Below are 72,089 nucleotides of genomic sequence, written 5' to 3'. Positions count from 1 at the left end.
TCTGAAACACTCTTTCTGTAGAAACTGCAATTGGACATTCTGAGCGCTAAGAGGCCTATATTGGGAAAAATAATATCTTCAAATAAAAACTACACAGAAGCATTGTTTGAAACTTATTTCTGATATGTGCATTCAGCTAACAGAGTTAAACCATACTTTTGATTGCGCAGTTCAGAACACTCTTTCTGTAGAAAATGCAAGTGGACATTCGGAGCGCTAAGAGGGTAATAGTGGAAAAAGGAATATATTCAAATATAAACTACACAGAAGCATTCTGTGCAACTTCTTTCTGTTCTATGCATTCAATTTCCAGGGTTGAACCTTACTTATGATTGAGCCGTTCTGAAACACTCTTTCTGTAGAAACTGCAATTGGACATTCTGAGCGCTAAGAAGCCTATATTGGGAAAATGAATATCTACAAATAAAAAGTACACAGAAGCATTCTGTGAAACTTCTTTCTGTTCTGTTCATTCAAGTAAAAGAGTTGTACCTTAGTTTGATTGAGCCGTTCTGAAACACTCTTTCTGTAGAAAATGCAATTGGACATTCTGAGCGCTAAGAGGCCTATATTGGGAAAAAGAATATCTACAAATAAAAACTACACAGAAGCATTCTGTGATACTTATTTCTGATCTGTGCATTCAGCTAACAGAGTTAAACCATACTTTTGATTGAGCAGATCTGAACACTCTTTCTATAGAAAATGCAACTGGACATTTGGAGAGCTAAGAGGGTAGGAGTGGAAAAAGTAATATATTCAAATATAAACTACACAGAAGCATTCTGTGAAAATTCTTTCTGATCTGAGCATTAAGCTAACAGAGTTAAACCATACTTTTGATTGAGCAGTTTTGAAACACTCTGTCTGTAGAAAATGCAACTGGACATTCGTAGCGCTACGTGGGTAATAGTGGAAAAAAGAATATGTTCAAATATAAACTACACAGAAGCATTGTATGAAACTACTTTCTGTTCTGTGCATTCAACTAACAGATTTGAACCTTACTTTTGATTGAGCCGTTCTGAAACACTCTTTCTGTAGAAACTGCAATTGGACATTCTGAGCGCTAAGAGGCCTATATTGGGAAAAAGAATATCTACAAATAAAAACTACACAGAAGCATTCTGTGAAACTTCATTCTGTTCTGTTCATTCAACTAAAAGAGTTGAACCTTACTTTTGTTTGAGCCGTTCTGAAACACTCTTTCTGTAGAAACTGCAATTGGACATTCTGAGCGCTAAGAGGCCTATATTGGGTAAAATAATATCTTCAAATAAAAACTACACAGAAGCATTGTGTGAAACTTATTTCTGATATGTGCATTCAGCTAACAGAGTTAAACCATACTTTTGATTGCGCAGTTCCGAACACTATTTCTGTAGAAAATGCAAGTGGACATTCGGAGCGCTAAGAGGGTAATAGTGGAAAAAGGAATATATTCAAATATAAACTACACAGTAGCATTCTGTGAAACTTCTTTCTGTTCTGTGCATTCAACTAACAGGGTTGAACCTTACTTTTGATTGAGCCGTTCTGAAACACTCTTTTTGTAGGAACTGCAATTGGACATTCTAATCACTAAGAGGCCTACATTGGGAAAAAGAATATCTTCAAATAAAAACTACACAGATGCATTCTGTGAAACTTATTTATGATCTGTAAATTCAGTTAACAGAGCTTAACCATATTTTTGATTGGGCAGTTATGAAATACTCTTTTTGTTGAAAATGCAAGTGGACATTCGGAGCGCTAAGATTGTAATAGAGGAAAAAGGAATATCTCCAATTAAAAACTACACGGAAGCATTCTATGAAACCCCCTCTGTTCTCCGCATTCAACTAACAGAGTTGAACCTTACTTTTGAAGGAGCATTTCTGAAACACTGTTTTTGTAGAAACTGCCAGTGGATATTCGGAGCGCTAAGTGGGTAATAGTCCAAAAAGGAGTATCTTCAACTAAATACTACACAGAAGCATTCTGTGAAACTGCTTTCTGTTCTGTGCATTCAACTAAGAGAGTTGAACCTTACATTTGATTGAGCCGTTCTGAAACACTCTTTCTGTAGAAACTGCAATTGGACATTCTGAGCGCTAAGAGGCCTATATTGGGAAAAATAATATCTTCAAATAAAAACTACACAGAAGCATTGTTTGAAACTTATTTCTGATATGTGCATTCAGCTAACAGAGTTAAACCATACTTTTGATTGCGCAGTTCAGAACACTCTTTCTGTAGAAAATGCAAGTGGACATTCGGAGCGCTAAGAGGGTAATAGTGGAAAAAGGAATATATTCAAATATAAACTACACAGAAGCATTCTGTGCAACTTCTTTCTGTTCTATGCATTCAATTTCCAGGGTTGAACCTTACTTATGATTGAGCCGTTCTGAAACACTCTTTCTGTAGAAACTGCAATTGGACATTCTGAGCGCTAAGAGGCCTATATTGGGAAAATGAATATCTACAAATAAAAAGTACACAGAAGCATTCTGTGAAACTTCTTTCTGTTCTGTTCATTCAAGTAAAAGAGTTGTACCTTAGTTTGATTGAGCCGTTCTGAAACACTCTTTCTGTAGAAAATGCAATTGGACATTCTGAGCGCTAAGAGGCCTATATTGGGAAAAAGAATATCTACAAATAAAAACTACACAGAAGCATTCTGTGATACTTATTTCTGATCTGTGCATTCAGCTAACAGAGTTAAACCATACTTTTGATTGAGCAGATCTGAACACTCTTTCTATAGAAAATGCAACTGGACATTTGGAGAGCTAAGAGGGTAGGAGTGGAAAAAGTAATATATTCAAATATAAACTACACAGAAGCATTCTGTGAAAATTCTTTCTGATCTGAGCATTAAGCTAACAGAGTTAAACCATACTTTTGATTGAGCAGTTTTGAAACACTCTGTCTGTAGAAAATGCAACTGGACATTCGTAGCGCTAAGTGGGTAATAGTGGAAAAAAGAATATGTTCAAATATAAACTACACAGAAGCATTGTATGAAACTACTTTCTGTTCTGTGCATTCAACTAACAGATTTGAACCTTACTTTTGATTGAGCCGTTCTGAAACACTCTTTCTGTAGAAACTGCAATTGGACATTCTGAGCGCTAAGAGGCCTATATTGGGAAAAAGAATATCTACAAATAAAAACTACACAGAAGCATTCTGTGAAACTTCATTCTGTTCTGTTCATTCAACTAAAAGAGTTGAACCTTACTTTTGTTTGAGCCGTTCTGAAACACTCTTTCTGTAGAAACTGCAATTGGACATTCTGAGCGCTAAGAGGCCTATATTGGGTAAAATAATATCTTCAAATAAAAACTACACAGAAGCATTGTGTGAAACTTATTTCTGATATGTGCATTCAGCTAACAGAGTTAAACCATACTTTTGATTGCGCAGTTCCGAACACTATTTCTGTAGAAAATGCAAGTGGACATTCGGAGCGCTAAGAGGGTAATAGTGGAAAAAGGAATATATTCAAATATAAACTACACAGTAGCATTCTGTGAAACTTCTTTCTGTTCTGTGCATTCAACTAACAGGGTTGAACCTTACTTTTGATTGAGCCGTTCTGAAACACTCTTTTTGTAGGAACTGCAATTGGACATTCTAATCACTAAGAGGCCTACATTGGGAAAAAGAATATCTTCAAATAAAAACTACACAGATGCATTCTGTGAAACTTATTTATGATCTGTAAATTCAGTTAACAGAGCTTAACCATATTTTTGATTGGGCAGTTATGAAATACTGTTTTTGTTGAAAATGCAAGTGGACATTCGGAGCGCTAAGATTGTAATAGAGGAAAAAGGAATATCTCCAATTAAAAACTACACGGAAGCATTCTCTGAAACCCCCTCTGTTCTCCGCATTCAACTAACAGAGTTGAACCTTACTTTTGAAGGAGCATTTCTGAAACACTGTTTTTGTAGAAACTGCCAGTGGATATTCGGAGCGCTAAGTGGGTAATAGTCCAAAAAGGAGTATCTTCAACTAAATACTACACAGAAGCATTCTGTGAAACTGCTTTCTGTTCTGTGCATTCAACTAAGAGAGTTGAACCTTACATTTGATTGAGCCGTTCTGAAACACTCTTTCTGTAGAAACTGCAATTGGACATTCTGAGCGCTAAGAGGCCTATATTGGGAAAAATAATATCTTCAAATAAAAACTACACAGAAGCATTGTTTGAAACTTATTTCTGATATGTGCATTCAGCTAACAGAATTAAACCATACTTTTGATTGCGCAGTTCAGAACACTCTTTTGTAGAAAATGCAAGTGGACATTCGGAGCGCTAAGAGGGTAATATTGGAAAAAGGAATATATAAAATATAAACTACACAGAAGCATTCTGTGAAACGTCTTTCTGTTCTGTGCATTCAACTACCGGGGTTGAACCTTACTTTTGATTGAGCCGTTCTGAAACACTCTTTCTGTAGAAACTGCAATTGGACATTCTGAGCGCTAAGAGGCCTATATTGGGAAAAAGAATATCTACAAATAAAAACTACACAGAAGTATTCTGTGAAACTTCTTTCTGTTCTGTTCATTCAACTAAAAGTGTTGAACCTTAGTTTTAATTGAGTGGTTCTGAAACACTCTTTCTGTAGAAAATGCAAGTGGAGATTCGGAGCGCTAAGATGGTAATAGTGGAAAAAGGAATGTCTTCAAATATAAACTACACAGAATCATTCTGTGAAACTACTTTCTGATCTGTGCATTCAGCTAACAGAGTTAAACCATACTTTAGATTGAGCAGATCTGAACACTCTTTCTGTAGAAAATGCAACTGGACATTTGGAGCGCTAAGAGGGTAGTAGTGGAAAAAGGAATATATTCAAATATAAATGACACAGAAGCATTCTGTGAAACTTCTTTCTGATCTGAGCATTCAGCTAACAGAGTTAAACCATACTTTTGATTGCGCAGTTCAGAACACTCTTTCTGTAGAAAATGCAAGTGGACATTCGGAGCGCTAAGAGGGTAATTGTGGAAAAAGGGATATATTCAAATATAAACTACACAGTAGCATTCTGTGAAACTTCTTTCTGTTCTGTGCATTCAACTAACAGAGTTGAAACTTACTTTTGATTGAGCCGTTCTGAAACACTCTTTCTGTAGAAACTGCAATTGGACATTCTAAGCGCTAAGAGGCCTACATTGGGAAAAAGAATATCTTCAAATAAAAACTACACAGATGCATTCTGTGAAACTTATTTCTGATCTGTAAATTCAGTAAACAGAGCTAAACCATATTTTTGATTGAGCAGTTATGAAACAATCTTTTTGCAGAAAATGCAAGTGGACATTCGGAGCACTAAGATTGTTATAGAGGAAAAAGGGATATCTCCAATTAAAAACTACACAGAAACATTCTCTGAAACCCCTTTCTGTTCTCCGCATTCAACTAACAGGGTTGAGCCTTACTTTTGAAGGAGCAGTTCTGAAACAATCTTTGTGTAGAAACTGCCAGTGGATATTCGGAGCACTAAGTGTGTAATATTCCAAAAAGGAGTATCTTCAACTAAATACTACACAGAAGCATTAAGTGAAACTTCTTTCTGTTCTGTGCATTCAACTAAGAGAGTTGAACCTTACATTTGATTCAGCCGTTCTGAAACACTCTTTCTGTAGAAACTGCAATTGGACATTCTGAGCGCTAAGAGGCCTATATTGGGAAAAATAATATCTTCAAATAAAAATTACACAGAAGCATTGTTTGAAACTTATTTCTGTTATGTGCATTCAGCTAACAGAGTTAAACCATACTTTTGATTGCGCAGTTCAGAACACTCTTTCTGTAGAAAATGCAAGTGGACATTCGGAGCGCTAAGAGAGTAATAGTGGAAAAAGGGATATATTCAAATATAAACTACACAGTAGCATTCTGTGAAACTTCTTTCTCTTCTGTGCATTCAACTAAGAGTGTTGAACCTTACTTTTGATTGAGCCGTTCTGAAACACTCTTTCTGTAGAAACTGCAATTGGACATTCTAAGCGCTAAGAGGCCTACATTGGGAAAAAGAATATCTTCAAATAAATACTACACAGATGCATTCTGTGAAACTTATTTCTGATCTGTAAATTCAGTTAACAGAGCTAAACCATATTTTTGATTGAGCAGATGTGAAACACTCTTTTTGTAGAAAATGCAAGTGGACATTCGGAGCGCTAAGATTGTAATAGAGGAAAAAGGAATATCTCCAATTAAAAACTACACAGAAGCATTCTCTGAAACCCCTTTCTGTTCTCCGCATTCAACTAACAGAGTTGAGCCTTACTTTTGAAGGAACAGTTCTGAAACACTCTTTGTGTAGAAACTGCCAGTGGATATTCGGAGCACTAAGTGGGTAATAGTCCAAAAAGTAGTATCTTCAACTAAATACTACACAGAAGCATTCTGTGAAACTTCTTTCTGTTCTGTGCATTCAACTAAGAAAGTTGAACCTTACATTTGATTGAGCCGTTCTGAAACACTCTTTCTGTAGAAACTGCAAGTGGACATTCTGAGCGCTAAGAGGCCTATATTGGGAAAAATAATATCTTCAAATAAAAACTACACAGAAGCATTGTTTGAAACTTATTTCTGATATGTGCATTCAGCTAACAGAGTTAAACCATACTTTTGATTGCGCAGTTCAGAACACTCTTTCTGTAGAAAATGCAAGTGGACATTCGGAGCGCTAAGAGGGTAATAGTGGAAAAAGGAATATATTCAAATATAAACTACACAGAAGCGTTCTGTGAAACTTCTTTCTGATCTGAGCATTCAGCTAACAGAGTTAAACCATACTTTTGATTGAGCAGTTATGAAACACTCTGTCTGTAGAAAATGCAACTGGACATTCGTAGCGCTAAGTGGGTAATAGTGGAAAAAAGAATATGTTCAAATATAAACTACACAGAAGCATTGTATGAAACTTCTTTCTGTTCTGTGCATTCAACTAACAGAGTTGAACCTTACTTTTGATTGAGCCTTTCTGAAACACTCTTTCTGTAGAAACTGCAATTGGACATTCTGAGCGCTAAGAGGCCTCTATTGGGAAAAATAATATCTTCAAATAAAAACTACACAGAAGCATTGTGTGAAACTTATTTCTGATATGTTCATTAAGCTAACAGAGTTAAACCATACTTTGGATTGCGCAGTTCTGAACACTCTTTCTGTAGAAACTGCAATTGGACATGCTAAGCGCTAAGAGGCCTACATTGGGAAAAAGAATATCTTCAAATAAAAACTACACAGATGCATTCTGTGAAACTTATTTCTGATCTGTAAATTCAGTTAACAGAGATAAAACATATTTTTGATTGAGCAGTTATGAAACACCCTTTTTGTAGTAAATGCAAGTGGAGATTCGGAGCGCTAAGAGGGTAATAGTGGAAAAAGGAATGTCTTCAAATATAAACTACACAGAATCATTCGGTGAAACTTCTTTCTGATCTGTGCATTCAGCTAACAGAGTTAAACCATACTTTTGATTGAGCAGATCTGAACATTCTTTCTGTTGAAAATGCAACTGGACATTTGGAGCGCTAAGAGCGTAGTAGTGGAAAAAGGAATATATTAAAATATAAACTACACAGAAGCATTCTGTGAAACTTCTTTCTGATCTGAGCATTCAGCTAACAGAGTTAAACCATACTTTTGATTGAGCAGTTTTGAAACACTCTGTCTGTAGAAAATGCAACTGGACATTCGTAGCGCTAAGTGGGTAATAGTGGAAAAAAGAATATGTTCAAATATAAACTACACAGAAGCATTGTATGAAAATTCTTTCTGTTCTGTGCATTCAACTAACAGAGTTGAACCTTACTTTTGATTGAGCCGTTCTGAAACACTCTTTCTGTAGAAACTGCAATTGGACATTCTGAGCGCTAAGAGGCCTATATTGGGAAAAAGAATGTCTACAAATAAAAACTACACAGAATAATTGTGTGAAACTTCTTTCTGTTCTGTTTGTTCAACTAAAAGAGTTGAACCTTAGTTTTGATTGAGCCGTTCTGTAACAGTCTTTCTGTAGAAAATGCAAGAGGAGATTCGGAGCGCTAAGAGGGTAATAGTGGAAAAAGGAATGTCTCCAAAAATAAACTACACAGAATCATTCTGTGAAACTTCTTTCTGATCTGTGCATTCAGCTAACAGAATTAAACCATACTTTTGATTGAGCAGATCTGAACACTCTTTCTGTAGAAAATGCAACTGGACATTTGGAGCGCTAAGAGAGTAGTAGTGGAAAAAGGAATATATTCAAATATAAACTACACAGAAGCCTTCTGTGAAACTTCTTTCTGATCTGAGCATTCAGCTAACAGATTTAAACCATACTTTTGATTGAGCAGTTTTGAAACACTCTGTCTTTAGAAAATGCAACTGGACATTCGTAGCGCTAAGTGGGTAATAGTGGAAAAAAGAATATGTTCAAATATAAACTACACAGAAGCATTGTATGAAACTTCTTTCTGTTCTGTGCATTCAACTAACAGAGTTGAACCTTACTTTTGATTGAGCCTTTCTGAAACACTCTTTCTGTAGAAACTGCAATTGGACATTCTGAGCGCTAAGAGGCCTCTATTGGGGAAAATAATATCTTCAAATAAAAACTACACAGAAGCATTGTGTGAAACTTATTTCTGATATGTTCATTAAGCTAACAGAGTTAAACCATACTTTTGATTGCGCAGTTCTGAACACTCTTTCTGTAGAAAATGCAAGTGGACATTCGGAGCGCTAAGAGGGTAATAGTGGAAAAAGGAATATATTCAAATATAAACTACACAGTAGCATTCTGTGAAAATTCTTTCTGTTCTGTGCATTCAACTAACAGAGTTGAACCTTACTTTTGATTGAGCCGTTCTGAAACACTCTTTCTGTAGAAACTGCAATTGGACATGCTAAGCGCTAAGAGGCCTACATTGGGAAAAAGAATATCTTCAAATAAAAACTACACAGATGCACTCTGTGAAACTTATTTCTGATCTGTAAATTCAGTTAACAGAGATAAAACATATTTTTGATTGAGCAGTTATGAAACATTCTTTTTGTAGAAAATGCAAGTGGAGATTCGGAGCGCTAAGAGGGTAATAGTGGAAAAAGGAATGTCTTCAAATATAAACTACACAGAATCATTCGGTGAAACTTCTTTCTGATCTGTGCATTCAGCTAACAGAGTTAAACCATACTTTTGATTGAGCAGATCTGAACACTCTTGCTGTTGAAAATGCAACTGGACATTTGGAGCGCTAAGAGCGTAGTAGTGGAAAAAGGAATATATTCAAATATAAACTACACAGAAGCATTCTGTGAAACTTCTTTCTGATCTGATCATTCAGCTAACAGAGTTAAACCATACTTTTGATTGAGCAGTTTTGAAACACTCTGTCTGTAGAAAATGCAACTGGACATTCGTAGCGCTAAGTGGGTAATAGTGGAAAAAAGAATATGTTCAAATATAAACTACACAGAAGCATTGTATGAAACTTCTTTCTGTTCTGTGCATTCAACTAACAGAGTTGAACCTTACTTTAAATTGAGCCGTTCTGAAACACTCTTTCGGTAGAAACTGCAATTGGACATTCTGAGCGCTAAGAGGCCTATATTGGGAAAAAGAATGTCTACAAATAAAAACTACACAGAAGAATTGTGTGGAACTTCTTTCTGTTCTGTTTGTTCAACTAAAAGAGTTGAACCTTAGTTTTGATTGAGCCGTTCTGAAACACTCATTCTGTAGAAAATGCAAGTGGAGATTCGGAGCGCTAAGAGGGTAATAGTGGAAAAAGGAATGTCTCCAAATATAAACTACACAGAATCATTCTGTGAAACTTCTTTCTGATCTCTGCATTCAGCTAACAGAGTTAAACCATACTTTTGATTGAGCAGATCTGAACACTCTTTCTGTAGAAAATGCAACTGGACATTTGGAGCGCTAAGAGAGTAGTAGTGGAAAAAGGAATATATTCAAATATAAACTACACAGAAGCATTCTGTGAAACTTCTTTCTGATCTGAGCATTCAGCTAACAGAGTTAAACCATACTTTTGATTGAGCAGTTTAGAAACACTCTGTCTGTACAAAATGCAACTGGACATTCGTAGCGCTAAGTGGGTAATAGTGGAAAAAAGTATATGTTCAAATATAAACTACACAGAAGCATTGTATGAAACTTCTTTCTGTTCTGTGCATTCAACTAACAGAGTTGAACCTTACTTTTGATTGAGCCTTTCTGAAACACTCTTTCTGTAGAAACTGCAATTGGACATTCTGAGCGCTAAGAGGCCTCTATTGGGAAAAATAATATCTTCAAATAAAAACTGCACAGAAGCATTTTGTGAAACTTATTTCTGATATGTTCATTAAGCTAACAGAGTTAAACCATACTTTTGATTGCGCAGTTCTGAACACTCTTTCTGTAGAAAATGCAAGTGGACATTCGGAGCACTAAGAGGGTAATAGTGGAAAAAGGAATAAATTCAAATATAAACTACACAGTAGCATTCTGTGAAAATTCTTTCTGTTCTGTGCATTCAACTAACAGAGTTGAACCTTACTTTTGATTGAGCCGTTCTGAAACACTCTTTCTGTAGAAACTGCAATTGGACATGCTAAGCGCTAAGAGGCCTAAATTGGGAAAAAGAATATCTTCAAATAAAAACTACACAGATGCATTCTGTGAAACTTATTTCTGATCTGTAAATTCAGTTAACAGAGATAAAACATATTTTTGATTGAGCAGTTATGAAACACTCTTTTTGTAGAAAATGCAAGTGGAGATTCGGAGCGCTAAGAGGGTAATAGTGGAAAAAGGAATGTCTTCAAATATAAACTACACAGAATCATTCGGTGAAACTTCTTTCTGATCTGTGGATTCAGCTAACAGAGTTAAACCATACTTTTGATTGAGCAGATCTGAACACTCTTTCTGTTGAAAATGCAACTGGACATTTGGAGCGCTAAGAGCGTAGTAGTAGAAAAAGGAATATATTCAAATATAAACTACACAGAAGCATTCTGTGAAACATCTTTCTGATCTGAGCATTCAGCTAACAGAGTTAAACCATACTTTTGATTGAGCAGTTTTGAAACACTCTGTCTGTAGAAAATGCAACTGGACAATCGTAGCGCTAACTGGGTAATAGTGGAAAAAAGAATATGTTCAAATATAAACTACACAGAAGCATTGTATGAAACTTCTTTCTGTTCTGTGCATTCAACTAACAGAGTTGAACCTTACTTTTGATTGAGCCGTTCTGAAACACTCTTTCTGTAGGAACTGCAATTGGACATTCTGAGCGCTAAGAGGCCTATATTGGGAAAAAGAATGTCTACAAATAAAAACTACACTGAAGAATTGTGTGAAACTTATTTCTGATATGTTCATTAAGCTAACAGAGTTAAACCATACTTTTGATTGCGCAGTTCTGAACACTCTTTCTGTAGAAAATGCAAGTGGACATTCGGAGCGCTAAGAGGGTAATAGTGGAAAAAGGAATATATTCAAATATAAACTACACAGTAGCATTCTGTGAAAATTCTTTCTGTTCTGTGCATTCAACTAACAGAGTTGAACCTTACTTTTGATTGAGCCGTTCTGAAACACTCTTTCTGTAGAAACTGCAATTGGACATGCTAAGCGCTAAGAGGCCTACATTGGGAAAAAGAATATCTTCAAATAAAAACTACACAGATGCACTCTGTGAAACTTATTTCTGATCTGTAAATTCAGTTAACAGAGATAAAACATATTTTTGATTGAGCAGTTATGAAACATTCTTTTTGTAGAAAATGCAAGTGGAGATTCGGAGCGCTAAGAGGGTAATAGTGGAAAAAGGAATGTCTTCAAATATAAACTACACAGAATCATTCGGTGAAACTTCTTTCTGATCTGTGCATTCAGCTAACAGAGTTAAACCATACTTTTGATTGAGCAGATCTGAACACTCTTGCTGTTGAAAATGCAACTGGACATTTGGAGCGCTAAGAGCGTAGTAGTGGAAAAAGGAATATATTCAAATATAAACTACACAGAAGCATTCTGTGAAACTTCTTTCTGATCTGATCATTCAGCTAACAGAGTTAAACCATACTTTTGATTGAGCAGTTTTGAAACACTCTGTCTGTAGAAAATGCAACTGGACATTCGTAGCGCTAAGTGGGTAATAGTGGAAAAAAGAATATGTTCAAATATAAACTACACAGAAGCATTGTATGAAACTTCTTTCTGTTCTGTGCATTCAACTAACAGAGTTGAACCTTACTTTAAATTGAGCCGTTCTGAAACACTCTTTCGGTAGAAACTGCAATTGGACATTCTGAGCGCTAAGAGGCCTATATTGGGAAAAAGTATGTCTACAAATAAAAACTACACAGAAGAATTGTGTGGAACTTCTTTCTGTTCTGTTTGTTCAACTAAAAGAGTTGAACCTTAGTTTTGATTGAGCCGTTCTGAAACACTCATTCTGTAGAAAATGCAAGTGGAGATTCGGAGCGCTAAGAGGGTAATAGTGGAAAAAGGAATGTCTCCAAATATAAACTACACAGAATCATTCTGTGAAACTTCTTTCTGATCTCTGCATTCAGCTAACAGAGTTAAACCATACTTTTGATTGAGCAGATCTGAACACTCTTTCTGTAGAAAATGCAACTGGACATTTGGAGCGCTAAGAGAGTAGTAGTGGAAAAAGGAATATATTCAAATATAAACTACACAGAAGCATTCTGTGAAACTTCTTTCTGATCTGAGCATTCAGCTAACAGAGTTAAACCATACTTTTGATTGAGCAGTTTAGAAACACTCTGTCTGTACAAAATGCAACTGGACATTCGTAGCGCTAAGTGGGTAATAGTGGAAAAAAGTATATGTTCAAATATAAACTACACAGAAGCATTGTATGAAACTTCTTTCTGTTCTGTGCATTCAACTAACAGAGTTGAACCTTACTTTTGATTGAGCCTTTCTGAAACACTCTTTCTGTAGAAACTGCAATTGGACATTCTGAGCGCTAAGAGGCCTCTATTGGGAAAAATAATATCTTCAAATAAAAACTACACAGAAGCATTTTGTGAAACTTATTACTGATATGTTCATTAAGCTAACAGAGTTAAACCATACTTTTGATTGCGCAGTTCTGAACACTCTTTCTGTAGAAAATGCAAGTGGACATTCGGAGCACTAAGAGGGTAATAGTGGAAAAAGGAATAAATTCAAATATAAACTACACAGTAGCATTCTGTGAAAATTCTTTCTGTTCTGTGCATTCAACTAACAGAGTTGAACCTTACTTTTGATTGAGCCGTTCTGAAACACTCTTTCTGTAGAAACTGCAATTGGACATGCTAAGCGCTAAGAGGCCTAAATTGGGAAAAAGAATATCTTCAAATAAAAACTACACAGATGCATTCTGTGAAACTTATTTCTGATCTGTAAATTCAGTTAACAGAGATAAAACATATTTTTGATTGAGCAGTTATGAAACACTCTTTTTGTAGAAAATGCAAGTGGAGATTCGGAGCGCTAAGAGGGTAATAGTGGAAAAAGGAATGTCTTCAAATATAAACTACACAGAATCATTCGGTGAAACTTCTTTCTGATCTGTGGATTCAGCTAACAGAGTTAAACCATACTTTTGATTGAGCAGATCTGAACACTCTTTCTGTTGAAAATGCAACTGGACATTTGGAGCGCTAAGAGCGTAGTAGTAGAAAAAGGAATATATTCAAATATAAACTACACAGAAGCATTCTGTGAAACATCTTTCTGATCTGAGCATTCAGCTAACAGAGTTAAACCATACTTTTGATTGAGCAGTTTTGAAACACTCTGTCTGTAGAAAATGCAACTGGACAATCGTAGCGCTAACTGGGTAATAGTGGAAAAAAGAATATGTTCAAATATAAACTACACAGAAGCATTGTATGAAACTTCTTTCTGTTCTGTGCATTCAACTAACAGAGTTGAACCTTACTTTTGATTGAGCCGTTCTGAAACACTCTTTCTGTAGGAACTGCAATTGGACATTCTGAGCGCTAAGAGGCCTATATTGGGAAAAAGAATGTCTACAAATAAAAACTACACTGAAGAATTGTGTGAAACTTCTTTCTTTTCTGTTTGTTCAACTAAAGGAGTTGAACCTTAGTTTTGATTGAGCCGTTCTGTAACAGTCTTTCTGTAGAAAATGCAAGTGGAGATTCGGAGCGCTAAGAGGGTAATAGTGGAAAAAGGAATGTCTCCAAATATAAACTACACAGAATCATTCTGTGAAACTTCTTTCTAATCTGTGCATTCAGCTAACAGAGTTAAACCATACTTTTGATTGAGCAGATCTGAACACTCTTTCTGTAGAAAATGCAACTGGACATTTGGAGCGCTAAGAGAGTAGTAGTGGAAAAAGGAATATATTCAAATATAAACTACACAGAAGCATTCTGTGAAACTTCTTTCTGATCTGAGCATTCAGCTAACAGAGTTAAACCATACTTTTGATTGAGCAGTTTTGAAACCCTCTGTCTGTAGAAAATGCAACTGGTCATTCGTAGCGCTAAGTGGGTAATAGTGGAAAAAAGAATATGTTCAAATATAAACTACACAGAAGCATTGTATGAAACTTCTTTCTGTTCTGTGCATTCAACTAACAGAGTTGAACCTTACTTTTGATTGAGCCTTTCTGAAACACTCTTTCTGTAGAAACTGCAATTGGACATTCTGAGCGCTAAGAGGCCTCTATTGGGAAAAATAATATCTTCAAATAAAAACTACACAGAAGCATTGTGTGAAACTTATTTCTGATATGTTCATTAAGCTAACAGAGTTAAACCATACTTTTGATTGCGCAGTTCTGAACACTCTTTCTGTAGAAAATGCAAGTGAACATTCGGAGCGCTAAGAGGGTAATAGTGGAAAAAGGAATATATTCAAATATAAACTACACAGTAGCATTCTGTGAAAATTCTTTCTGTTCTGTGCATTCAACTAACAGAGTTGAACCTTACTTTTGATTGAGCCGTTCTGAAACACTCTTTCTGTAGAAACTGCAATTGGACATGCTAAGCGCTAAGAGGCCTACATTGGGAAAAAGAATATCTTCAAATAAAAACTACACAGATGCACTCTGTGAAACTTATTTCTGATCTGTAAATTCAGTTAACAGAGATAAAACATATTTTTGATTGAGCAGTTATGAAACATTCTTTTTGTAGAAAATGCAAGTGGAGATTCGGAGCGCTAAGAGGGTAATAGTGGAAAAAGGAATGTCTTCAAATATAAACTACACAGAATCATTCGGTGAAACTTCTTTCTGATCTGTGCATTCAGCTAACAGAGTTAAACCATACTTTTGATTGAGCAGATCTGAACACTCTTGCTGTTGAAAATGCAACTGGACATTTGGAGCGCTAAGAGCGTAGTAGTGGAAAAAGGAATATATTCAAATATAAACTACACAGAAGCATTCTGTGAAACTTCTTTCTGATCTGATCATTCAGCTAACAGAGTTAAACCATACTTTTGATTGAGCAGTTTTGAAACACTCTGTCTGTAGAAAATGCAACTGGACATTCGTAGCGCTAAGTGGGTAATAGTGGAAAAAAGAATATGTTCAAATATAAACTACACAGAAGCATTGTATGAAACTTCTTTCTGTTCTGTGCATTCAACTAACAGAGTTGAACCTTACTTTAAATTGAGCCGTTCTGAAACACTCTTTCGGTAGAAACTGCAATTGGACATTCTGAGCGCTAAGAGGCCTATATTGGGAAAAAGAATGTCTACAAATAAAAACTACACAGAAGAATTGTGTGGAACTTCTTTCTGTTCTGTTTGTTCAACTAAAAGAGTTGAACCTTAGTTTTGATTGAGCCGTTCTGAAACACTCATTCTGTAGAAAATGCAAGTGGAGATTCGGAGCGCTAAGAGGGTAATAGTGGAAAAAGGAATGTCTCCAAATATAAACTACACAGAATCATTCTGTGAAACTTCTTTCTGATCTCTGCATTCAGCTAACAGAGTTAAACCATACTTTTGATTGAGCAGATCTGAACACTCTTTCTGTAGAAAATGCAACTGGACATTTGGAGCGCTAAGAGAGTAGTAGTGGAAAAAGGAATATATTCAAATATAAACTACACAGAAGCATTCTGTGAAACTTCTTTCTGATCTGAGCATTCAGCTAACAGAGTTAAACCATACTTTTGATTGAGCAGTTTAGAAACACTCTGTCTGTACAAAATGCAACTGGACATTCGTAGCGCTAAGTGGGTAATAGTGGAAAAAAGTATATGTTCAAATATAAACTACACAGAAGCATTGTATGAAACTTCTTTCTGTTCTGTGCATTCAACTAACAGAGTTGAACCTTACTTTTGATTGAGCCTTTCTGAAACACTCTTTCTGTAGAAACTGCAATTGGACATTCTGAGCGCTAAGAGGCCTCTATTGGGAAAAATAATATCTTCAAATAAAAACTGCACAGAAGCATTTTGTGAAACTTATTTCTGATATGTTCATTAAGCTAACAGAGTTAAACCATACTTTTGATTGCGCAGTTCTGAACACTCTTTCTGTAGAAAATGCAAGTGGACATTCGGAGCACTAAGAGGGTAATAGTGGAAAAAGGAATAAATTCAAATATAAACTACACAGTAGCATTCTGTGAAAATTCTTTCTGTTCTGTGCATTCAACTAACAGAGTTGAACCTTACTTTTGATTGAGCCGTTCTGAAACACTCTTTCTGTAGAAACTGCAATTGGACATGCTAAGCGCTAAGAGGCCTAAATTGGGAAAAAGAATATCTTCAAATAAAAACTACACAGATGCATTCTGTGAAACTTATTTCTGATCTGTAAATTCAGTTAACAGAGATAAAACATATTTTTGATTGAGCAGTTATGAAACACTCTTTTTGTAGAAAATGCAAGTGGAGATTCGGAGCGCTAAGAGGGTAATAGTGGAAAAAGGAATGTCTTCAAATATAAACTACACAGAATCATTCGGTGAAACTTCTTTCTGATCTGTGGATTCAGCTAACAGAGTTAAACCATACTTTTGATTGAGCAGATCTGAACACTCTTTCTGTTGAAAATGCAACTGGACATTTGGAGCGCTAAGAGCGTAGTAGTAGAAAAAGGAATATATTCAAATATAAACTACACAGAAGCATTCTGTGAAACATCTTTCTGATCTGAGCATTCAGCTAACAGAGTTAAACCATACTTTTGATTGAGCAGTTTTGAAACACTCTGTCTGTAGAAAATGCAACTGGACAATCGTAGCGCTAACTGGGTAATAGTGGAAAAAAGAATATGTTCAAATATAAACTACACAGAAGCATTGTATGAAACTTCTTTCTGTTCTGTGCATTCAACTAACAGAGTTGAACCTTACTTTTGATTGAGCCGTTCTGAAACACTCTTTCTGTAGGAACTGCAATTGGACATTCTGAGCGCTAAGAGGCCTATATTGGGAAAAAGAATGTCTACAAATAAAAACTACACTGAAGAATTGTGTGAAACTTATTTCTGATATGTTCATTAAGCTAACAGAGTTAAACCATACTTTTGATTGCGCAGTTCTGAACACTCTTTCTGTAGAAAATGCAAGTGGACATTCGGAGCGCTAAGAGGGTAATAGTGGAAAAAGGAATATATTCAAATATAAACTACACAGTAGCATTCTGTGAAAATTCTTTCTGTTCTGTGCATTCAACTAACAGAGTTGAACCTTACTTTTGATTGAGCCGTTCTGAAACACTCTTTCTGTAGAAACTGCAATTGGACATGCTAAGCGCTAAGAGGCCTACATTGGGAAAAAGAATATCTTCAAATAAAAACTACACAGATGCACTCTGTGAAACTTATTTCTGATCTGTAAATTCAGTTAACAGAGATAAAACATATTTTTGATTGAGCAGTTATGAAACATTCTTTTTGTAGAAAATGCAAGTGGAGATTCGGAGCGCTAAGAGGGTAATAGTGGAAAAAGGAATGTCTTCAAATATAAACTACACAGAATCATTCGGTGAAACTTCTTTCTGATCTGTGCATTCAGCTAACAGAGTTAAACCATACTTTTGATTGAGCAGATCTGAACACTCTTGCTGTTGAAAATGCAACTGGACATTTGGAGCGCTAAGAGCGTAGTAGTGGAAAAAGGAATATATTCAAATATAAACTACACAGAAGCATTCTGTGAAACTTCTTTCTGATCTGATCATTCAGCTAACAGAGTTAAACCATACTTTTGATTGAGCAGTTTTGAAACACTCTGTCTGTAGAAAATGCAACTGGACATTCGTAGCGCTAAGTGGGTAATAGTGGAAAAAAGAATATGTTCAAATATAAACTACACAGAAGCATTGTATGAAACTTCTTTCTGTTCTGTGCATTCAACTAACAGAGTTGAACCTTACTTTAAATTGAGCCGTTCTGAAACACTCTTTCGGTAGAAACTGCAATTGGACATTCTGAGCGCTAAGAGGCCTATATTGGGAAAAAGTATGTCTACAAATAAAAACTACACAGAAGAATTGTGTGGAACTTCTTTCTGTTCTGTTTGTTCAACTAAAAGAGTTGAACCTTAGTTTTGATTGAGCCGTTCTGAAACACTCATTCTGTAGAAAATGCAAGTGGAGATTCGGAGCGCTAAGAGGGTAATAGTGGAAAAAGGAATGTCTCCAAATATAAACTACACAGAATCATTCTGTGAAACTTCTTTCTGATCTCTGCATTCAGCTAACAGAGTTAAACCATACTTTTGATTGAGCAGATCTGAACACTCTTTCTGTAGAAAATGCAACTGGACATTTGGAGCGCTAAGAGAGTAGTAGTGGAAAAAGGAATATATTCAAATATAAACTACACAGAAGCATTCTGTGAAACTTCTTTCTGATCTGAGCATTCAGCTAACAGAGTTAAACCATACTTTTGATTGAGCAGTTTAGAAACACTCTGTCTGTACAAAATGCAACTGGACATTCGTAGCGCTAAGTGGGTAATAGTGGAAAAAAGTATATGTTCAAATATAAACTACACAGAATCATTGTATGAAACTTCTTTCTGTTCTGTGCATTCAACTAACAGAGTTGAACCTTACTTTTGATTGAGCCTTTCTGAAACACTCTTTCTGTAGAAACTGCAATTGGACATTCTGAGCGCTAAGAGGCCTCTATTGGGAAAAATAATATCTTCAAATAAAAACTACACAGAAGCATTTTGTGAAACTTATTACTGATATGTTCATTAAGCTAACAGAGTTAAACCATACTTTTGATTGCGCAGTTCTGAACACTCTTTCTGTAGAAAATGCAAGTGGACATTCGGAGCACTAAGAGGGTAATAGTGGAAAAAGGAATAAATTCAAATATAAACTACACAGTAGCATTCTGTGAAAATTCTTTCTGTTCTGTGCATTCAACTAACAGAGTTGAACCTTACTTTTGATTGAGCCGTTCTGAAACACTCTTTCTGTAGAAACTGCAATTGGACATGCTAAGCGCTAAGAGGCCTAAATTGGGAAAAAGAATATCTTCAAATAAAAACTACACAGATGCATTCTGTGAAACTTATTTCTGATCTGTAAATTCAGTTAACAGAGATAAAACATATTTTTGATTGAGCAGTTATGAAACACTCTTTTTGTAGAAAATGCAAGTGGAGATTCGGAGCGCTAAGAGGGTAATAGTGGAAAAAGGAATGTCTTCAAATATAAACTACACAGAATCATTCGGTGAAACTTCTTTCTGATCTGTGGATTCAGCTAACAGAGTTAAACCATACTTTTGATTGAGCAGATCTGAACACTCTTTCTGTTGAAAATGCAACTGGACATTTGGAGCGCTAAGAGCGTAGTAGTAGAAAAAGGAATATATTCAAATATAAACTACACAGAAGCATTCTGTGAAACATCTTTCTGATCTGAGCATTCAGCTAACAGAGTTAAACCATACTTTTGATTGAGCAGTTTTGAAACACTCTGTCTGTAGAAAATGCAACTGGACAATCGTAGCGCTAACTGGGTAATAGTGGAAAAAAGAATATGTTCAAATATAAACTACACAGAAGCATTGTATGAAACTTCTTTCTGTTCTGTGCATTCAACTAACAGAGTTGAACCTTACTTTTGATTGAGCCGTTCTGAAACACTCTTTCTGTAGGAACTGCAATTGGACATTCTGAGCGCTAAGAGGCCTATATTGGGAAAAAGAATGTCTACAAATAAAAACTACACTGAAGAATTGTGTGAAACTTCTTTCTTTTCTGTTTGTTCAACTAAAGGAGTTGAACCTTAGTTTTGATTGAGCCGTTCTGTAACAGTCTTTCTGTAGAAAATGCAAGTGGAGATTCGGAGCGCTAAGAGGGTAATAGTGGAAAAAGGAATGTCTCCAAATATAAACTACACAGAATCATTCTGTGAAACTTCTTTCTAATCTGTGCATTCAGCTAACAGAGTTAAACCATACTTTTGATTGAGCAGATCTGAACACTCTTTCTGTAGAAAATGCAACTGGACATTTGGAGCGCTAAGAGAGTAGTAGTGGAAAAAGGAATATATTCAAATATAAACTACACAGAAGCATTCTGTGAAACTTCTTTCTGATCTGAGCATTCAGCTAACAGAGTTAAACCATACTTTTGATTGAGCAGTTTTGAAACCCTCTGTCTGTAGAAAATGCAACTGGTCATTCGTAGCGCTAAGTGGGTAATAGTGGAAAAAAGAATATGTTCAAATATAAACTACACAGAAGCATTGTATGAAACTTCTTTCTGTTCTGTGCATTCAACTAACAGAGTTGAACCTTACTTTTGATTGAGCCTTTCTGAAACACTCTTTCTGTAGAAACTGCAATTGGACATTCTGAGCGCTAAGAGGCCTCTATTGGGAAAAATAATATCTTCAAATAAAAACTACACAGAAGCATTGTGTGAAACTTATTTCTGATATGTTCATTAAGCTAACAGAGTTAAACCATACTTTTGATTGCGCAGTTCTGAACACTCTTTCTGTAGAAAATGCAAGTGAACATTCGGAGCGCTAAGAGGGTAATAGTGGAAAAAGGAATATATTCAAATATAAACTACACAGTAGCATTCTGTGAAAATTGTTTCTGTTCTGTGCATTCAACTAACAGAGTTGAACCTTACTTTTGATTGAGCCGTTCTGAAACACTCTTTCTGTAGAAACTGCAATTGGACATGCTAAGCGCTAAGAGGCCTACATTGGGAAAAAGAATATCTTCAAATAAAAACTACACAGATGCATTCTGTGAAACTTATTTCTGATCTGTAAATTCAGTTAACAGAGATAAAACATATTTTTGATTGAGCAGTTATGAAACACTCTTTTTGTAGAAAATGCAAGTGGAGATTCGGAGCGCTAAGAGGGTAATAGTGGAAAAAGGAATGTCTTCAAATATAAACTACACAGAATCATTCGGTGAAACTTCTTTCTGATCTGTGCATTCAGCTAACAGAGTTAAACCATACTTTTGATTGAGCAGATCTGAACACTCTTTCTGTTGAAAATGCAACTGGACATTTGGAGCGCTAAGAGCGTAGTAGTGGAAAAAGGAATATATTCAAATATAAACTACACAGAAGCATTCTGTGAAACTTCTTTCTGATCTGAGCATTCAGCTAACAGAGTTAAACCATACTTTTGATTGAGCAGTTTTGAAACACTCTGTCTGTAGAAAATGCAACTGGACATTCGTAGCGCTAAGTGGGTAATAGTGGAAAAAAGAATATGTTCAAATATAAACTACACAGAACCATTGTATGAAACTTCTTTCTGTTCTGTGCATTCAACTAACAGAGTTGAACCTTACTTTTGATTGAGCCTTTCTGAAACACTCTTTCTGTAGAAACTGCAATTGGACATTCTGAGCGCTAAGAGGCCTATATTGGGAAAAAGAATGTCTACAAATAAAAACTACACAGAAGAATTGTGTGAAACTTCTTTCTGTTCTGTTTGTTCAACTAAAAGAGTTGAACCTTAGTTTTGATTGAGCCGTTCTGTAACAGTCTTTCTGTAGAAAATGCAAGTGGAGATTCGGAGCGCTAAGAGGTTAATAGTGGAAAAAGGAATGTCTCCAAAAATAAACTACACAGAATCATTCTGTGAAACTTCTTTCTGATCTGTGCATTCAGCTAACAGAGTTAAACCATACTTTTGATTGAGCAGATCTGAACACTCTTTCTGTAGAAAATGCAACTGGACATTTGGAGCGCTAAGAGAGTAGTAGTGGAAAAAGGAATATATTCAAATATAAACTACACAGAAGCATTCTGTGAAACATCTTTCTGATCTGAGCCTTCAGCTAACAGAGTTAAACCATACTTTTGATTGAGCAGTTTTGAAACACTCTGTCTGTAGAAAATGCAACTGGACATTCGTAGCGCTAAGTGGGTAATAGTGGAAAAAAGAATATGTTCAAATATAAACTACACAGAAGCATTGTATGAAACTTCTTTCTGTTCTGTGCATTCAACTAACAGAGTTGAACCTTACTTTTGATTGAGCCTTTCTGAAACACTCTTTCTGTAGAAACTGCAATTGGACATTCTGAGCGCTAAGAGGCCTCTATTGGGGAAAATAATATCTTCAAATAAAAACTACACAGAAGCATTGTGTGAAACTTATTTCTGATATGTTCATTAAGCTAACAGAGTTAAACCATACTTTTGATTGCGCAGTTCTGAACACTCTTTCTGTAGAAAATGCAAGTGGACATTCGGAGCGCTAAGAGGGTAATAGTGGAAAAAGGAATATATTCAAATATAAACTACACAGTAGCATTCTGTGAAAATTCTTTCTGTTCTGTGCATTCAACTAACAGAGTTGAACCTTACTTTTGATTGAGCCGTTCTGAAACACTCTTTCTGTAGAAACTGCAATTGGACATGCTAAGCGCTAAGAGGCCTACATTGGGAAAAAGAATATCTTCAAATAAAAACTACACAGATGCACTCTGTGAAACTTATTTCTGATCTGTAAATTCAGTTAACAGAGATAAAACAAATTTTTGATTGAGCAGTTATGAAACATTCTTTTTGTAGAAAATGCAAGTGGAGATTCGGAGCGCTAAGAGGGTAATAGTGGAAAAAGGAATGTCTTCAAATATAAACTACACAGAATCATTCGGTGAAACTTCTTTCTGATCTGTGCATTCAGCTAACAGAGTTAAACCATACTTTTGATTGAGCAGATCTGAACACTCTTGCTGTTGAAAATGCAACTGGACATTTGGAGCGCTAAGAGCGTAGTAGTGGAAAAAGGAATATATTCAAATATAAACTACACAGAAGCATTCTGTGAAACTTCTTTCTGATCTGATCATTCAGCTAACAGAGTTAAACCATACTTTTGATTGAGCAGTTTTGAAACACTCTGTCTGTAGAAAATGCAACTGGACATTCGTAGCGCTAAGTGGGTAATAGTGGAAAAAAGAATATGTTCAAATATAAACTACACAGAAGCATTGTATGAAACTTCTTTCTGTTCTGTGCATTCAACTAACAGAGTTGAACCTTACTTTAAATTGAGCCGTTCTGAAACACTCTTTCGGTAGAAACTGCAATTGGACATTCTGAGCGCTAAGAGGCCTATATTGGGAAAAAGAATGTCTACAAATAAAAACTACACAGAAGAATTGTGTGGAACTTCTTTCTGTTCTGTTTGTTCAACTAAAAGAGTTGAACCTTAGTTTTGATTGAGCCGTTCTGAAACACTCATTCTGTAGAAAATGCAAGTGGAGATTCGGAGCGCTAAGAGGGTAATAGTGGAAAAAGGAATGTCTCCAAATATAAACTACACAGAATCATTCTGTGAAACTTCTTTCTGATCTCTGCATTCAGCTAACAGAGTTAAACCATACTTTTGATTGAGCAGATCTGAACACTCTTTCTGTAGAAAATGCAACTGGACATTTTGAGCGCTAAGAGAATAGTAGTGGAAAAAGGAATATATTCAAATATAAACTACACAGAAGCATTCTGTGAAACTTCTTTCTGATCTGAGCATTCAGCTAACAGAGTTAAACCATACTTTTGATTGAGCAGTTTAGAAACACTCTGTCTGTACAAAATGCAACTGGACATTCGTAGCGCTAAGTGGGTAATAGTGGAAAAAAGTATATGTTCAAATATAAACTACACAGAAGCATTGTATGAAACTTCTTTCTGTTCTGTGCATTCAACTAACAGAGTTGAACCTTACTTTTGATTGAGCCTTTCTGAAACACTCTTTCTGTAGAAACTGCAATTGGACATTCTGAGCGCTAAGAGGCCTCTATTGGGAAAAATAATATCTTCAAATAAAAACTACACAGAAGCATTTTGTGAAACTTATTTCTGATATGTTCATTAAGCTAACAGAGTTAAACCATACTTTTGATTGCGCAGTTCTGAACACTCTTTCTGTAGAAAATGCAAGTGGACATTCGGAGCGCTAAGAGGGTAATAGTGGAAAAAGGAATAAATTCAAATATAAACTACACAGTAGCATTCTGTGAAAATTCTTTCTGTTCTGTGCATTCAACTAACAGAGTTGAACCTTACTTTTGATTGAGCCGTTCTGAAACACTCTTTCTGTAGAAACTGCAATTGGACATGCTAAGCGCTAAGAGGCCTAAATTGGGAAAAAGAATATCTTCAAATAAAAACTACACAGATGCATTCTGTGAAACTTATTTCTGATCTGTAAATTCAGTTAACAGAGATAAAACATATTTATGATTGAGCAGTTATGAAACACTCTTTTTGTAGAAAATGCAAGTGGAGATTCGGAGCGCTAAGAGGGTAATAGTGGAAAAAGGAATGTCTTCAAATATAAACTACACAGAATCATTCGGTGAAACTTCTTTCTGATCTGTGCATTCAGCTAACAGAGTTAAACCATACTTTTGATTGAGCAGATCTGAACACTCTTTCTGTTGAAAATGCAACTGGACATTTGGAGCGCTAAGAGCGTAGTAGTAGAAAAAGGAATATATTCAAATATAAACTACACAGAAGCATTCTGTGAAACATCTTTCTGATCTGAGCATTCAGCTAACAGAGTTAAACCATACTTTTGATTGAGCAGTTTTGAAACACTCTGTCTGTAGAAAATGCAACTGGACAATCGTAGCGCTAACTGGGTAATAGTGGAAAAAAGAATATGTTCAAATATAAACTACACAGAAGCATTGTATGAAACTTCTTTCTGTTCTGTGCATTCAACTAACAGAGTTGAACCTTACTTTTGATTGAGCCGTTCTGAAACACTCTTTCTGTAGGAACTGCAATTGGACATTCTGAGCGCTAAGAGGCCTATATTGGGAAAAAGAATGTCTACAAATAAAAACTACACAGAAGAATTGTGTGAAACTTCTTTCTTTTCTGTTTGTTCAACTAAAGGAGTTGAACCTTAGTTTTGATTGAGCCGTTCTGTAACAGTCTTTCTGTAGAAAATGCAAGTGGAGATTCGGAGCGCTAAGAGGGTAATAGTGGAAAAAGGAATGTCTCCAAATATAAACTACACAGAATCATTCTGTGAAACTTCTTTCTAATCTGTGCATTCAGCTAACAGAGTTAAACCATACTTTTGATTGAGCAGATCTGAACACTCTTTCTGTAGAAAATGCAACTGGACATTTGGAGCGCTAAGAGAGTAGTAGTGGAAAAAGGAATATATTCAAATATAAACTACACAGAAGCATTCTGTGAAACTTCTTTCTGATCTGAGCATTCAGCTAACAGAGTTAAACCATACTTTTGATTGAGCAGTTTTGAAACCCTCTGTCTGTAGAAAATGCAACTGGACATTCGTAGCGCTAAGTGGGTAATAGTGGAAAAAAGAATATGTTCAAATATAAACTAGACAGAAGCATTGTATGAAACTTCTTTCTGTTCTGTGCATTCAACTAACAGAGTTGAACCTTACTTTTGATTGAGCCTTTCTGAAACACTCTTTCTGTAGAAACTGCAATTGGACATTCTGAGCGCTAAGAGGCCTCTATTGGGAAAAATAATATCTTCAAATAAAAACTACACAGAAGCATTGTGTGAAACTTATTTCTGATATGTTCATTAAGCTAACAGAGTTAAACCATACTTTTGATTGCGCAGTTCTGAACACTCTTTCTGTAGAAAATGCAAGTGAACATTCGGAGCGCTAAGAGGGTAATAGTGGAAAAAGGAATATATTCAAATATAAACTACACAGTAGCATTCTGTGAAAATTGTTTCTGTTCTGTGCATTCAACTAACAGAGTTGAACCTTACTTTTGATTGAGCCGTTCTGAAACACTCTTTCTGTAGAAACTGCAATTGGACATGCTAAGCGCTAAGAGGCCTACATTGGGAAAAAGAATATCTTCAAATAAAAACTACACAGATGCATTCTGTGAAACTTATTTCTGATCTGTAAATTCAGTTAACAGAGATAAAACATATTTTTGATTGAGCAGTTATGAAACACTCTTTTTGTAGAAAATGCAAGTGGAGATTCGGAGCGCTAAGAGGGTAATAGTGGAAAAAGGAATGTCTTCAAATATAAACTACACAGAATCATTCGGTGAAACTTCTTTCTGATCTGTGCATTCAGCTAACAGAGTTAAACCATACTTTTGATTGAGCAGATCTGAACACTCTTTCTGTTGAAAATGCAACTGGACATTTGGAGCGCTAAGAGCGTAGTAGTGGAAAAAGGAATATATTCAAATATAAACTACACAGAAGCATTCTGTGAAACTTCTTTCTGATCTGAGCATTCAGCTAACAGAGTTAAACCATACTTTTGATTGAGCAGTTTTGAAACACTCTGTCTGTAGAAAATGCAACTGGACATTCGTAGCGCTAAGTGGGTAATAGTGGAAAAAAGAATATGTTCAAATATAAACTACACAGAACCATTGTATGAAAATTCTTTCTGTTCTGTGCATTCAACTAACAGAGTTGAACCTTACTTTTGATTGAGCCGTTCTGAAACACTCTTTCTGTAGAAACTGCAATTGGACATTCTGAGCGCTAAAAGGCCTATATTGGGAAAAAGAATGTCTACAAATAAAAACTACACAGAAGAATTGTGTGAAACTTCTTTCTGTTCTGTTTGTTCAACTAAAAGAGTTGAACCTTAGTTTTGATTGAGCCGTTCTGTAACAGTCTTTCTGTAGAAAATGCAAGTGGAGATTCGGAGCGCTAAGAGGTTAATAGTGGAAAAAGGAATGTCTCCAAAAATAAACTACACAGAATCATTCTGTGAAACTTCTTTCTGATCTGTGCATTCAGCTAACAGAGTTAAACCATACTTTTGATTGAGCAGATCTGAACACTCTTTCTGTAGAAAATGCAACTGGACATTTGGAGCGCTAAGAGAGTAGTAGTGGAAAAAGGAATATATTCAAATATAAACTACACAGAAGCATTCTGTGAAACATCTTTCTGATCTGAGCATTCAGCTAACAGAGTTAAACCATACTTTTGATTGAGCAGTTTTGAAACACTCTGTCTGTAGAAAATGCAACTGGACATTCGTAGCGCTAAGTGGGTAATAGTGGAAAAAAGAATATGTTCAAATATAAACTACACAGAAGCATTGTATGAAACTTCTTTCTGTTCTGTGCATTCAAGTAACAGAGTTGAACCTTACATTTGATTGAGCCTTTCTGAAACACTCTTTCTGTAGAAACTGCAATTGGACATTCTGAGCGCTAAGAGGCCTCTATTGGGGAAAATAATATCTTCAAATAAAAACTACATAGAAGCATTGTGTGAAACTTATTTCTGATATGTTCATTAAGCTAACAGAGTTAAACCATACTTTTGATTGCGCAGTTTTGAACACTCTTTCTGTAGAAAATGCAAGTGGACATTCGGAGCGCTAAGAGGGTAATAGTGGAAAAAGGAATATATTCAAATATAAACTACACAGTAGCATTCTGTGAAAATTCTTTCTGTTCTGTGCATTCAACTAACAGAGTTGAACCTTACTTTTGATTGAGCCGTTCTGAAACACTCTTTTTGTAGAAACTGCAATTGGACATGCTAAGCGCTAAGAGGCATACATTGGGAAAAAGAATATCTTCAAATAAAAACTACACAGATGCACTCTGTGAAACTTATTTCTGATCTGTAAATTCAGTTAACAGAGATAAAACATATTTTTGATTGAGCAGTTATGAAACACTCTTTTTGTAGAAAATGCAAGTGGAGATTCGGAGCGCTAAGAGGGTAATAGTGGAAAAAGGAATGTCTTCAAATATAAACTACACAGAATCATTCGGTGAAACTTCTTTGTGATCTGTGCATTCAGCTAACAGAGTTAAACCATACTTTTGATTGAGCAGATCTGAACACTCTTGCTGTTGAAAATGCAACTGGACATTTGTAGCGCTAAGAGCGTAGTAGTAAAAAAAGGAATATATTCAAATATAAACTACACAGAAGCATTCTGTGAAACTTCTTTCTGATCTGAGCATTCAGCTAACAGAGTTAAACCATACTTTTGATTGAGCAGTTTTGAAACACTCTGTCTGTAGAAAATGCAACTGGACATTCGTAGCGCTAAGTGGGTAATAGTGGAAAAAAGAATATGTTCAAATATAAACTACACAGAAGCATTGTATGAAACTTCTTTCTGTTCTGTGCATTCAACTAACAGAGTTGAACCTTACTTTTGATTGAGCCTTTCTGAAACACTCTTTCTGTACAAACTGCAATTGGACATTCTGAGCGCTAAGAGGCCTATATTGGGAAAAAGAATGTCTACAAATAAAAACTACACAGAAGAATTGTGTGAAACTTCTTTCTGTTCTGTTTGTTCAACTAAAAGAGTTGAACCTTAGTTTTGATTGAGCCGTTCTGTAACAGTCTTTCTGTAGAAAATGCAAGTGGAGATTCGGAGCGCTAAGAGGGTAATAGTGGAAAAAGGAATGTCTCCAAAAATAAACTACACAGAATCATTCTGTGAAACTTCTTTCTGATCTGTGCATTCAGCTAACAGAGTTAAACCATACTTTTGATTGAGCAGATCTGAACACTCTTTCTGTAGAAAATGCAACTGGACATTTGGAGCGCTAAGAGAGTAGTAGTGGAAAAAGGAATATATTCAAATATAAACTACACAGAAGCATTCTGTGAAACTTCTTTCTGATCTGAGCATTCAGCTAACAGAGTTAAACCATACTTTTGATTGAGCAGTTTTGAAACACTCTGTCTGTAGAAAATGCAACTGGATATTCGTAGCGCTAAGTGGGTAATAGTGGAAAAAAGTATATGTTCAAATATAAACTACACCGAAGCATTGTATGAAACTTCTTTCTGTTCTGTGCATTCAACTTACAGAGTTGAAACTTACTTTTGATTGAGCCTTTATGAAACACTCTTTCTGTAGAATCTGCAATTGGACATTCTGAGCGCTAAGAGGCCTCTATTGGGAAAAATAATATCTTCAAATAAAAACTACACAGAAGCATTGTGTGAAACTTATTTCTGATATGTTCATTAAGCTAACAGAGTTAAACCATACTTTTGATTGCGAAGTTCTGAACACTCTTTCTGTAGAAAATGCAAGTGGACATTCGGAGCGCTAAGAGGGTAATAGTGGAAAAAGGAATATATTCAAATATAAACTACACAGTAGCATTCTGTGAAAATTCTTTCTGTTCTGTGCATTCAACTAACAGAGTTGAATCTTACTTTTGATTGAGCCGTTCTGAAACACTCTTTCTGTAGAAACTGCAATTGGACATGCTAAGCGCTAAGAGGCCTACATTGGGAAAAAGAATATCTTCAAATAAAAACTACACAGAAGCATTCTGTGAAACTTCTTTCTGATCTGAGCATTCAGCTAACAGAGTTAAACCATACTTTTGATTGAGCAGGTTTGAAACACTCTGTCTGTAGAAAATGCAACTGGACAATCGTAGCGCTAAGTGGGTAATAGTGGAAAAAAGAATATGTTCAAATATAAACTACACAGAAGCATTGTATGAAACTTCTTTCTGTTGTGTGCATTCAACTAACAGAGTTGAACCTTACTTTTGATTGAGCCGTTCTGAAACACTCTTTCTGTAGAAACTGCAATTGGACATTCTGAGCGCTAAGAGGCCTATATTGGGAAAAAGAATGTCTACAAATAAAAACTACACAGAAGAATTGTGTGAAACTTCTTTCTGTTCTGTTTGTTCAACTAAAGGAGTTGAACCTTAGTTGTGATTGAGCCGTTCTGTAACAGTCTTTCTGTAGAAAATGCAAGTGGAGATTCGGAGCGCTAAGAGGGTAATAGTGGAAAAAGGAATGTCTCCAAATATAAACTACACAGAATCATTCTGTGAAACTTCTTTCTGATCTGTGCATTCAGCTAACAGAGTTAAACCATACTTTTGATTGAGGAGATCTGAACACTCTTTCTGTAGAAAATGCAACTGGACATTTTTAGCGCTAAGAGAGTAGTAGTGGAAAAAGGAATATATTCAAATATAAACTACACAGAAGCATTCTGTGAAACTTCTTTCTGATCTGAGCATTCAGCTAACAGAGTTAAACCATACTTTTGATTGAGCAGTTTTGAAACACTCTGTCTGTAGAAAATGCAACTGGACATTCGTAGCGCTAAGTGGGTAATAGTGGAAAAAAGAATATGTTCAAATATAAACTACACAGAAGCATTGTATGAAACTTCTTTCTGTTCTGTGCATTCAACTAACAGAGTTGAACCTTACTTTTGATTGAGCCTTTCTGAAACACTCTTTCTGTAGAAACTGCAATTGGACATTCTGAGCGCTAAGAGGCCTCTATTGGGAAAAATAATATCTTCAAATAAAAACTACACAGAAGCATTGTGTGAAACTTATTTCTGATATGTTCATTAAGCTAACAGAGTTAAACCATACTTTTGATTGCGCAGTTCTGAACACTCTTTCTGTAGAAAATGCAAGTGGACATTCGGAGCGCTAAGAGGGTAATAGTGGAAAAAGGAATATATTCAAATATAAACTACACAGTAGCATTCTGTGAAAATTCTTTCTGTTCTGTGCATTCATCTAACAGAGTTGAACCTTACTTTTGATTGAGCCGTTCTGAAACACTCTTTCTGTAGAAACTGCAATTGGACATGCTAAGCGCTAAGAGGCCTACATTGGGAAAAAGAATATCTTCAAATAAAAACTACACAGATGCATTCTGTGAAACTTATTTCTGATCTGTAAATTCAGTTAACAGAGATAAAACATATTTTTGATTGAGCAGTTATGAAACACCCTTTTTGTAGTAAATGCAAGTGGAGATTCGGAGCGCTAAGAGGGTAATAGAGGAAAAAGGAATGTCTTCAAATCTAAACTACACAGAATCATTCGGTGAAACTTCTTTCTGATCTGTGCATTCAGCTAACAGAGTTAAACCATACTTTTGATTGAGCAGATCTGAACACACTTTCTGTTGAAAATGCAACTGGACATTTGGAGCGCTAAGAGCGTAGTAGTGGAAAAAGGAATATATTAAAATATAAACTACACAGAAGCATTCTGTGAAACTTCTTTCTGATCTGAGCATTCAGCTAACAGAGTTAAACCATACTTTTGATTGAGCAGTTTGGAAACACTCTGTCTGTAGAAAATGCAAGTGGACATTCGTAGCGCTAAGTGGGTAATAGTTGAAAAAAGAATATGTTCTAATATAAACTACACAGAAGCATTGTATGAAAATTCTTCCTGTTCTGTGCATTCAACTAACAGAGTTGAACCTTACTTTTGATTGAGCCGTTCTGAAACACTCTTTCTGTAGAAACTGCAATTGGACATTCTGAGCACTAAGAGGCCTATATTGATAAAAAGAATGTCTACAAATAAAAACTACACAGAAGAATTGTGTGAAACTTCTTTCTGTTCTGTTTCTTCAACTAAAAGAGTTGAAACTTAGTTTTGATTGAGCCGTTCTGTAACAGTCTTTCTGTAGAAAATGCAAGTGGAGATTCGGAGCGCTAAGAGGGTAATAGTGGAAAAAGGAATGTCTCCAAAAATAAACTACACAGAATCATTCTGTGAAACTTCTTTCTGATCTGTGCATTCAGCTAACAGAGTTAAACCATACTTTTGATTGAGCAGATCTGAACACTCTTTCTGTAGAAAATGCAACTGGACATTTGGAGCGCTAAGAGAGTAGTAGTGGAAAAAGGAATATATTCAAATATAAACTACACAGAAGCATTCTGTGAAACTTCTTTCTGATCTGAGCATTCAGCTAACAGAGTTAAACCATACTTTTGATTGAGCAGTTTTGAAACACTCTGTCTGTAGAAAATGCAACTGGACATTCGTAGCGCTAAGTGGGTAATAGTGGAAAAAAGAATATGTTCAAATATAAACTACACAGAAGCATTGTATGAAACTTCTTTCTGGTCTGTGCATTCAACTAACAGAGTTGAACCTAACTTTTGATTGAGCCTTTCTGAAACACTCTTTCTGTAGAAACTGCAATTGGACATTCTGAGCGCTAAGAGGCCTCTATTGGGGAAAATAATATCTTCAAATAAAAACTAAATAGAAGCATTGTGTGAAACTTATTTCTGATATGTTCATTAAGCTAACAGAGTTAAACCATACTTTTGATTGCGCAGTTCTGAACACTCTTTCTGTAGAAAATGCAAGTGGACATTCGGAGCGCTAAGAGGGTAATAGTGGAAAAAGGAATATATTCAAATATAAACTACACAGTAGCATTCTGTGAAAATTCTTTCTGTTCTGTGCATTCAACTAACGGAGTTGAACCTTACTTTTGATTGAGCCGTTCTGAAACACTCTTTCTGTAGAAACTGCAATTGGACATGCTAAGCGCTAAGAGGCATACATTGGGAAAAATAATATCTTCAAATAAAAACTACACAGATGCACTCTGTGAAACTTATTTCTGATCTGTATATTCAGTTAACAGAGATAAAACATATTTTTGATTGAGCAGTTATGAAACACTCTTTTTGTAGAAAATGCAAGTGGAGATTCGGAGCGCTAAGAGGGTAATAGTGGAAAAAGGAATGTCTTCAAATATAAACTACACAGAATAATTCGGTGAAACTTCTTTGTGATCTGTGCATTCAGCTAACAGAGTTAAACCATACTTTTGATTGAGCAGATCTGAACACTCTTGCTGTTGAAAATGCAACTGGACATTTGGAGCGCTAAGAGCGTAGTAGTGGAAAAAGGAATATATTCAAATATAAACTACACAGAAGCATTCTGTGAAACTTCTTTCTGATCTGAGCATTCAGCTAACAGAGTTAAACCATACTTTTGATTGAGCAGTTTTGAAACACTCTGTCTGTAGAAAATGCAACTGGACATTCGTAGCGCTAAGTGGGTAATAGTGGAAAAAAGAATATGTTCAAATATAAACTACACAGAAGCATTGTATGAAACTTCTTTCTGTTCTGTGCATTCAACTAACAGAGTTGAACCTTACTTTTGATTGAGCCTTTCTGAAACACTCTTTCTGTAGAAACTGCAATTGGACATTCTGAGCGCTAAGAGGCCTATATTGGGAAAAAGAATGTCTACAAATAAAAACTACACAGAAGAATTGTGTGAAACTTCTTTCTGTTCTGTTTGTTCAACTAAAAGAGTTGAACCTTAGTTTTGATTGAGCCGTTCTGTAACAGTCTTTCTGTAGAAAATGCAAGTGGAGATTCGGAGCGCTAAGAAGGTAATAGTGGAAAAAGGAATGTCTCCAAAAATAAACTACACAGAATCATTCTGTGAAACTTCTTTCTGATCTGTGCATTCAGCTAACAGAGTTAAACCATACTTTTGATTGAGCAGATCTGAACACTCTTTCTGTAGAAAATGCAACTGGACATTTGGAGCGCTAAGAGAGTAGTAGTGGAAAAAGGAATATATTCAAATATAAACTACACAGAAGCATTCTGTGAAACTTCTTTCTGATCTGAGCATTCAGCTAACAGAGTTAAACCATACTTTTGATTGAGCAGTTTTGAAACACTCTGTCTGTAGAAAATGCAACTGGATATTCGTAGCGCTAAGTGGGTAATAGTGGAAAAAAGTATATGTTCAAATATAAACTACACCGAAGCATTGTATGAAACTTCTTTCTGTTCTGTGCATTCAACTTACAGAGTTGAAACTTACTTTTGATTGAGCCTTTATGAAACACTCTTTCTGTAGAATCTGCAATTGGACATTCTGAGCGCTAAGAGGCCTCTATTGGGAAAAATAATATCTTCAAATAAAAACTACACAGAAGCATTGTTTGAAACTTATTTCTGATATGTGCATTCAGCTAACAGAGTTAAACCATACTTTTGATTGCGCAGTTCAGAACACTCTTTCTGTAGAAAATGCAAGTGGACATTCGGAGCGCTAAGAGGGTAATAGTGGAAAAAGGAATATATTCAAATATAAACTACACAGTAGCATTCTGTGAAAATTCTTTCTGTTCTGTGCATTCAACTAACAGAGTTGAATCTTACTTTTGATTGAGCCGTTCTGAAACACTCTTTCTGTAGAAACTGCAATTGGACATGCTAAGCGCTAAGAGGCCTACATTGGGAAAAAGAATATCTTCAAATAAAAACTACACAGAAGCATTCTGTGAAACTTCTTTCTGATCTGAGCATTCAGCTAACAGAGTTAAACCATACTTTTGATTGAGCAGGTTTGAAACACTCTGTCTGTAGAAAATGCAACTGGACAATCGTAGCGCTAAGTGGGTAATAGTGGAAAAAAGAATATGTTCAAATATAAACTACACAGAAGCATTGTATGAAACTTCTTTCTGTTGTGTGCATTCAACTAACAGAGTTGAACCTTACTTTTGATTGAGCCGTTCTGAAACACTCTTTCTGTAGAAACTGCAATTGGACATTCTGAGCGCTAAGAGGCCTATATTGGGAAAAAGAATGTCTACAAATAAAAACTACACAGAAGAATTGTGTGAAACTTCTTTCTGTTCTGTTTGTTCAACTAAAGGAGTTGAACCTTAGTTGTGATTGAGCCGTTCTGTAACAGTCTTTCTGTAGAAAATGCAAGTGGAGATTCGGAGCGCTAAGAGGGTAATAGTGGAAAAAGGAATGTCTCCAAATATAAACTACACAGAATCATTCTGTGAAACTTCTTTCTGATCTGTGCATTCAGCTAACAGAGTTAAACCATACTTTTGATTGAGGAGATCTGAACACTCTTTCTGTAGAAAATGCAACTGGACATTTTTAGCGCTAAGAGAGTAGTAGTGGAAAAAGGAATATATTCAAATATAAACTACACAGAAGCATTCTGTGAAACTTCTTTCTGATCTGAGCATTCAGCTAACAGAGTTAAACCATACTTTTGATTGAGCAGTTTTGAAACACTCTGTCTGTAGAAAATGCAACTGGACATTCGTAGCGCTAAGTGGGTAATAGTGGAAAAAAGAATATGTTCAAATATAAACTACACAGAAGCATTGTATGAAACTTCTTTCTGTTCTGTGCATTCAACTAACAGAGTTGAACCTTACTTTTGATTGAGCCTTTCTGAAACACTCTTTCTGTAGAAACTGCAATTGGACATTCTGAGCGCTAAGAGGCCTCTATTGGGAAAAATAATATCTTCAAATAAAAACTACACAGAAGCATTGTGTGAAACTTATTTCTGATATGTTCATTAAGCTAACAGAGTTAAACCATACTTTTGATTGCGCAGTTCTGAACACTCTTTCTGTAGAAAATGCAAGTGGACATTCGGAGCGCTAAGAGGGTAATAGTGGAAAAAGGAATATATTCAAATATAAACTACACAGTAGCATTCTGTGAAAATTCTTTCTGTTCTGTGCATTCATCTAACAGAGTTGAACCTTACTTTTGATTGAGCCGTTCTGAAACACTCTTTCTGTAGAAACTGCAATTGGACATGCTAAGCGCTAAGAGGCCTACATTGGGAAAAAGAATATCTTCAAATAAAAACTACACAGATGCATTCTGTGAAACTTATTTCTGATCTGTAAATTCAGTTAACAGAGATAAAACATATTTTTGATTGAGCAGTTATGAAACACCCTTTTTGTAGTAAATGCAAGTGGAGATTCGGAGCGCTAAGAGGGTAATAGAGGAAAAAGGAATGTCTTCAAATCTAAACTACACAGAATCATTCGGTGAAACTTCTTTCTGATCTGTGCATTCAGCTAACAGAGTTAAACCATACTTTTGATTGAGCAGATCTGAACACACTTTCTGTTGAAAATGCAACTGGACATTTGGAGCGCTAAGAGCGTAGTAGTGGAAAAAGGAATATATTAAAATATAAACTACACAGAAGCATTCTGTGAAACTTCTTTCTGATCTGAGCATTCAGCTAACAGAGTTAAACCATACTTTTGATTGAGCAGTTTGGAAACACTCTGTCTGTAGAAAATGCAAGTGGACATTCGTAGCGCTAAGTGGGTAATAGTTGAAAAAAGAATATGTTCTAATATAAACTACACAGAAGCATTGTATGAAAATTCTTCCTGTTCTGTGCATTCAACTAACAGAGTTGAACCTTACTTTTGATTGAGCCGTTCTGAAACACTCTTTCTGTAGAAACTGCAATTGGACATTCTGAGCACTAAGAGGCCTATATTGATAAAAAGAATGTCTACAAATAAAAACTACACAGAAGAATTGTGTGAAACTTCTTTCTGTTCTGTTTCTTCAACTAAAAGAGTTGAAACTTAGTTTTGATTGAGCCGTTCTGTAACAGTCTTTCTGTAGAAAATGCAAGTGGAGATTCGGAGCGCTAAGAGGGTAATAGTGGAAAAAGGAATGTCTCCAAAAATAAACTACACAGAATCATTCTGTGAAACTTCTTTCTGATCTGTGCATTCAGCTAACAGAGTTAAACCATACTTTTGATTGAGCAGATCTGAACACTCTTTCTGTAGAAAATGCAACTGGACATTTGGAGCGCTAAGAGAGTAGTAGTGGAAAAAGGAATATATTCAAATATAAACTACACAGAAGCATTCTGTGAAACTTCTTTCTGATCTGAGCATTCAGCTAACAGAGTTAAACCATACTTTTGATTGAGCAGTTTTGAAACACTCTGTCTGTAGAAAATGCAACTGGACATTCGTAGCGCTAAGTGGGTAATAGTGGAAAAAAGAATATGTTCAAATATAAACTACACAGAAGCATTGTATGAAACTTCTTTCTGTTCTGTGCATTCAACTAACAGAGTTGAACCTTACTTTTGATTGAGCCTTTCTGAAACACTCTTTCTGTAGAAACTGCAATTGGACATTCTGAGCGCTAAGAGGCCTCTATTGGGGAAAATAATATCTTCAAATAAAAACTAAATAGAAGCATTGTGTGAAACTTATTTCTGATATGTTCATTAAGCTAACAGAGTTAAACCATACTTTTGATTGCGCAGTTCTGAACACTCTTTCTGTAGAAAATGCAAGTGGACATTCGGAGCGCTAAGAGGGTAATAGTGGAAAAAGGAATATATTCAAATATAAACTACACAGTAGCATTCTGTGAAAATTCTTTCTGTTCTGTGCATTCAACTAACGGAGTTGAACCTTACTTTTGATTGAGCCGTTCTGAAACACTCTTTCTGTAGAAACTGCAATTGGACATGCTAAGCGCTAAGAGGCATACATTGGGAAAAATAATATCTTCAAATAAAAACTACACAGATGCACTCTGTGAAACTTATTTCTGATCTGTATATTCAGTTAACAGAGATAAAACATATTTTTGATTGAGCAGTTATGAAACACTCTTTTTGTAGAAAATGCAAGTGGAGATTCGGAGCGCTAAGAGGGTAATAGTGGAAAAAGGAATGTCTTCAAATATAAACTACACAGAATAATTCGGTGAAACTTCTTTGTGATCTGTGCATTCAGCTAACAGAGTTAAACCATACTTTTGATTGAGCAGATCTGAACACTCTTGCTGTTGAAAATGCAACTGGACATTTGGAGCGCTAAGAGCGTAGTAGTGGAAAAAGGAATATATTCAAATATAAACTACACAGAAGCATTCTGTGAAACTTCTTTCTGATCTGAGCATTCAGCTAACAGAGTTAAACCATACTTTTGATTGAGCAGTTTTGAAACACTCTGTCTGTAGAAAATGCAACTGGACATTCGTAGCGCTAAGTGGGTAATAGTGGAAAAAAGAATATGTTCAAATATAAACTACACAGAAGCATTGTATGAAACTTCTTTCTGTTCTGTGCATTCAACTAACAGAGTTGAACCTTACTTTTGATTGAGCCTTTCTGAAACACTCTTTCTGTAGAAACTGCAATTGGACATTCTGAGCGCTAAGAGGCCTATATTGGGAAAAAGAATGTCTACAAATAAAAACTACACAGAAGAATTGTGTGAAACTTCTTTCTGTTCTGTTTGTTCAACTAAAAGAGTTGAACCTTAGTTTTGATTGAGCCGTTCTGTAACAGTCTTTCTGTAGAAAATGCAAGTGGAGATTCGGAGCGCTAAGAACGTAATAGTGGAAAAAGGAATGTCTCCAAAAATAAACTACACAGAATCATTCTGTGAAACTTCTTTCTGATCTGTGCATTCAGCTAACAGAGTTAAACCATACTTTTGATTGAGCAGATCTGAACACTCTTTCTGTAGAAAATGCAACTGGACATTTGGAGCGCTAAGAGAGTAGTAGTGGAAAAAGGAATATATTCAAATATAAACTACACAGAAGCATTCTGTGAAACTTCTTTCTGATCTGAGCATTCAGCTAACAGAGTTAAACCATACTTTTGATTGAGCAGTTTTGAAACACTCTGTCTGTAGAAAATGCAACTGGATATTCGTAGCGCTAAGTGGGTAATAGTGGAAAAAAGTATATGTTCAAATATAAACTACACCGAAGCATGGTATGAAACTACTTTCTGTTCTGTGCATTCAACTAACAGAGTTGAAACTTACTTTTGATTGAGCCTTTCTGAAACACTCTTTCTGTAGAAACTGCAATTGGACATTCTGAGCGCTAAGAGGCCTCTATTGGGAAAAATAATATCTTCAAATAAAAACTACACAGAAGCATTGTGTGAAACTTATTTCTGATATGTTCATTAAGCTAACAGAGTTAAACCATACTTTTGATTGCGCAGTTCTGAACACTCTTTCTGTAGAAAATGCAAGTGGACATTCGGAGCGCTAAGAGGGTAATAGTGGAAAAAGGAATATATTCAAATATAAACTACACAGTAGCATTCTGTGAAAATTCTTTCTGTTCTGTGCATTCAACTAACAGAGTTGAATCTTACTTTTGATTGAGCCGTTCTGAAACACTCTTTCTGTAGAAACTGCAATTGGACATGCTAAGCGCTAGGAGGCCTACTTTGGGAAAAAGAATATCTTCAAATAAAAACTACACAGATGCATTCTGAGAAACTTATTTCTGATCTGTAAATTCAGTTAACAGAGATAAAACATATTTTTGATTGAGCAGTTATGAAACACTCTTTTTGTAGAAAATGCAAGTGGAGATTCGGAGCGCTAAGAGGGTAATAGTGGAAAAAGGAATGTCTTCTAATATAAACTACACAGAATCATTCGGTGAAACTTCTTTCTGATCTGTGCATTCAGCTAACAGAGTTAAACCATACTTTTGATTGAGCAGATCTGAACACTCTTTCTGTTGAAAATGCAACTGGACATTTGGAGCGCTAAGAGCGTAGTAGTGGAAAAAGGAATATATTCAAATATAAACTACACAGAAGCATTCTGTGAAACTTCTTTCTGATCTGAGCATTCAGCTAACAGAGTTAAACCATACTTTTGATTGAGCAGTTTTGAAACACTATGTCTGTAGAAAATGCAACTGGACAATCGTAGCGCTAAGTGGGTAATAGTGGAAAAAAGAATATGTTCAAATATAAACTACACAGAAGCATTGTATGAAACTTCTTTCTGTTCTGTGCATTCAACTAACAGAGTTGAACCTTACTTTTGATTGAGCCGTTCTGAAACACTCTTTCTGTAGAAACTGCAATTGGACATTCTGAGCGCTAAGAGGCCTATATTGGGAAAAAGAATGTCTACAAATAAAAACTACACAGAAGAATTGTGTGAAACTTCTTTCTGTTCTGTTTGTTCAACTAAAAGAGTTGAACCTTAGTTGTGATTGAGCCGTTCTGTAACAGTCTTTCTGTAGAAAATGCAAGTGGAGATTCGGAGCGCTAAGAGGGTAATAGTGGAAAAAGGAATGTCTCCAAATATAAACTACACAGAATCATTCTGTGAAACTTCTTTCTGATCTGTGCATTCAGCTAACAGAGTTAAACCATACTTTTGATTGAGCAGATCTGAACACTCTTTCTGTAGAAAATGCAACTGGACATTTGGAGCGCTAAGAGAGTAGTAGTGGAAAAAGGAATATATTCAAATATAAACTACACAGAAGCATTCTGTGAAACTTCTTTCTGATCTGAGCATTCAGCTAACAGAGTTAAACCATACTTTTGATTGAGCAGTTTTGAAACACTCTGTCTGTAGAAAATGCAACTGGACATTCGTAGCGCTAAGTGGGTAATAGTGGAAAAAAGAATATGTTCAAATATAAACTACACAGAAGCATTGTATGAAACTTCTTTCTGTTCTGTGCATTCAACTAACAGAGTTGAACCTTACATTTGATTGAGCCTTTCTGAAACACTCTTTCTGTAGAAACTGCAATTGGACATTCTGAGCGCTAAGAGGCCTCTATTGGGAAAAATAATATCTTCAAATAAAAACTACACAGAAGCATTGTGTGAAACTTATTTCTGATATGTTCATTAAGCTAACAGAGTTAAACCATACTTTTGATTGCACAGTTCTGAACACTCTTTCTGTAGAAAATGCAAGTGGACATTCGGAGCGCTAAGAGGGTAATAGTGGAAAAAGGAATATATTCAAATATAAACTACACAGTAGCATTCTGTGAAAATTCTTTCTGTTCTGTGCATTCATCTAACAGAGTTGAACCTTACTTTTGATTGAGCCGTTCTGAAACACTCTTTCTGTAGAAACTGCAATTGGACATGCTAAGCGCTAAGAGGCCTACATTGGGAAAAAGAATATCTTCAAATAAATACTACACAGATGCATTCTGTGAAACTTATTTCTGATCTGTAAATTCAGTTAACAGAGATAAAACATATTTTTGATTGAGCAGTTATGAAACACCCTTTTTGTAGTAAATGCAAGTGGAGATTCGGAGCGCTAAGAGGGTAATAGTGGAAAAAGGAATGTCTTCAAATATAAACTACACAGAATCATTCGGTGAAACTTCCTTCTGATCTGTGCATTCAGCTAACAGAGTTAAACCATACTTTTGATTGAGCAGATCTGAACACTCTTTCTGTTGAAAATGCAACTGGACATTTGGAGCGCTAAGAGCGTAGTAGTGGAAAAAGGAATATATTCAAATATAAACTACACAGAAGCATTCTGTGAAACTTCTTTCTGATCTGAGCATTCAGCTAACAGAGTTAAACCATACTTTTGATTGAGCAGTTTTGAAACACTCTGTCTGTAGAAAATGCAAGTGGACATTCGTAGCGCTAAGTGGGTAATAGTTGAAAAAAGAATATGTTCAAATATAAACTACACAGAAGCATTGTATGAAAATTCTTTCTGTTCTGTGCATTCAACTAAAAGAGTTGAACCTTACTTTTGATTGAGCCGTTCTGAGACACTCTTTCTGTAGAAACTGCAATTGGACATTCTGAGCGCTAAGAGGCCTATATTGGGAAAAAGAATGTCTACAAATAAAAACTACACAGAAGAATTGTGTGAAACTTCTTTCTGTTCTGTTTGTTCAACTAAAAGAGTTGAAACTTAGTTTTGATTGAGCCGTTCTGTAACAGTCTTTCTGTAGAAAATGCAAGTGGAGATTCGGAGCGCTAACAGGGTAAAAGTGGAAAAAGGAATGTCTCCAAAAATAAACTACACAGAATCATTCTGTGAAACTTCTTTCTGATCTGTGCATTTAGCTAACAGAGTTAAACCATACTTTTGATTGAGCAGATCTGAACACTCTTTCTGTAGAAAATGCAACTGGACATTTGGAGCGCTAAGAGAGTAGTAGTGGAAAAAGGAATATATTCAAATATAAACTACACAGAAGCATTCTGTGAAACTTCTTTCTGATCTGAGCATTCAGCTAACAGAGTTAAACCATACTTTTGATTGAGCAGTTTTGAAACACTCTGTCTGTAGAAAATGCAACTGGACATTCATAGCGCTAAGTGGGTAATAGTGGAAAAAAGAATATGTTCAAATATAAACTACACAGAAGCATTGTATGAAACTTCTTTCTGTTCTGTGCATTCAACTAACAGAGTTGAACCTTACTTTTGATTGAGCCTTTCTGAAACACTCTTTCTGTAGAAACTGCAATTGGACATTCTGAGCGCTAAGAGGCCTCTATTGGGGAAAATAATATCTTCAAATAAAAACTACACAGAAGCATTGTGTGAAACTTATTTCTGATATGTTCATTAAGCTAACAGAGTTAAACCATACTTTTGATTGCGCAGTTCTGAACACTCTTTCTGTAGAAAATGCAAGTGGACATTCGGAGCGCTAAGAGGGTAATAGTGGAAAAAGGAATATATTCAAATATAAACTACACAGTAGCATTCTGTGAAAATTCTTTCTGTTCTGTGCATTCAACTAACAGAGTTGAACCTTACTTTTGATTGAGCCGTTCTGAAACACTCTTTCTGTAGAAACTGCAATTGGACATGCTAAGCGCTAAGAGGCCTACATTGGGAAAAAGAATATCTTCAAATAAAAACTACACAGATGCACTCTGTGAAACTTATTTCTGATCTGTAAATTCAGTTAACAGAGATAAAACATATTTTTGATTGAGCAGTTATGAAACATTCTTTTTGTAGAAAATGCAAGTGGAGATTCGGAGCGCTAAGAGGGTAATAGTGGAAAAAGGAATGTCTTCAAATATAAACTACACAGAATCATTCGGTGAAACTTCTTTCTGATCTGTGCATTCAGCTAACAGAGTTAAACCATACTTTTGATTGAGCAGATCTGAACACTCTTGCTGTTGAAAATGCAACTGGACATTTGGAGCGCTAAGAGCGTAGTAGTGGAAAAAGGAATATATTCAAATATAAACTACACAGAAGCATTCTGTGAAACTTCTTTCTGATCTGAGCATTCAGCTAACAGAGTTAAACCATACTTTTGATTGAGCAGTTTTGAAACACTCTGTCTGTAGAAAATGCAACTGGACATTCGTAGCGCTAAGTGGGTAATAGTGGAAAAAAGAATATGTTCAAATATAAACTACACAGAAGCATTGTATGAAACTTCTTTCTGTTCTGTGCATTCAACTAACAGAGTTGAACCTTACTTTAGATTGAGCCGTTCTGAAACACTCTTTCTGTAGAAACTGCAATTGGACATTCTGAGCGCTAAGAGGCCTATATTGGGAAAAAGAATGTCTACAAATAAAAACTACACAGAAGAATTGTGTGAAACTTCTTTCTGTTCTGTTTGTTCAACTAAAAGAGTTGAACCTTAGTTTTGATTGAGCCGTTCTGAAACACTCTTTCTGTAGAAAATGCAAGTGGAGATTCGGAGCGCTAAGAGGGTAATAGTGGAAAAAGGAACGTCTCCAAATATAAACTACAAAGAATCATTCTGTGAAACTTCTTTCTGATCTGTGCATTCAGCTAACAGAGTTAAACCATACTTTTGATTGAGCAGATCTGAACACTCTTTCTGTAGAAAATGCAACTGGACATTTGGAGCGCTAAGAGAGTAGTAGTGGAAAAAGGAATATATTCAAATATAAACTACACAGAAGCATTCTGTGAAACTTCTTTCTGATCTGAGCATTCAGCTAACAGAGTTAAACCATACTTTTGATTGAGCAGTTTTGAAACACTCTGTCTGTACAAAATGCAACTGGACATTCGTAGCGCTAAGTGGGTAATAGTGGAAAAAAAATATGTTCAAATATAAACTACACAGAAGCATTGTATGAAAATCCTTTCTGTTCTGTGCATTCAACTAACAGAGTTGAACCTTACATTTGATTGAGCCTTTCTGAAACACTCTTTCTGTAGAAACTGCAATTGGACATTCTGAGCGCTAAGAGGCCTCTATTGGGAAAAATAATATCTTCAAATAAAAACTACACAGAAGCATTGTGTGAAACTTATTTCTGATATGTTCATTAAGCTAACAGATTTAAACCATAATTTGATTGCGCAGTTCTGAACACTCTTTCTGTAGAAAATGCAAGTGGACATTCGGAGCGCTAAGAGGGTAATAGTGGAAAAAGGAATATATACAAATATAAACTACACAGTAGTATTCTGTGAAAATTCTTTCTGTTCTGTGCATTCAACTAACAGAGTTGAACCTTACTTTGATTGAGCCGTTCTGAAACACTCTTTCTGTAGAAACTGCAATTGGACATGCTAAGCGCTAAGAGGCCTACATTGGGAAAAAGAATATCTTCAAATAAAAACTACACAGATGCATTCTGTGAAACTTATTTCTGATCTGTAAATTCAGTTAACAGAGATTAAACACATTTTTGATTGAGCAGTTATGAAACACTCTTTTTGGAGAAAATGCAAGTGGAGATTCGGAGCGCTAAGAGGGTAATAGTGGAAAAAGGAATGTCTTCAAATATAAACCACACAGAATCATTCGGTGAAACTTGTTTCTGATCTGTGCATTCAGCTAACAGAGTTAAACCATACTTTTGATTGAGCAGATCTGAACACTCTTTCTGTAGAAAATGCAAATGGACATTTGGAGCGCTAAGAGAGTAGTAGTGGAAAAAGGAATATATTCAAATATAAACTACACAGAAGCATTCTGTGAAACTTCTTTCTGATCTGAGCATTCAGCTAACAGAGTTAAACCATACTTTTGATTGAGCAGTTTTGAAACACTCTGTCTGTAGAAAATGCAACTGGACATTCGTAGCGCTAAGTGGGTAATAGTGGAAAAAAGAATATGTTCAAATATAAACTACACAGAAGCATTGTATGAAACTACTTTCTGTTCTGTGCATTCAACTAACAGAGTTGAACCTTAGTTTTGATTGAGCCTTTCTGAAACACTCTTTCTGTAGAAACTGCAATTGGACATTCTGAGCGCTAAGAGGCCTCTATTGGGGAAAATAATATCTTCAAATAAAAAGTACACAGAAGCAATGTGTGAAACTTATTTCTGATATGTTCATTAAGCTAACGGAGTTAAACAATACTTTGATTGCGCAGTTCTGAACACTCTTTCTGTAGAAAATGCAAGTGGACATTCGGAGCACTAAGAGGGTAATAGTGGAAAAAGAAATATATTCAAATATAAACTACACAGTAGCATTCTGTGAAAATACTTTCTGTTCTGTGCATTCAACTAACAGAGTTGAACCTTACTTTTGATTGAGCCGTTCTGAAACACTCTTTCTGTAGAAACTGCAATTGGACATGCTAAGCGCTAAGAGGCCTACATTGGGAAAAAGGATATCTTCAAATAAAAACTACACAGATGCACTCTGTGAAACTTATTTCTGATCTGTAAATTCAGTTAACAGAGATAAAACATATTTTTGATTGAGCAGTTATGAAACATTCTTTTTGTAGAAAATGCAAGTGGAGATTCGGAGCGCTAAGGGGGTAATAGTGGAAAAAGGAATGTCTTCAAATATAAACTACACAGAATCATTCGGTGAAACTTCTTTCTGATCTGTGCATTCAGCTAACAGAGTTAAACCATACTTTTGATTGAGCAGATCTGAACACTCTTGCTGTTGAAAATGCAACTGGACATTTGGAGCGCTAAGAGCGTAGTAGTGGAAAAAGGAATATATTCAAATATAAACTACACAGAAGCATTCTGTGAAACTTCTTTCTGATCTGAGCATTCAGCTAACAGAGTTAAACCATACTTTTGATTGAGCAGTTTTGAAACACTCTGTCTGTAGAAAATGCAACTGGACATTCGTAGCGCTAAGTGGGTAATAGTGGAAAAAAGAATATGTTCAAATATAAACTACACAGAAGCATTGTATGAAACTTCTTTCTGTTATGTGCATTCAACTAACAGAGTTGAACCTTACTTTTGATTGAGCCGTTCTGAAACACTCTTTCTGTAGAAACTGCAATTGGACATTCTGAGCGCTAAGAGGCCTATATTGGGAAAAAGAATGTCTACAAATAAAAACTACACAGAAGAATTGTGTGAAACTTCTTTCTGTTCTGTTTGTTCAACTAAAAGAGTTGAACCTTAGTTTTGATTGAGCCGTTCTGAAACACTCTTTCTGTAGAAAATGCAAGTGGAGATTCGGAGCGCTAAGAGGGTAATAGTGGAAAAAGGAATGTCTCCAAATATAAACTACACAGAATCATTCTGTGAAACTTCTTTCTGATCTGTGCATTCAGCTAACAGAGTTAAACCATACTTTTGATTGAGCAGATCTGAACACTCTTTCTGTAGAAAATGCAACTGGACATTTGGAGCGCTAAGAGACTAGTAGTGGAAAAAGGAATATATTCAAATATAAACTACACAGAAGCATTCTGTGAAACTTCTTTCTGATCTGAGCATTCAGCTAACAGAGTTAAACCATACTTTTGATTGAGCAGTTCTGAAACACTCTGTCTGTAGAAAATGCAACTGGACATTCGTAGCGCTAAGTGGGTAATAGTGGAAAAAAGAATATGTTCAAATATAAACTACACAGAAGCATTGTATGAAACTTCTTTCTGTTCTGTGCATTCAACTAACAGAGTTGAACCTTACTTTTGATTGAGCCTTTCTGAAACACTCTTTCTGTAGAAACTGCAATTGGACATTCTGAGCGCTAAGAGGCCTCTATTGGGAAAAATAATATCTTCAAATAAAAACTACACAGAAGCATTGTGTGAAACTTATTTCTGATATGTTCATTAAGCTAACAGAGTTAAACCATACTTTTGATTGCGCAGTTCTGAACACTCTTTCTGTAGAAAATGCAAGTGGACATTCGGAGCGCTAAGAGGGTAATAGTGGAACAAAGTATATATTCAAATATAAACTACACAGTAGCATTCTGTGAAAATTCTTTCTCTTCTGTGCATTCAACTAACAGAGTTGAACTTTACTTTGGATTGAGCCGTTCTGAAACACTCTTTCTGTAGAAACTGCAATTGGACATGCTAAGCGCTAGAGGCCTACATTGGGAAAAAGAATATCTTCAAATAAAAACTACACAGATGCACTCTGTGAAACTTATTTCTGATCTGTTAATTCAGTTAACAGAGATAAAACATATTTTTGATTGAGCAGTTATGAAACACTCTTTTTGTAGAAAATGCAAGTGGAGATTCGGAGCGCTAAGAGGGTAATAGTGGAAAAAGGAATGTCTTCAAATATAAACTACACAGAATCATTCGGTGAAACTTCTTTCTGATCTGTGCATTCAGCTAACAGAGTTAAACCATACTTTTGATTGAGCAGATCTGAACACTCTTGCTGTTGAAAATGCAACTGGACTTTTGGAGCGCTAAGAGCGTAGTAGTGGAAAAAGGAATATATTCAAATATAAACTACACAGAAGCATTCTGTGAAACTTCTTTCTGATCTGAGCATTCAGCTAACAGAGTTAAACCATACTTTTGATTGAGCAGTTTTGAAACACTCTGTCTGTAGAAAATGCAACTGGACATTCGTAGCGCTAAGTGGGTAATAGTGGAAAAAAGAATATGTTCAAATATAAACTACACAGAAGCATTGTATGAAACTTCTTTCTGTTCTGTGCATTCAACTAACAGAGTTGAACCTTACTTTTGATTGAGCCGTTCTGAAACACTCTTTCTGTAGAAACTGCAATTGGACATTCTGAGCGCTAAGAGGCCTATATTGGGAAAAAGAATGTCTACAAATAAAAACTACACAGAAGAATTGTGTGAAACTTCTTTCTGTTCTGTTTGTTCAACTAAAAGAGTTGAACCTTAGTTTTGATTGAGCCGTTCTGAAACACTCTTTCTGTAGAAAATGCAAGTGGAGATTCGGAGCGCTAAGAGGGTAATAGTGGAAAAAGGAATGTCTCCAAATACAAACTACACAGAATCATTCTGTGAAACTTCTTTGTGATCTGTGCATTCAGCTAACAGAGTTAAACCATACTTTTGATTGAGCAGATCTGAACACTCTTTCTGTAGAAAATGCAACTGGACATTTGGAGCGCTAAGAGAGTAGTAGTGGAAAAAGGAATATATTCAAATATAAACTACACAGAAGCATTCTGTGAAACTTCTTTCTGATCTGAGCATTCAGCTAACAGAGTTAAACCATACTTTTGATTGAGCAGTTTTGAAACACTCTGTCTGTAGAAAATGCAACTGGATATTCGTAGCGCTAAGTGGGTAATAGTGGAAAAAAGAATATGTTCAAATATAAACTACACAGAAGCATTGTATGAAACTTCTTTCTGTTCTGTGCATTCAACTAACAGAGTTGAACCTTACTTTTGATTGAGCCTTTCTGAAACACTCTTTCTGTAGAAACTGCAATTGGACATTCTGAGCGCTAAGAGGCCTCTATTGGGAAAAATAATATCTTCAAATAAAAACTACACCGAAGCATTGTGTGAAACTTATTTCTGATATGTTCATTAAGCTAACAGAGTTAAACCATACTTTTGATTGCGCAGTTCTGAACACTCTTTCTGTAGAAAATGCAAGTGGACATTCGGAGCGCTAAGAGGGTCATAGTGGAAAAAGGAATATATTCAAATATAAACTACACAGTAGCATTCTGTGAAAATTCTTTCTGTTCTGTGCATTCAACTAACAGAGTTGAACCTTACTTTTGATTGAGCCGTTCTGAAACACTCTTTCTGTAGAACCTGCAATTGGACATGCTAAGCGCTAAGAGGCCTACATTGGGAAAAAGAATATCTTCAAATAAAAACTACACAGATGCACTCTGTGAAACTTATTTCTGATCTGTAAATTCAGTTAACAGAGATAAAACATATTTTTGATTGAGCAGTTATGAAACACTCTTTTTGTAGAAAATGCAAGTGGAGATTCGGAACGCTAAGAGGGTAATAGTGGAAAAAGGAATGTCTTCAAATATAAACTACACAGAATCATTCGGTGAAACTTCTTTCTAATCTGTGCATTCAGCTAACAGAGTTAAACCATACTTTTGATTGAGCAGATCTGAACACTCTTGCTGTTGAAAATGCAACTGGACATTTGCAGCGCTAAGAGCGTAGTAGTGGAAAAAGGAATATATTCAAATATAAACTACACAGAAGCATTCTGTGAAACTTCTTTCTGATCTGAGCATTCAGCTAACAGAGTTAAACCATACTTTTGATTGAGCAGTTTTGAAACACTCTGTCTGTAGAAAATGCAACTGGACATTCGTAGCGCTAAGTGGGTAATAGTGGAAAAAAGAATATGTACAAATATGAACTACACAGAAGCATTGTATGAAACTTCTTTCTGTTCTGTGCATTCAACTAACAGAGTTGAACCTTACTTTTGATTGAGCCGTTCTGAAACACTCTTTCTGTAGAAACTGCTATTGGACATTCTGAGCGCTAAGAGGCCTCTATTGGGAAAAAGAATGTCTACAAATAAAAACTACACAGAAGAATTGTGTGAAACTTCTTTCTGATATGTTCATTAAGCTAACAGAGTTAAACCATACTTTTGATTGCGCAGTTCTGAACACTCTTTCTGTAGAAAATGCAAGTGGAGATTCGGAGCGCTAAGAGGGTAATAGTGGAAAAAGGAATGTCTCCAAATATAAACTACACAGAATCATTCTGTGAAACTTCTTTCTGATCTGTGCATTCAGCTAACAGAGTTAAACCATACTTTTGATTGAGCAGATCTGAACACTCTTTCTGTAGAAAATGCAACTGGACATTTGGAGCGCTAAGAGACTAGTAGTGGAAAAAGGAATATATTCAAATATAAACTACACAGAAGCATTCTGTGAAACTTCTTTCTGATCTGAGCATTCAGCTAACAGAGTTAAACCATACTTTTGATTGAGCAGTTTTGAAACACTCTGTCTGTAGAAAATGCAACTGGACATTCGTAGCGCTAAGTGGGTAATAGTGGAAAAAAGAATATGTTCAAATATAAACTACACAGAAGCATTGTATGAAACTTCTTTCTGTTCTGTGCATTCAACTAACAGAGTTGAACCTTACTTTTGATTGAGCCTTTCTGAAACACTCTTTCTGTAGAAACTGCAATTGGACATTCTGAGCGCTAAGAGGCCTCTATTGGGAAAAATAATATCTTCAAATAAAAACTACACATAAGCATTGTGTGAAACTTATTTCTGATATGTTCATTAAGCTAACAGAGTTAAACCATACTTTTGATTGCGCAGTTCTGAACACTCTTTCTGTAGAAAATGCAAGTGGACATTCGGAGCGCTAAGAGGGTAATAGTGGAAAAAGGTATATATTCAAATATAAACTACACAGTAGCATTCTGTGAAAATTCTTTCTCTTCTGTGCATTCAACTAACAGAGTTGAACCTTACTTTTGTTTGAGCCGTTCTGAAACACTCTTTCTGTAGAAACTGCAATTGGACATGCTAAGCGCTAGAGGCCTACATTGGGAAAAATAATATCTTCAAATAAAAACTACACAGATGCACTCTGTGAAACTTATTTCTGATCTGTTAATTCAGTTAACAGAGATAAAACATATTTTTGATTGAGCAGTTATGAAACACTCTTTTTGTAGAAAATGCAAGTGGAGATTCGGAGCGCTAAGAGGGTAATAGTGGAAAAAGGAATGTCTTCAAATATAAACTACACAGAATCATTCGGTGAAACTTCTTTCTGATCTGTGCATTCAGCTAACAGAGTTAAACCATACTTTTGATTGAGCAGATCTGAACACTCTTGCTGTTGAAAATGCAACTGGACATTTGGAGCGCTAAGAGCGTAGTAGTGGAAAAAGGAATATATTCAAATATAAACTACACAGAAGCATTCTGTCAAACTTCTTTCTGATCTGAGCATTCAGCTAACAGAGTTAAACCATACTTTTGATTGAGCAGTTTTGAAACACTCTGTCTGTAGAAAATGCAACTGGACATTCGTAGCGCTAAGTGGGTAATAGTGGAAAAAAGAATATGTTCAAATATAAACTACACAGAAGCATTGTATGAAACTTCTTTCTGTTCTGTGCATTCAACTAACAGAGTTGAACCTTACTTTTGATGGAGCCGTTCTGAAACACTCTTTCTGTAGAAACTGCAATTGGACATTCTGAGCGCTAAGAGGCCTATATTGGGAAAAAGAATGTCTACAAATAAAAACTACACAGAAGAATTGTGTGAAACTTCTTTCTGTTCTGTTTGTTCAACTAAAAGAGTTGAACCTTAGTTTTGATTGAGCCGTTCTGAAACACTCTTTCTGTAGAAAATGCAAGTGGAGATTCGGAGCGCTAAGAGGGTAATAGTGGAAAAAGGAATGTCTCCAAATATAAACTACACAGAATAATTCTGTGAAACATCTTTCTGATCTGTGCATTCAGCTAACAGAGTTAAACCATACTTTTGATTGAGCAGATCTGAACACTCTTTCTGTAGAAAATGCAACTGGACATTTGGAGCGCTAAGAGAGTAGTAGTGGAAAAAGGAATATATTCAAATATAAACTACACAGAAGCATTCTGTGAAACATCTTTCTGATCTGAGCATTCAGCTAACAGAGTTAAACCATACTTTTGATTGAGCAGTTTTGAAACACTCTGTCTGTAGAAAATGCAACTGGACATTCGTAGCGCTAAGTGGGTAATAGTGGAAAAAAGAATATGTTCAAATATAAACTACACAGAAGCATTGTATGAAACTTCTTTCTGTTCTGTGCATTCAACTAACAGAGTTGAACCTTACTTTTGATGGAGCCGTTCTGAAACACTCTTTCTGTAGAAACTGCAATTGGACATTCTGAGCGCTAAGAGGCCTATATTGGGAAAAAGAATGTCTACAAATAAAAACTACACAGAAGAATTGTGTGAAACTTCTTTCTGTTCTGTTTGTTCAACTAAAAGAGTTGAACCTTAGTTTTGATTGAGCCGTTCTGAAACACTCTTTCTGTAGAAAATGCAAGTGGAGATTCGGAGCGCTAAGAGGGTAATAGTGGAAAAAGGAATGTCTCCAAATATAAACTACACAGAATAATTCTGTGAAACATCTTTCTGATCTGTGCATTCAGCTAACAGAGTTAAACCATACTTTTGATTGAGCAGATCTGAACACTCTTTCTGTAGAAAATGCAACTGGACATTTGGAGCGCTAAGAGAGTAGTAGTGGAAAAAGGAATATATTCAAATATAAACTACACAGAAGCATTCTGTGAAACATCTTTCTGATCTGAGCATTCAGCTAACAGAGTTAAACCATACTTTTGATTGAGCAGTTTTGAAACACTCTGTCTGTAGAAAATGCAACTGGACATTCGTAGCGCTAAGTGGGTAATAGTGGAAAAAAGAATATGTTCAAATATAAACTACACAGAAGCATTGTATGAAACTTCTTTCTGTTCTGTGCATTCAACTAACAGAGTTGAACCTTACTTTTGATTGAGCCTTTCTGAAACACTCTTTCTGTAGAAACTGCAATTGGACATTCTGAGCGCTAAGAGGCCTCTATTGGGAAAAATAATATCTTCAAATAAAAACTACACAGAAGCATTGTGTGAAACTTATTTCTGATATGTTCATTAAGCTAACAGAGTTAAACCATACTTTGATTGCGCAGTTCTGAACACTCTTTCTGTAGAAAATGCAAGTGGACATTCGGAGCGCTAAGAGGGTAATAGTGGATAAAGGAATATATTCAAATATAAACTACACAGTAGCATTCTGTGAAAATTCTTTCTGTTCTGTGCATTCAACTAACAGAGTTGAACCCTACTTTTGATTGAGCCGTTCTGAAACACTCTTTCTGTAGAAACTGCAATTGGACATGCGAAGCGCTAAGAGGCCTACATTGGGAAAAAGAATATCTTCAAATAAAAACTACACAGATGCATTCTGTGAAACTTATTTCTGATCTGTAAATTCAGTTAACAGAGATAAAACATATTTTTGATTGAGCAGTTATGAAACACTCTTTTTGTAGAAAATGCAAGTGGAGATTCGGAGCGCTAAGAGGGTAATAGTGGAAAAAGGAATGTCTTCAAATATAAACTACACAGAATCATTCGGTGAAACTTTTTTCTGATCTGTGCATTCAGCTAACAGAGTTAAACCATACTTTTGATTGAGCAGATCTGAACACTCTTGCTGTTGAAAATGCAACTGGACATTTGGAGCGCTAAGAGCGTAGTAGTGGAAAAAGGAATATATTCAAATATAAACTACACAGAAGCATTCTGTGAAACTTCTTTCTGATCTGAGCATTCAGCTAACAGAGTTAAACCATACTTTTGATTGAGCAGTTTTGAAACACTCTGTCTGTAGAAAATGCAACTGGACATTCGTAGCGCTAAGTGGGTAATAGTGGAAAAAAGAATATGTTCAAATATAAACTACACAGAAGCATTGTATGAAACTTCTTTCTGTTCTGTGCATTCAACTAACAGAGTTGAACCTTACTTTTGATGGAGCCGTTCTGAAACACTCTTTCTGTAGAAACTGCAATTGGACATTCTGAGCGCTAAGAGGCCTATATTGGGAAAAAGAATGTCTACAAATAAAAACTACACAGAAGAATTGTGTGAAACTTCTTTCTGTTCTGTTTGTTCAACTAAAAGAGTTGAACCTTAGTTTTGATTGAGCCGTTCTGAAACACTCTTTCTGTAGAAAATGCAAGTGGAGATTCGGAGCGCTAAGAGGGTAATAGTGGAAAAAGGAATGTCTCCAAATATAAACTACACAGAATAATTCTGTGAAACATCTTTCTGATCTGTGCATTCAGCTAACAGAGTTAAACCATACTTTTGATTGAGCAGATCTGAACACTCTTTCTGTAGAAAATGCAACTGGACATTTGGAGCGCTAAGAGAGTAGTAGTGGAAAAAGGAATATATTCAAATATAAACTACACAGAAGCATTCTGTGAAACATCTTTCTGATCTGAGCATTCAGCTAACAGAGTTAAACCATACTTTTGATTGAGCAGTTTTGAAACACTCTGTCTGTAGAAAATGCAACTGGACATTCGTAGCGCTAAGTGGGTAATAGTGGAAAAAAGAATATGTTCAAATATAAACTACACAGAAGCATTGTATGAAACTTCTTTCTGTTCTGTGCATTCAACTAACAGAGTTGAACCTTACTTTTGATTGAGCCTTTCTGAAACACTCTTTCTGTAGAAACTGCAATTGGACATTCTGAGCGCTAAGAGGCCTCTATTGGGAAAAATAATATCTTCAAATAAAAACTACACAGAAGCATTGTGTGAAACTTATTTCTGATATGTTCATTAAGCTAACAGAGTTAAACCATACTTTGATTGCGCAGTTCTGAACACTCTTTCTGTAGAAAATGCAAGTGGACATTCGGAGCGCTAAGAGGGTAATAGTGGATAAAGGAATATATTCAAATATAAACTACACAGTAGCATTCTGTGAAAATTCTTTCTGTTCTGTGCATTCAACTAACAGAGTTGAACCCTACTTTTGATTGAGCCGTTCTGAAACACTCTTTCTGTAGAAACTGCAATTGGACATGCGAAGCGCTAAGAGGCCTACATTGGGAAAAAGAATATCTTCAAATAAAAACTACACAGATGCATTCTGTGAAACTTATTTCTGATCTGTAAATTCAGTTAACAGAGATAAAACATATTTTTGATTGAGCAGTTATGAAACACTCTTTTTGTAGAAAATGCAAGTGGAGATTCGGAGCGCTAAGAGGGTAATAGTGGAAAAAGGAATGTCTTCAAATATAAACTACACAGAATCATTCGGTGAAACTTTTTTCTGATCTGTGCATTCAGCTAACAGAGTTAAACCATACTTTTGATTGAGCAGATCTGAACACTCTTGCTGTTGAAAATGCAACTGGACATTTGGAGCGCTAAGAGCGTAGTAGTGGAAAAAGGAATATATTCAAATATAAACTACACAGAAGCATTCTGTGAAACTTCTTTCTGATCTGAGCATTCAGCTAACAGAGTTAAACCATACTTTTGATTGAGCAGTTTTGAAACACTCTGTCTGTAGAAAATGCAACTGGACATTCGTAGCGCTAAGTGGGTAATAGTGGAAAAAAGAATATGTTCAAATATAAACTACACAGAAGCATTGTATGAAACTTCTTTCTGTTCTGTGCATTCAACTAACAGAGTTGAACCTTACTTTTGATGGAGCCGTTCTGAAACACTCTTTCTGTAGAAACTGCAATTGGACATTCTGAGCGCTAAGAGGCCTATATTGGGAAAAAGAATGTCTACAAATAAAAACTACACAGAAGAATTGTGTGAAACTTCTTTCTGTTCTGTTTGTTCAACTAAAAGAGTTGAACCTTAGTTTTGATTGAGCCGTTCTGAAACACTCTTTCTGTAGAAAATGCAAGTGGAGATTCGGAGCGCTAAGAGGGTAATAGTGGAAAAAGGAATGTCTCCAAATATAAACTACACAGAATAATTCTGTGAAACATCTTTCTGATCTGTGCATTCAGCTAACAGAGTTAAACCATACTTTTGATTGAGCAGATCTGAACACTCTTTCTGTAGAAAATGCAACTGGACATTTGGAGCGCTAAGAGAGTAGTAGTGGAAAAAGGAATATATTCAAATATAAACTACACAGAAGCATTCTGTGAAACATCTTTCTGATCTGAGCATTCAGCTAACAGAGTTAAACCATACTTTTGATTGAGCAGTTTTGAAACACTCTGTCTGTAGAAAATGCAACTGGACATTCGTAGCGCTAAGTGGGTAATAGTGGAAAAAAGAATATGTTCAAATATAAACTACACAGAAGCATTGTATGAAACTTCTTTCTGTTCTGTGCATTCAACTAACAGAGTTGAACCTTACTTTTGATTGAGCCTTTCTGAAACACTCTTTCTGTAGAAACTGCAATTATACATTCTGAGCGCTAAGAGGCCTATATTTGGAAAAACAATATCTTCAAATAAAAACTACACAGAAGCATTGTGTGAAACTTATTTCTGATATGTTCATTAAGCTAACAGAGTTAAACCATACTTTTGATTGCGCAGTTCTGAACACTCTTTCTGTAGAAAATGCAAGTGGACATTTGGAGCGCTAAGAGGGTAATAGTGGAAAAAGGAATATATTCAAATATAAACTACACAGTAGCATTCTGTGAAAATTCTTTCTGTTCTGTGCATTCAACTAACAGAGTTGAACCTTACTTTTGATTGAGCCGTTCTGAAACACTCTTTCTGTAGAAACTGCAATTGGACATGCTAAGCGCTAAGAGGCCTACATTGGGAAAAAGAATATCTTCAAATAAAAACTACACAGATGCATTCTGTGAAACTTATTTCTGATCTGTAAATTCAGTTAACAGAGATAAAACATATTTTTGATTGAGCAGTTATGAAACACTCTTTTTGTAGAAAATGCAAGTGGAGATTCGGAGCGCTAAGAGGGTAATAGTGGAAAAAGGAATGTCTTCAAATATAAACTACACAGAATCATTCGGTGAAACTTCTTTCTGATCTGTGCATTCAGCTAACAGAGTTAAACCATACTTTTGATTGAGCAGATCTGAACACTCTTTCTGTAGAAAATGCAACTGGACATTTGGAGCGCTAAGAGCGTAGTAGTGGAAAAAGGAATATATTCAAATATAAACTACACAGAATCATTCGGTGAATCTTCTTTCTGATCTGTGCATTCAGCTAACAGAGTTAAACCATACTTTTGATTGAGCAGATCTGAACACTCTTGCTGGTGAAAATGCAACTGGACATTTGGAGCGCTAAGAGCGTAGTAGTGGAAAAAGGAATATATTCAAATATAAACTACACAGAAGCATTCTGTGAAACTTCTTTCTGATCTGAGCATTCAGCTAACAGAGTTAAACCATACTTTTGATTGAGCAGTTTTGAAACACTCTGTCTGTAGAAAATGCAACTGGACATTCGTAGCGCTAAGTGGGTAATAGTGGAAAAAAGAATATGTTCAAATATAAACTACACAGAAGCATTGTATGAAACTTCTTTCTGTTATGTGCATTCAACTAACAGAGTTGAACCTTACTTTTGATGGAGCCGTTCTGAAACACTCTTTCTGTAGAAACTGCAATTGGACATTCTGAGCGCTAAGAGGCCTATATTGGGAAAAAGAATGTCTACAAATAAAAACTACACAGAAGAATTGTGTGAAACTTCTTTCTGTTCTGTTTGTTCAACTAAAAGAGTTGAACCTTAGTTTTGATTGAGCCGTTCTGAAACACTCTTTCTGTAGAAAATGCAAGTGGAGATTCGGAGCGCTAAGAGGGTAATAGTGGAAAAAGGAATGTCTCCAAATATAAACTACACAGAATAATTCTGTGAAACATCTTTCTGATCTGTGCATTCAGCTAACAGAGTTAAACCATACTTTTGATTGAGAAGATCTGAACACTCTTTCTGTAGAAAATGCAACTGGACATTTGGAGCGCTAAGAGAGTAGTAGTGGAAAAAGGAATATATTCAAATATAAACTACACAGAAGCATTCTGTGAAACATCTTTCTGATCTGAGCATTCAGCTAACAGAGTTAAACCATACTTTTGATTGAGCAGTTTTGAAACACTCTGTCTGTAGAAAATGCAACTGGACATTCGTAGCGCTAAGTGGGTAATAGTGGAAAAAAGAATATGTTCAAATATAAACTACACAGAAGCATTGTATGAAACTTCTTTCTGTTCTGTGCATTCAACTAACAGAGTTGAACCTTACTTTTGATTGAGCCTTTCTGAAACACTCTTTCTGTAGAAACTGCAATTATACATTCTGAGCGCTAGGAGGCCTATATTGGGAAAAATAATATCTTCAAATAAAAACTACACAGAAGCATTGTGTGAAACTTATTTCTGATATGTTCATTAAGCTAACAGAGTTAAACCATACTTTTGATTGCGCAGTTCTGAACACTCTTTCTGTAGAAAATGCAAGTGGACATTCGGAGCGCTAAGAGGGTAATAGTGGAAAAAGGAATATATTCAAATATAAACTACACAGTAGCATTCTGTGAAAATTCTTTCTATTCTGTGCATTCAACTAACAGAGTTGAACCTTACTTTTGATTGAGCCGTTCTGAAACACTCTATCTGTAGAAACTGCAATTGGACATTCTGAGCGCTAAGAGGCCTATATTGGGAAAAATAATATCTTCAAATAAAAACTACACAGAAGCATTGTGTGAAACTTATTTCTGATATGTTCATTAAGCTAACAGAGTTAAACCATACTTTTGATTGCGCAGTTCTGAACACTCTTTCTGTAGAAAATGCAAGTGGACATTCGGAGCGCTAAGAGGGTAATAGGGGAAAAAGGAATATATTCAAATATAAACTACACAGTAGCATTCTGTGAAAATTCTTTCTGTTCTGTGCATTCAACTAACAGAGTTGAACCTTACTTTTGATTGAGCCGTTCTGAAACACTCTTTCTGTAGAAACTGCAATTGGACATTCTAAGCGCTAAGAGGCCTACATTGGGAAAAAGAATATCTTCAAATAAAAACTACACAGATGCATTCTGTGAAACTTATTTCTGATCTGTAAATTCAGTTAACAGAGATAAAACATATTTTTGATTGAGCAGTTATGAAACACTCTTTTTGTAGAAAATGCAAGTGGAGATTCGGAGCGCTAAGAGGGTAATAGTGGAAAAAGGAATGTCTTCAAATATAAACTACACAGAATCATTCGGTGAAACTTCTTTCTGATCTGTGCATTCAGCTAACAGAGTTAAACCATACTTTTGATTGAGCAGATCTGAACACTCTTTCTGTAGAAAATGCAACTGGACATTTGGAGCGCTAAGAGCGTAGTAGTGGAAAAAGGAATATATTCAAATATAAACTACACAGAAGCATTCTGTGAAACTTCTTTCTGATCTGAGCATTCAGCTAACAGAGTTAAACCATACTTTTGATTGAGCAGTTTTGAAACACTCTGTCTGTAGAAAATGCAACTGGACATTCGTAGCGCTAAGTGGGTAATAGTGGAAAAAAGAATATGTTCAAATATAAACTACACAGAAGCATTGTATGAAACTTCTTTCGGTTCTGTGCATTCAACTAACAGAGTTGAACCTTACTTTTGATTGAGACTTTCTGAAACACTCTTTCTGTAGAAACTGCAATTGGACATTCTGAGCGCTAAGAGGCCTATATTAGGAAAAATAATATCTTCAAATAAAAACTACACAGAAGCATTGTGTGAAACTTATTTCTGATATGTTCATTAAGCTAACAGAGTTAAACCATACTTTTGATTGCGCAGTTCTGAACACTCTTTCTGTAGAAAATGCAAGTGGACATTCGGAGCGCTAAGAGGGTAATAGTGGAAAAAGGAATATATTCAAATATAAACTACACAGTAGCATTCTGTGAAAATTCTTTCTGTTCTGTGCATTCAACTAACAGAGTTGAACCTTACTTTTGATTGAGCCGTTCTGAAACACTCTTTCTGTAGAAACTGCAATTGGACATGCTAAGCGCTAAGAGGCCTACATTGGGAAAAAGACTATCTTCAAATAAAAACTACACAGATGCATTCCGTGAAACTTATTTCTGATCTGTAAATTCAGTTAACAGAGATAAAACATATTTTTGATTGAGCAGTTATGAAACACTCTTTTTGTAGAAAATGCAAGTGGAGATTCGGAGCGCTAAGAGGGTAATAGTGGAAAAAGGAATGTCTTCAAATAAAAACTACACAGAATCATTCGGTGAAACTTTTTTCTGATCTGTGCATTCAGCTAACAGAGTTAAAACACACTTTTGATTGAGCAGATCTGAGCACTCTTTCTGTTGAAAATGCAACTGGACATTTGGAGCGCTAAGAGCGTAGTAGTGGAAAAAGGAATATATTCAAATATAAACTACACAGAAGCATTCTGTGAAACATCTTTCTGATCTGAGCATACAGCTAACAGAGTTAAACCATACTTTTGATTGAGCAGTTTTGAAACACTCTGTCTGTAGAAAATGCAACTGGACATTCGTAGCGCTAAGTGGGTAATAGTGGAAAAGAGAATATGTTCAAATATAAACTACACAGAAGCATTGTATGAAACTTCTTTCTGTTCTGTGCATTCAACTAACAGAGTTGAACCTTACTTTTGATTGAGCCTTTCTGAAACACTCTTTCTGTAGAAACTAAAATTGGACATTCTGAGCACTAAGAGGCCTATATTGGGAAAAAGAATGTCTACAAATAAAAACTACACAGAAGAATTGTGTGAAACTTCTTTCTGTTCTGTTTGTTCAACTAAAAGAGTTGAACCTTAGTTTTGATTGAGCCGTTCTGAAACACTCTTTCTGTAGAAAATGCAAGTGGAGATTCGGAGCGCTAAGAGGGTAATAGTGGAAAAAGGAATGTCTCCAAATATAAACTACACAGAATCAATCTGTGTAACTTCTTTCTGATCTGTGCATTCAGCTAACAGAGTTAAACCATACTTTTGATTGAGCAGATCTGAACACTCTTTCTGTAGAAAATGCAACTGGACATTTGGAGTGCTAAGAGAGTAGTAGTGGAAAAAGGAATATATTCAAATATAAACTACACAGAAGCATTCTGTGAAACTTCTTTCTGATCTGAGCATTCAGCTAACAGAGTTAAACCATACTTTTGATTGAGCAGTTTTGAAACACTCTGTCTGTAGGAAATGCAACTGGACATTCGTAGCGCTAAGTGGGTAATAGTGGAAAAAAGTATATGTTCAAATAGAAACTACACAGAAGCATTGTATGAAACTTCTTTCTGTTCTGTGCATTCAACTAACAGAGTTGAACCTTACTTTTGATTGAGCCGTTCTGAAACACTCTTTCTGTAGAAACTGCAATTGGACATTCTGAGCGCTAAGAGGCCTATATTGGGAAAAAGAGTGTCTACAAATAAAAACTACACAGAAGAATTGTGTGAAACTTCTTTCTGTTCTGTTCGTTCAACTAAAAGAGTTGAACCTTAGTTTTGATTGAGCCGTTCTGAAACACTCTTTCTGTAGAAAATGCAAGTGGAGATTCGGAGCGCTAAGAGGGTAATAGTGGAAAAAGGAATGTCTCCAAATATAAACTACACAGAATCATTCTGTGAAACTTCTTTCTGATCTGTGCATTCAGCTAACAGAGTTAAACCATACTTTTGATTGAGCAGATCTGAACACTCTTTCTGTAGAAAATGCAACTGGACATTTGGAGCGCTAAGAGAGTAGTAGTGGAAAAAGGAATATATTCAAATATAAACTACACAGAAGCATTCTGTGAAACTTCTTTCTGATCTGAGCATTCAGCTAACAGAGTTAAACCATACTTTTGATTGAGCAGTTTTGAAACACTCTGTCTGTAGAAAATGCAACTGGACATTCGTAGCGCTAAGTGGGTAATAGTGGAAAAAAGAATATGTTCAAATATAAACTACACAGAAGCATTGTATGAAACTTCTTTCTGTTCTGTGCATTCAACTAACAGAGTTGAACCTTACTTTTGATTGAGCCTTTCTGAAACACTCTTTCTGTAGAAACTGCAATTGGACATTCTGAGCGCTAAGAGGCCTATATTGGGAAAAATAATATCTTCAAATAAAAACTACACAGAAGCATTGTGTGAAACTTATTTCTGATATGTTCATTAAGCTAACAGAGTTAAACCATACTTTTGATTGCGCAGTTCTGAACACTCTTTCTGTAGAAAATGCAAGTGGACATTCTGAGCGCTAAGAGGGTAATAGTGGAAAAAGGAATATATTCAAATATAAAATACACAGTAGCATTCTGTGAAAACTCTTTCTGTTCTGTGCCTTCAGCTAACAGATTTGAACCTTACTTTTGATTGAGCAGTTCTGAAACACTCTTTCTGTAGAAACTGCAATTGGACATGCTAAGCGCTAAGAGGCCTACATTGGGAAAAAGAATATCTTCAAATAAAAACTACACAGATGCATTCTGTGAAACTTATTTCTGATCTGTAAATTCAGTTAACAGAGATAAAACATATTTTTGATTGAGCAGTTATGAAACACTCTTTTTGTAGAAAATGCAAGTGGAGATTCGGAGCGCTAAGAGGGTAATAGTGGCAAAAGGAATGTCTTCAAATAAAAACTACACAGAATCATTCGGTGAAACTTTTTTCTGATCTGTGCATTCAGCTAACAGAGTTAAAACACACTTTTGATTGAGCAGATCTGAGCACTCTTTCTGTTGAAAATGCAACTGGACATTTGGAGCGCTAAGAGCGTAGTAGTGGAAAAAGGAATATATTCAAATATAAACTACACAGAAGCATTCTGTGAAACATCTTTCTGATCTGAGCATACAGCTAACAGAGTTAAACCATACTTTTGATTGAGCAGTTTTGAAACACTCTGTCTGTAGAAAATGCAACTGGACATTCGTAGCGCTAAGTGGGTAATAGTGGAAAAGAGAATATGTTCAAATATAAACTACACAGAAGCATTGTATGAAACTTCTTTCTGTTCTGTGCATTCAACTAACAGAGTTGAACCTTACTTTTGATTGAGCCTTTCTGAAACACTCTTTCTGTAGAAACTAAAATTGGACATTCTGAGCACTAAGAGGCCTATATTGGGAAAAAGAATGTCTACAAATAAAAACTACACAGAAGAATTGTGTGAAACTTCTTTCTGTTCTGTTTGTTCAACTAAAAGAGTTGAACCTTAGTTTTGATTGAGCCGTTCTGAAACACTCTTTCTGTAGAAAATGCAAGTGGAGATTCGGAGCGCTAAGAGGGTAATAGTGGAAAAAGGAATGTCTCCAAATATAAACTACACAGAATCAATCTGTGAAACTTCTTTCTGATCTGTGCATTCAGCTAACAGAGTTAAACCATACTTTTGATTGAGCAGATCTGAACACTCTTTCTGTAGAAAATGCAACTGGACATTTGGAGTGCTAAGAGAGTAGTAGTGGAAAAAGGAATATATTCAAATATAAACTACACAGAAGCATTCTGTGAAACTTCTTTCTGATCTGAGCATTCAGCTAACAGAGTTAAACCATACTTTTGATTGAGCAGTTTTGAAACACTCTGTCTGTAGGAAATGCAACTGGACATTCGTAGCGCTAAGTGGGTAATAGTGGAAAAAAGTATATGTTCAAATAGAAACTACACAGAAGCATTGTATGAAACTTCTTTCTGTTCTGTGCATTCAACTAACAGAGTTGAACCTTACTTTTGATTGAGCCGTTCTGAAACACTCTTTCTGTAGAAACTGCAATTGGACATTCTGAGCGCTAAGAGGCCTATATTGGGAAAAAGAGTGTCTACAAATAAAAACTACACAGAAGAATTGTGTGAAACCTCTTTCTGTTCTGTTCGTTCAACTAAAAGAGTTGAACCTTAGTTTTGATTGAGCCGTTCTGAAACACTCTTTCTGTAGAAAATGCAAGTGGAGATTCGGAGCGCTAAGAGGGTAATAGTGGAAAAAGGAATGTCTCCAAATATAAACTACACAGAATCATTCTGTGAAACTTCTTTCTGATCTGTGCATTCAGCTAACAGAGTTAAACCATACTTTTGATTGAGCAGATCTGAACACTCTTTCTGTAGAAAATGCAACTGGACATTTGGAGCGCTAAGAGAGTAGTAGTGGAAAAAGGAATATATTCAAATATAAACTACACAGAAGCATTCTGTGAAACTTCTTTCTGATCTGAGCATTCAGCTAACAGAGTTAAACCATACTTTTGATTGAGCAGTTTTGAAACACTCTGTCTGTAGAAAATGCAACTGGACATTCGTAGCGCTAAGTGGGTAATAGTGGAAAAAAGAATATGTTCAAATATAAACTACACAGAAGCATTGTATGAAACTTCTTTCTGTTCTGTGCATTCAACTAACAGAGTTGAACCTTACTTTTGATTGAGCCTTTCTGAAACACTCTTTCTGTAGAAACTGCAATTGGACATTCTGAGCGCTAAGAGGCCTATATTGGGAAAAATAATATCTTCAAATAAAAACTACACAGAAGCATTGTGTGAAACTTATTTCTGATATGTTCATTAAGCTAACAGAGTTAAACCATACTTTTGATTGCGCAGTTCTGAACACTCTTTCTGTAGAAAATGCAAGTGGACATTCTGAGCGCTAAGAGGGTAATAGTGGAAAAAGGAATATATTCAAATATAAAATACACAGTAGCATTCTGTGAAAACTCTTTCTGTTCTGTGCCTTCAGCTAACAGAGTTGAACCTTACTTTTGATTGAGCAGTTCTGAAACACTCTTTCTGTAGAAACTGCAATTGGACATGCTAAGCGCTAAGAGGCCTACATTGGGAAAAAGAATATCTTCAAATAAAAACTACACAGATGCATTCTGTGAAACTTATTTCTGATCTGTAAATTCAGTTAACAGAGATAAAACATATTTTTGATTGAGCAGTTATGAAACACTCTTTTTGTAGAAAATGCAAGTGGAGATTCGGAGCGCTAAGTGGGTAATAGTGGAAAAAGGAATGTCTTCAAATATAAACTACACAGAATCATTCGGTGAAAGTTCTTTCTGATCTGTGCATTCAGCTAACAGAGTTAAACCATACTTTTGATTGAGCAGATCTGAACACTCTTTCTGTTGAAAATGCAACTGGACATTTGGAGCGCTAAGAGCGTAGTAGTGGAAAAAGGAATATATTCAAATATAAACTACACAGAAGCATTCTGTGAAACTTCCTTCTGATCTGAGCATTCAGCTAACAGAGTTAAAACATACTTTTGATTGAGCAGTTTTGAAACACTCTGTCTGTAGAAAATGCCACTGGACATTCGTAGCGCTAAGTGGGTAATAGTGGAAAAAAGAATATGTTCAAATATAAACTACACAGAAGCATTGTATGAAACTTCTTTCTGTTCTGTGCATTCAACTAACAGAGTTGAACCTTACTTTTGATTGAGCCTTTCTGAAACACTCTTTCTGTAGAAACTGCAATTGGACATTCTGAGCGCTAAGAGGCCTATATTAGGAAAAATAATATCTTCAAATAAAAACTACACAGAAGCATTGTGTGAAACTTATTTCTGATATGTTCATTAAGCTAACAGAGTTAAACCATACTTTTGATTGCGCAGTTCTGAACACTCTTTCTGTAGAAAATGCAAGTGGACATTCGGAGCGCTAAGAGGGTAATAGTGGAAAAAGGAATATATTCAAATATAAACTACACAGTAGCATTCTGTGAAAATTCTTTCTATTCTGTGCATTCAACTAACAGAGTTGAACCTTACTTTTGATTGAGCCGTTCTGAAACACTCTTTCTGTAGAAACTGCAATTGGACATGCTAAGCGCTAAGAGGCCTACATTGGGAAAAAGAATATCTTCAAATAAAAACTACACAGATGCATTCCGTGAAACTTATTTCTGATCTGTAAATTCAGTTAACAGAGATAAAACATATTTTTGATTGAGCAGTTATGAAACACTCTTTTTGTAGAAAATGCAAGTGGAGATTCGGAGCGCTAAGAGGGTAATAGTGGAAAAAGGAATGTCTTCAAATAAAAACTACACAGAATCATTCGGTGAAACATTTTTCTGATCTGTGCATTCAGCTAACAGAGTTAAAACACACTTTTGATTGAGCAGATCTGAGCACTCTTTCTGTTGAAAATGCAACTGGACATTTGGAGCGCTAAGAGCGTAGTAGTGGAAAAAGAAATATATTCAAATATAAACTACACAGAAGCATTCTGTGAAACATCTTTCTGATCTGAGCATACAGCTAACAGAGTTAAACCATAATTTTGATTGAGCAGTTTTGAAACACTCTGTCTGTAGAAAATGCAACTGGACATTCGTAGCGCTAAGTGGGTAATAGTGGAAAAGAGAATATGTTCAAATATAAACTACACAGAAGCATTGTATGAAACTTCTTTCTGTTCTGTGCATTCAACTAACAGAGTTGAAACTTACTTTTGATTGAGCCTTTCTGAAACACTCTTTCTGTAGAAACTAAAATTGGACATTCTGAGCACTAAGAGGCCTATATTGGGAAAAAGAATGTCTACAAATAAAAACTACACAGAAGAATTGTGTGAAACTTCTTTCTGTTCTGTTTGTTCAACTAAAAGAGTTGAACCTTAGTTTTGATTGAGCCGTTCTGAAACACTCTTTCTGTAGAAAATGCAAGTGGAGATTCGGAGCGCTAAGAGGGTAATAGTGGAAAAAGGAATGTCTCCAAATATAAACTACACAGAATCAATCTGTGAAACTTCTTTCTGATCTGTGCATTCAGCTAACAGAGTTAAACCATACTTTTGATTGAGCAGATCTGAACACTCTTTCTGTAGAAAATGCAACTGGACATTTGGAGTGCTAAGAGAGTAGTAGTGGAAAAAGGAATATATTCAAATATAAACTACACAGAAGCATTCTGTGAAACTTCTTTCTGATCTGAGCATTCAGCTAACAGAGTTAAACCATACTTTTGATTGAGCAGTTTTGAAACACTCTGTCTGTAGGAAATGCAACTGGACATTCGTAGCGCTAAGTGGGTAATAGTGGAAAAAAGTATATGTTCAAATAGAAACTACACAGAAGCATTGTATGAAACTTCTTTCTGTTCTGTGCATTCAACTAACAGAGTTGAACCTTACTTTTGATTGAGCCGTTCTGAAACACTCTTTCTGTAGAAACTGCAATTGGACATTCTGAGCGTTAAGAGGCCTATATTGGGAAAAAGAGTGTCTACAAATAAAAACTACACAGAAGAATTGTGTGAAACTTCTTTCTGTTCTGTTCGTTCAACTAAAAGAGTTGAACCTTAGTTTTGATTGAGCCGTTCTGAAACACTCTTTCTGTAGAAAATGCAAGTGGAGATTCGGAGCGCTAAGAGGGTAATAGTGGAAAAAGGAATGTCTCCCAATATAAACTACACAGAATCATTCTGTGAAACTTCTTTCTGATCTGTGCATTCAGCTAACAGAGTTAAACCATACTTTTGATTGAGCAGATCTGAACACTCTTTCTGTAGAAAATGCAACTGGACATTTGGAGCGCTAAGAGAGTAGTAGTGGAAAAAGGAATATATTCAAATATAAACTACACAGAAGCATTCTGTGAAACTTCTTTCTGATCTGAGCATTCAGCTAACAGAGTTAAACCATACTTTTGATTGAGCAGTTTTGAAACACTCTGTCTGTAGAAAATGCAACTGGACATTCGTAGCGCTAAGTGGGTAATAGTGGAAAAAAGAATATGTTCAAATATAAACTACACAGAAGCATTGTATGAAACTTCTTTCTGTTCTGTGCATTCAACTAACAGAGTTGAACCTTACTTTTGATTGAGCCTTTCTGAAACACTCTTTCTGTAGAAACTGCAATTGGACATTCTGAGCGCTAAGAGGCCTCTATTGGGAAAAATAATATCTTCAAATAAAAACTACACAGAAGCATTGTGTGAAACTTATTTCTGATATGTTCATTAAGCTAACAGAGTTAAACCATACTTTGATTGCGCAGTTCTGAACACTCTTTCTGTAGAAAATGCAAGTGGACATTCGGAGCGCTAAGAGGGTAATAGTGGATAAAGGAATATATTCAAATATAAACTACACAGTAGCATTCTGTGAAAATTCTTTCTGTTCTGTGCATTCAACTAACAGAGTTGAACCCTACTTTTGATTGAGCCGTTCTGAAACACTCTTTCTGTAGAAACTGCAATTGGACATGCGAAGCGCTAAGAGGCCTACATTGGGAAAAAGAATATCTTCAAATAAAAACTACACAGATGCATTCTGTGAAACTTATTTCTGATCTGTAAATTCAGTTAACAGAGATAAAACATATTTTTGATTGAGCAGTTATGAAACACTCTTTTTGTAGAAAATGCAAGTGGAGATTCGGAGCGCTAAGAGGGTAATAGTGGAAAAAGGAATGTCTTCAAATATAAACTACACAGAATCATTCGGTGAAACTTTTTTCTGATCTGTGCATTCAGCTAACAGAGTTAAACCATACTTTTGATTGAGCAGATCTGAACACTCTTGCTGTTGAAAATGCAACTGGACATTTGGAGCGCTAAGAGCGTAGTAGTGGAAAAAGGAATATATTCAAATATAAACTACACAGAAGCATTCTGTGAAACTTCTTTCTGATCTGAGCATTCAGCTAACAGAGTTAAACCATACTTTTGATTGAGCAGTTTTGAAACACTCTGTCTGTAGAAAATGCAACTGGACATTCGTAGCGCTAAGTGGGTAATAGTGGAAAAAAGAATATGTTCAAATATAAACTACACAGAAGCATTGTATGAAACTTCTTTCTGTTCTGTGCATTCAACTAACAGAGTTGAACCTTACTTTTGATGGAGCCGTTCTGAAACACTCTTTCTGTAGAAACTGCAATTGGACATTCTGAGCGCTAAGAGGCCTATATTGGGAAAAAGAATGTCTACAAATAAAAACTACACAGAAGAATTGTGTGAAACTTCTTTCTGTTCTGTTTGTTCAACTAAAAGAGTTGAACCTTAGTTTTGATTGAGCCGTTCTGAAACACTCTTTCTGTAGAAAATGCAAGTGGAGATTCGGAGCGCTAAGAGGGTAATAGTGGAAAAAGGAATGTCTCCAAATATAAACTACACAGAATAATTCTGTGAAACATCTTTCTGATCTGTGCATTCAGCTAACAGAGTTAAACCATACTTTTGATTGAGCAGATCTGAACACTCTTTCTGTAGAAAATGCAACTGGACATTTGGAGCGCTAAGAGAGTAGTAGTGGAAAAAGGAATATATTCAAATATAAACTACACAGAAGCATTCTGTGAAACATCTTTCTGATCTGAGCATTCAGCTAACAGAGTTAAACCATACTTTTGATTGAGCAGTTTTGAAACACTCTGTCTGTAGAAAATGCAACTGGACATTCGTAGCGCTAAGTGGGTAATAGTGGAAAAAAGAATATGTTCAAATATAAACTACACAGAAGCATTGTATGAAACTTCTTTCTGTTCTGTGCATTCAACTAACAGAGTTGAACCTTACTTTTGATTGAGCCTTTCTGAAACACTCTTTCTGTAGAAACTGCAATTATACATTCTGAGCGCTAAGAGGCCTATATTTGGAAAAACAATATCTTCAAATAAAAACTACACAGAAGCATTGTGTGAAACTTATTTCTGATATGTTCATTAAGCTAACAGAGTTAAACCATACTTTTGATTGCGCAGTTCTGAACACTCTTTCTGTAGAAAATGCAAGTGGACATTTGGAGCGCTAAGAGGGTAATAGTGGAAAAAGGAATATATTCAAATATAAACTACACAGTAGCATTCTGTGAAAATTCTTTCTGTTCTGTGCATTCAACTAACAGAGTTGAACCTTACTTTTGATTGAGCCGTTCTGAAACACTCTTTCTGTAGAAACTGCAATTGGACATGCTAAGCGCTAAGAGGCCTACATTGGGAAAAAGAATATCTTCAAATAAAAACTACACAGATGCATTCTGTGAAACTTATTTCTGATCTGTAAATTCAGTTAACAGAGATAAAACATATTTTTGATTGAGCAGTTATGAAACACTCTTTTTGTAGAAAATGCAAGTGGAGATTCGGAGCGCTAAGAGGGTAATAGTGGAAAAAGGAATGTCTTCAAATATAAACTACACAGAATCATTCGGTGAAACTTCTTTCTGATCTGTGCATTCAGCTAACAGAGTTAAACCATACTTTTGATTGAGCAGATCTGAACACTCTTTCTGTAGAAAATGCAACTGGACATTTGGAGCGCTAAGAGCGTAGTAGTGGAAAAAGGAATATATTCAAATATAAACTACACAGAATCATTCGGTGAATCTTCTTTCTGATCTGTGCATTCAGCTAACAGAGTTAAACCATACTTTTGATTGAGCAGATCTGAACACTCTTGCTGGTGAAAATGCAACTGGACATTTGGAGCGCTAAGAGCGTAGTAGTGGAAAAAGGAATATATTCAAATATAAACTACACAGAAGCATTCTGTGAAACTTCTTTCTGATCTGAGCATTCAGCTAACAGAGTTAAACCATACTTTTGATTGAGCAGTTTTGAAACACTCTGTCTGTAGAAAATGCAACTGGACATTCGTAGCGCTAAGTGGGTAATAGTGGAAAAAAGAATATGTTCAAATATAAACTACACAGAAGCATTGTATGAAACTTCTTTCTGTTATGTGCATTCAACTAACAGAGTTGAACCTTACTTTTGATGGAGCCGTTCTGAAACACTCTTTCTGTAGAAACTGCAATTGGACATTCTGAGCGCTAAGAGGCCTATATTGGGAAAAAGAATGTCTACAAATAAAAACTACACAGAAGAATTGTGTGAAACTTCTTTCTGTTCTGTTTGTTCAACTAAAAGAGTTGAACCTTAGTTTTGATTGAGCCGTTCTGAAACACTCTTTCTGTAGAAAATGCAAGTGGAGATTCGGAGCGCTAAGAGGGTAATAGTGGAAAAAGGAATGTCTCCAAATATAAACTACACAGAATAATTCTGTGAAACATCTTTCTGATCTGTGCATTCAGCTAACAGAGTTAAACCATACTTTTGATTGAGAAGATCTGAACACTCTTTCTGTAGAAAATGCAACTGGACATTTGGAGCGCTAAGAGAGTAGTAGTGGAAAAAGGAATATATTCAAATATAAACTACACAGAAGCATTCTGTGAAACATCTTTCTGATCTGAGCATTCAGCTAACAGAGTTAAACCATACTTTTGATTGAGCAGTTTTGAAACACTCTGTCTGTAGAAAATGCAACTGGACATTCGTAGCGCTAAGTGGGTAATAGTGGAAAAAAGAATATGTTCAAATATAAACTACACAGAAGCATTGTATGAAACTTCTTTCTGTTCTGTGCATTCAACTAACAGAGTTGAACCTTACTTTTGATTGAGCCTTTCTGAAACACTCTTTCTGTAGAAACTGCAATTATACATTCTGAGCGCTAGGAGGCCTATATTGGGAAAAATAATATCTTCAAATAAAAACTACACAGAAGCATTGTGTGAAACTTATTTCTGATATGTTCATTAAGCTAACAGAGTTAAACCATACTTTTGATTGCGCAGTTCTGAACACTCTTTCTGTAGAAAATGCAAGTGGACATTCGGAGCGCTAAGAGGGTAATAGTGGAAAAAGGAATATATTCAAATATAAACTACACAGTAGCATTCTGTGAAAATTCTTTCTATTCTGTGCATTCAACTAACAGAGTTGAACCTTACTTTTGATTGAGCCGTTCTGAAACACTCTATCTGTAGAAACTGCAATTGGACATTCTGAGCGCTAAGAGGCCTATATTGGGAAAAATAATATCTTCAAATAAAAACTACACAGAAGCATTGTGTGAAACTTATTTCTGATATGTTCATTAAGCTAACAGAGTTAAACCATACTTTTGATTGCGCAGTTCTGAACACTCTTTCTGTAGAAAATGCAAGTGGACATTCGGAGCGCTAAGAGGGTAATAGGGGAAAAAGGAATATATTCAAATATAAACTACACAGTAGCATTCTGTGAAAATTCTTTCTGTTCTGTGCATTCAACTAACAGAGTTGAACCTTACTTTTGATTGAGCCGTTCTGAAACACTCTTTCTGTAGAAACTGCAATTGGACATTCTAAGCGCTAAGAGGCCTACATTGGGAAAAAGAATATCTTCAAATAAAAACTACACAGATGCATTCTGTGAAACTTATTTCTGATCTGTAAATTCAGTTAACAGAGATAAAACATATTTTTGATTGAGCAGTTATGAAACACTCTTTTTGTAGAAAATGCAAGTGGAGATTCGGAGCGCTAAGAGGGTAATAGTGGAAAAAGGAATGTCTTCAAATATAAACTACACAGAATCATTCGGTGAAACTTCTTTCTGATCTGTGCATTCAGCTAACAGAGTTAAACCATACTTTTGATTGAGCAGATCTGAACACTCTTTCTGTAGAAAATGCAACTGGACATTTGGAGCGCTAAGAGCGTAGTAGTGGAAAAAGG

This window comes from Symphalangus syndactylus, chromosome 11 (assembly GCF_028878055.3).
Source record: "Symphalangus syndactylus isolate Jambi chromosome 11, NHGRI_mSymSyn1-v2.1_pri, whole genome shotgun sequence".
NCBI classification, from domain to species: Eukaryota; Metazoa; Chordata; class Mammalia; order Primates; family Hylobatidae; genus Symphalangus; species Symphalangus syndactylus.
Note: the sequence above shows the minus strand (reverse complement) of the source record.